At 44.7% G+C, this 72,089-nt stretch overlaps 3 long non-coding RNA genes across 5 annotated transcripts; 1 reads left to right on the forward strand and 2 right to left on the reverse strand.

Annotated features, from left to right (window-relative positions):
* Positions 1 to 23,934: 23,934 nt before the first annotated feature.
* On the reverse strand, positions 23,935 to 47,835 carry LOC122441643. Of its 3 annotated transcripts, XR_006269415.1 has the most exons (4): positions 47,706 to 47,818; positions 42,800 to 42,802; positions 30,808 to 30,872; positions 23,935 to 24,537 (listed from the first exon to the last, which is right to left on the reverse strand). It is a non-coding gene; the product is annotated as an uncharacterized LOC122441643 (long non-coding RNA). The 3 variants fall into 3 exon arrangements; XR_006269419.1 differs by lacking the exon at positions 42,800 to 42,802 and having other exon boundaries at positions 47,706 to 47,835; XR_006269418.1 differs by lacking the exons at positions 42,800 to 42,802; positions 47,706 to 47,818 and adding an exon at positions 31,400 to 31,476.
* Positions 47,836 to 50,665: 2,830 nt separating this feature from the next.
* On the forward strand, positions 50,666 to 58,248 carry LOC122430773. Its single transcript, XR_006266378.1, has 3 exons — positions 50,666 to 50,747; positions 54,256 to 54,306; positions 58,168 to 58,248. It is a non-coding gene; the product is annotated as an uncharacterized LOC122430773 (long non-coding RNA).
* Positions 51,513 to 68,572, reverse strand: LOC122430700. Its single transcript, XR_006266375.1, has 3 exons — positions 68,306 to 68,572; positions 67,356 to 68,188; positions 51,513 to 55,132 (listed from the first exon to the last, which is right to left on the reverse strand). It is a non-coding gene; the product is annotated as an uncharacterized LOC122430700 (long non-coding RNA).
* Between the last annotated feature and the right edge of the window lie 3,517 nt (positions 68,573 to 72,089).

A 72,089-nucleotide genomic window follows, 5' to 3' on the forward strand; every position in this document is an offset into this window, starting at 1 on the left:
GCTGCTTAGTAGACAGAAACCTCAATCCAAGTTATTAATTTGGTGAATCGGCCTGGGAAGGCTGAGACTGGAGGACGTGCCCCACTGATGAAAGACGAGGAGGCTGGTGAGCCGGAGTGGAGGGTGCGCCAGGCTCAAGGCGTGCCCAGGAGCAAGAATGGAATAAGGGGCACAGGAGACAGGGAAATCCACCTGGGAGGACACCAGACAGACGACGGGACGCTGGTGGAGGCAATAGAAGGGAGTAGGCTGGGGCCCTGGGTTCTGAAATAGAGGATGGGAAGTTTGTAACAGGAGAGAATTAGGGTCAACACGGACCCCACCGCCCATCTTCTTCACTCCTCAACCAGACCTTACACATAGGAGAGTGGCTCAAAATTAGACAAGACACAGACGTCCCCAAACCTTGTATTTCTCGTCAATTCTTTCCTAGTTAAAAGAATCAGGGGATTTCCCTGCTGATTCAGTGGCTAAGACCCCATGCTCCCAATGCAGGGGCCGGGGTTTGATCCCTGGTCAGGGAACTAGAGAAGCCCATGTGGCATCCCACACACCACAACTAACACTCAATGAAGCCAAACACATACTTTTTAAAAAGCCAACATGTGTTTTTTTTTTTGCCTCTACTTATGCATTTTCTAGTCATTCCCTGCTGATTCTAATTTACATTAGAAAATGTTTAGTTTGTTGGTCGATTATGAAAAATAATACCTAGAATAATTTTTAAAAATAATAAAACCAGCTTTACTCCTGCCAGTTGGAGACTAATCTTAATATCTGATATATTTATTTCTAGTCCTTTTATGTGCATATGCATACGTTTATGTATTTTGCATTCATCATAGGACTAATACAGCATATTCTTTTTACTATGAACTTTTGTATGAATATGCCTTAAACTTATTAATTTAATGACTGATAACATTCCTTTGTAAGGTCCTACCAGTATTAATTAACTATGTCCCTATTATTTCACTTTTTAAAAGTAGTTCAGCTTCAGTACGTTATTACTATGTTAACAGTCTTTATAAACACTGCCACCGTACCCTCAGGTTGAATCTTCACAAAAGCTATAACAATTAGTTGGGTACTATGTTTATTTTCTCTTTCACAGATGAAGAAACTGAGGCTTAGTGAGGTTTGATGTCCTGCACAAAAAACATCCCAGCTAGTAAGAAGTACAGCCAGGAATACTACTGGGTTGGCCAAAATGTTTGTTTGGATTTTTCCATGGGATCTTACTTATTCACAGAATGTTCTCACCTTTGTGTATTTGTATCTGCAAATAGTTTCACAAGATAGCTTCTCAGAAGTGGAAATTCTGGGTCAAAGGTGTAACCTTTGCTCTTTTTATACTGTTTTAATGAAAGTTAGAGGGTTAGTCACTCATTCCTGCCTGACTCTTTGTGATCTCATGGATGGTAGCCCCCAGACTCCTCTGTCCATGGGATTCTCCAGGCAAGAATACTGGAGTGGGTAGCCATTCCCTTCTCCAAGCATCTTCCCAACCCAGGGATCAAACCGGCTCTCCTGCATTGCAGGCGGATTCTTTACCTTATGGGCCACCAGGGAAGCCCCACAGAGACTGCTGAAAACCCACCATGTTGGGAGTTGGGAGTGGTTCAAAATCTCGCTCCTCTAGACGTTCCTCTTCCTCTTCTCTCCACACACACCGGGTGTCCTCCTTTGTTTTACTTCCTTCAGCTTCTCTCTGGTCTGCCTTCCCCGCTGCGTGCTGGGGAATCAGGGAAGTTCTTCTGTCCCCACGGAGCGGTGTTTCTTACTCAGCCTCCTTCCTGCCTCCCTTTGTGCTTCCTGAACTTTCTCCAACGCCCGAGCTCCACTCGTAAGTGGAGCTGTGGTGAATACAATTTTCCCCGTCTCATTACACTCAGACAAATGAAACCAAGCTCAAGATCAGAGATCTATCCATCTCTGTTTTATTCTGGCTTTTGTTCATGTGACGATTTCATCCTTTTGGTCTTTGGATTGTGGTGTGTGCACTGAGACATGATGCCAACTTTATTTCAAATAGTTAACCACTCGCCCCCAAAATAGACTTTGGTGTATAGAGAAGAGTGAGCTTGTGATTAAATTTGGCATTCAAAATTATAGGAGAAAGAATCATGAAATAGAGCTGGGACATCTTTCTCTGTGCATTCTCTTCTATCATTTCTTCTACAACCACCATACTGTTTTGATTACAATCTATTATAATAGCTCTTTTAAAAAAATGTCTTGGCTACTTGCACCATTTCTGCTTCCAGATGAATGTTAGATTCATTTTTTCAGAGGTCTTTTATCCCTTATTATTAGGGTTTTTATTAAAATCATTTAAATCATAATATAGTATCAGAAGAATGTATATATTTATACTATCTGATCTTCTCCCCAGGAATAGCTATTCAAACATTATTTTGTATCTTTTTAGGAAGTGTTCAGTATTTACCCTACTTAGGGTCAAAAAAATTCTTAACGTCTTATTCGAATTGAGAATTTTGAAAATATTTTTTATCGAAGAATTGATGTTCTATCAGCAGTTTACTAGCATTTTCATGTATGATTTTTACATCGATAATCATTTGTTAATTTTCTTCTATAAAAAGTACAATTCTTTAATAAGTCTTTGTTTTCTCTCCTCCATATCAGCCATCTTCCTTTTTGGCTTTTCTCGCTCTCTTTACTTTCTCTTCATTCCAGGAGTTTCTTAAGTTTGTTCCACATCATTGATCTTATTTCTGACAGCATCAAGTCAGCTTCCTACCATCTCTAGGACAGACGTTTTTTAAACATTACAAGTTCTGTTTCTTTGTAGTAATTCTATTTCTCTTCAATACCCTTTATATTTTCTGTTCATTGACTTTGTTTTATTCAAAGGGTGCAAAAATGCCTTGGATGCAATGAAACAGAAAGGGAAAAAGAGCAAAGAGGAGAGAAGGGGTTAAGGTGAAATGATAGAGGAACAAAATGTTGGTTTCATTTGCTTCTTTTAATAATTCCTCTTCCTACAGAAGGTAATTTTCAGAGGCATGCTTTCCTTTTAGCTTTTAGAATAAAGTTCTGCTTTCTTTGAGTTGATTTTTTTTCTCTCTCATGGGTAGGAGGTTGATTTCTCTCTCTTTACTTGTCCTGGAAGGAGACTTTTATCCAAAAGGAATGTGTGTAAACAGCTTGTACATTTGGACTCTTCTTAGCCTCTCCTGCTATTTTCTTTCTGCTGATTGAAACTATATTTTACCCAGAGGATAAGCTGAAAAAGTAAATGAATCCATAATTCAATGAATTCTAAACGAGAAGTCCAATGAATGCATTTCTCAAACCCCATGATATCCTGAAACAAGATGGCGAGTCCCGCCGGGATATTCACAGCTGAGACCTTCATGTCTTAGATGGGGATGGTGGCGTTTGTTAAGCACATCACTGAGATGTCAAAGGTAAGTTCCACAAGGCTTTGCAGCAGGAACTCTCACAGCAACTGGAGCCTGCCAGAACCGTGGGAGGCAGATACTCTCTGCCCCACAAATCTTGTTTCCAAGCACAAACAATGCAAGCAGCGACTCAGCCTGTGACTCAGTGATTCCCAGCTGTGTGGGTGTGATCACGTGAATCTCAAGGTTAGGCACAGGCCACAGGCCACTGGACTGGGCTGAACAGCACAGGTGCTGGGGAGATGCCGAAGAACCCCTGGGAGGAGGTCTTGACGTGGCTCTTCAGAATCCAGTGACAGGCGCAGGAAGGCTGAGACGGACTGGAGAGAATGAATGATGAAGCACCGCTTTGATCCTCTTGTGTTGTTGGTCAGTTGCTACACTGTGTCTGATTCTCTGAGACCCCATGGACTGCCACACACTGGTCTTCTCTGTCCTCCACTATCTACTGGAGCTTGCTCAAACTCATGTCCATCGAGTCAGTGATGCTGTTTAACCATCTCATCCTCTGTTGTCCCCTTCTCCTCCTGCCTTCAATCTTTCCCAGCATCAGGGTCTTTTCCAAGGAGTCAGTTCTTCGCATCAGGTGACGGAAGTATTGGAATTTCAGCTTCAGCATCAGTCCTTCCAGTGAATATTCAGGACTGACTTCCTTTAGGATGGACTGGTTTGATCTCCTTGATCCCCTTAAATCACTCCTCTGAAGGGTAGGATCATGCTGTGGGGGAGAACTCAGTCTACCTCTCACGTGGTAAGTTCTAGTATTCAGCCATCTTTGTTCACCTCTTCCTCAAGGACTGGGGAGGAGAGTCAGCTCACCAGCTTCTCACTAGGCAGGGTCACCTGACTAGTGTTGGCCAATGGGCTGAGGGCTGAAGGGATGTGTATCTTTTCCAGAATAGAACTGCTGTTGAGAGACCCTTCAGCATCCTCTTGGCTGCCGTGGCAATTGGGAGGCAATGTCCCAGATGACGATGTTTCAAGATGGTGACCCCTCCTCCAGTCTAGGTCTCTGAGTGATCATAAGCAGCTAGAGTACACATGAGGAATAAACATTTCCTGCTTTAAGCCATGAAATTTAAGCTATTTGGTGGACTTTGAGGTTTTCGATAAACATGGCACAAGCTTGATTTTTTGACAAATACGTTCTCTTGTTAACTGAGTGATCATGGGCAACTCTCTGAACCTCTTTTCATGCTTAGCCACTCAAGTCATTTCTGGCTCTTTGTGACCCCATGGACAGTAGCTCTCCAGGCTCCTCTGTCCATGAGATTTTTAAGGCAAAAATACTGGAGTGGGTTGCTGTTTTCCTCCTCTAGGGAATCTTCCAGACCAAGGGATTGAACCCGCCTCTCCTGAGTCTCTTGCATTGGCAGGCAGATTCTTTACCCACTGAGCCATTTGGGGAAGCCCAAATCTCTGACGATCTATCAAATTCCTTAGATATCAAGTAGAGAAAAAATTGCAGCATCTGCCTTAGCAAAGAGATTAAGATACTTTTACAGTTTGTAAAGTGCTAACCAATGTGTCTTAGATATTAACAAGTGGCTCACAAATGTTAGTCCTTAGCCTTATTAGATTCTCTGTGGGATAGAATATAATATGAGTGTTCTTCCGTCAAAGCAAGGAACTTCACATTTGAGAAGAGAAGGACAGAGGGAGGGAGGGAGGGGAGAACACTGCAAACATGTCATTTTCAGAGCAGTTCAGGAGCTCCTCGTGCAAACCACCAACACTTTATTGCCCAAGCCCCACACGCCAACGCATTCAAGGTTCCATAAGGTCTGAGCCACTCGGTCTTTTTAAAGCTAAATATCTCAGGAGAACAAAGGCTTGAACTCCCCAGGATGGTATACCCACATGTCATTCATCTTCCTCTTCATTATGTCCCAGGACAGTCCTGGCAACCTCTGGGAAAGCAAGACTGCTGTCTAGAGGCTCTGATTTTCTCACAGCAAGGAGGGTAGCCAACTCAGGGTGTGGCACCTTCTCCACACACATTCTCCTTGGGGTGTCTCAGCATTCCAGAGGTGTGGCTGGGTGAGTATCACTCCACCCATGAGGTGTCTTCTTGCCCAAGCCTCATGGGCCCAAACTCCCATCAGCAGGACTGTGAAGTGGTGGGAATGATGGGGATATATTTAGCATCCTCCATTGTAATCTAGATAGCGTATCAAAAAGCAGAGACATCACTCTGCTGACAAAGGTCCACAAAGCTATGCTTTTTCCAGTAGTCACGTACAGATATGAGAGATGGACCATAAAGAAGGCTGAGTGCTGGAGAACTGTGGTCCTGGAGAAGACTCTTGAGAGTCCTTTGGACAGCAAGGGGATCAAACCAGTCAATCCTAAAGGAAATCAACCCTGAATATTTATTGGAAGGACTGATGCTGAAGTTGAAGCTCCAATACACTGGTCACCTGATGCGAAGAGCTGACACATTGGAAAATACCTTGATGCTGGGAAAGATTGAGAACAAGAGGAGAAGAGGATGACAGAGGACAAGATAGCATCACCAACACAATGGATATGAATTTCAGCAAACTTGAGCAAATAGTGGAGCGCAGAGGAGACTGGTGTGTGCCAGTCCATGGAGCTGCAAAGAGTCGACACGACATAGCCACTGAACAACACTGTCTCCCCCAATAGACCGGCTCTAATTTCTCTTCTTGTTCCAGAACTCTGCAACCCTGGCTTTAAATGATATTAGGATCACCTATACCTGTAGGTCACAAGGCAGCGATTAGCCATCTGACGTTTCTCACTGACTCCCCTACTTGAGTCTTCCTTGTTGATTCCATCTCAGGTTGACCTCCTAAAGCAGATTTCTATCCTTCACAGAAGTCATTTAAAGGTGCTAGCTTCCACTGATCCACTACGGCTTTCCTACTGCCCACCTCTATTGTCCAGGAGTCACTACGGACTCCAATCATGTTTCCTCCCTGGACTTTCCAATCATGTTTCCTCCCTGGACTTTCCGCCAGCTGGTTTTACAGGCCCATGACCGGCAACATCCTGTGCTAAGAGAAGGCATTTCTATATAGACACAGCTACATTGAATCTATCAGCTAAGGCGCGGGTTTTAGAGGGAAAAGTGGTCTTGGACTGGCAGAGTGATTCCCACCCATGCTCAAATCCTCATATCACAAATAACACATGCTGATCACCTACTGTGCTCAAAGCCAGATTTTGTCTAACATTTTCCCCACAGTACATTAGTAATTCCTGTCTTCTGTCTCCACAAAAGCTAAGGCAACCTTCCCCTCTCCCCAAGCCCACTCTGGGTCTTTATTGCTGTTTTCTTTTTAATAATTTTTAAAATGTACTTCCGTTTGGCTGGGCTGGGTCTTCGTTGCTGCACAGGCTTTTCTCTGGCTGCGGCAAGCAGGGGCTGCTCTCCAGTCGTGGTGCGCGGGCTTCTCTTCGCGGCAGCTTGCTGCAGAGCGCGGGCTCGAGGGCGCGTGGGCTCGGGGGTCTCGGCCCCCGGGCTCCAGGGCGCGTGGGCTCGGGGGTCTCGGCCCCCGGGCTCCAGGGCGCGTGGGCTCGGTGGTCTCGGCCCCCGGGCTCGAGGGCGCGTGGGCTCGGTGGTCTCGGCCCCCGGGCTCGAGGGCGCGTGGGCTCGGGGGTCTCGGCCCCCGGGCTCCAGAGCGCAGGCTCGGGGGTCTCGGCCCCCAGACGCTAGAGCGCAGGCTCCGTGGTTGTGGAGCACGGGCTTAGCTACTCTGAGGCCTGTGGTATCTTCCCAGACCAGGGATCGAACCTGTTTCTCCTGCATTGGCAGATGGATTCTTAACCACAGAGCCACCAGGAAGCCCCCACTCTCGCTTTTCCAAGTTGCAGGAAATGGTCTTATCAGAGTCCCCTCCCTCACCCCACCCCCACCGGCCAATGTTCTGGGGATGACCCGTCACCTTTCCACACTGAAACTGCGGAGAACCTCTGCCAAAGGGTGTGTCACAGCCTCGGGCAGTTAGAGTTCATATAGGAATGCTGTTCTCAAACTCGGGGACCCAGAGAGGCCACTGGAATTTGCCGAAGGGCCTGGACCAATCATAACAGAGCTCCCAGTGGGAAACTCAGGGTTTCCTACAGACTGTTCTCTCAGCCTGCTCCTTGAAGAAAGATGCTGTGGATAGCCACAAAGGGCCCTGGAGATGGTCTTCTGCCATCGGCCCAAACCCGCCGCCCCAGTGGCGCAACGCTTCCGTTAGCTCCCTCACTGGTCACTGTCAGACTGAGGGCCCCTCTCCCCACTCCCAGCACTGTGTGAAACACTCTCTTTAATAAACATCCTCTTCCAGTGCTGTGTGCTTAGCTGTTCAGTTGTGTCCGACTCTCTGCAACTCCACGAACTATATCCCACCAGGCTCCTCTGTCCATGGGATTTCCCAGGCAGGAATACTGGAGTGGGTTGCCATGCCCTCCTCCAGGGGATCTCCCCAACCCAGGGATGGAACTCAGGTCTCCCACAGTGCAGCCAGATTCGTTACCATCTGAGCCACCAGGGAAACCAGTTAACGGCGTTTATTTGTTGAGATTCTACTGTCTCTATTTACTTTTTCTTGATATCCAGTCTTCACAAAAGTGCATGGAAACCAAAATATCACTGTTGCAGAATTCTAGGCAAGTTTGAAAACAAGGAAAAGCTTGATTTAATTTGGTGTGTCACATCAATTTAATGGATAAGAAGCATGGAATGAATTGCAGAAAAAAATCAGAGAGTTGAGGAAGGAACCAGCCAGCCTTCCAGGTCCTCCAAGTGAGTGGACTCGTACATTGGCTTTGCTGTTTTAGCTTAGAGTAAGTCACTGCCACACTGGCAGAAAGACATGGTTCGATCCCTGGGTGGGGAAGATCCCCTGGAGAAGGAAATGGCAACTCACTCCAGTACTCTTGCCTGGAGAATCCCATGGACAGAAGAGCCTGGCGGGCTACAGTCCACGGGGTCGCAAAGAGTCAGACACGACTAAGCACGCATGCCACACAGTGCTAGAAAAGAAAGTGAGAACCTAGAGATGAGACTGTTCTGAAACGTGTAGAGCAAGCCAGGAGTGAAAAGGCCCCGGGTCGGTTGCGCTGCAACCCAAGAGTGACACTCCAACCCCTCACTGCCTGTTCTTCAAGTCTGCTTTCCCGTCTGTTTCTCTGCGGAGTCCCAGGACCACACCTGACCGTCTGGTACACGTCTCCACTTAGGTGTCTGACAAGCATCTCTGAATCATTCTCTTTAAAGCCAAAATGAAAGCTGCTTCACAACAAGAGAGATGAGGGTCCCATGACGTACACATTTAGGGGAAGTCTGCCGTTTGAAAAACGTCCAAATCTCTGCCTCTCTGCCATGCTGCATTAGGTCTGTTTTCATCCCCTGCTCTTTACACTCCAAGCCACATGGGCCTTTCTGCTGCTGACTTCAACAACAAGGGCTTCTCACTTGCAGTGCACTCTATCTAGATACTTCTCTAATTTCTGCACATCTAAATCTGAAAAGGGCTTCCCTGGTGGCACTAGTGGTAAAGAATCCATCTGCCACTGCAGGAGATGCAAGAGAGAGACTTGGGTTTGATTCCTGATCAGGTAGATCCCCTGGAGAGGGAAATGGCAACCCGCTCCAGTATTTTTGCCTGGGATAGCCCATGGGCAGGGGAGTCTAGCGGGCTACAGTCCATGGGGTCACAGAGAGTCTGACACGACTGAGCACAGAAGAGCTGATAACCATGCATATCTCAGTTCAAACAGCATTTCCTCCAAGAGGACTTTTCTGACCTAAAAGCTTCCGTTTTTCTCACTTTCATTCTCTATCACTCCCCTGGATCCTTCATTTTGGTTTTTAATATTGAAACTTCTTATTCCTTCTTCACATTTTTCATTCTGCTCACCACGTGAGCAGGAACTCTGCCTGTCTCGGTCATGACCTCCCTGGAACAGCATCCAACACGTAGTAGGAATTCTCTAAATACTTGCTGAATAACTGACAGCATGAATCATCATCCCCAAGACCTGCCCTTTTCATCTTTTTCTCTTCCCTGCAAACATCACTGCCTTTCATCTAATTACTCAGACCAGACAGGATCATCCTAGAACCTTCCCTCCTTCTTAATCTCATTTTAAAATTGCCAGAAGAAAAATAAATTACCTTCTGAAATATTTCTCAGGCCTAGCCCCTCCTCACTGCCTCCAGGTCATTGATGGAGTAGAGGGCTTCTCTTTGTTCACAACTATTACTCTCTAACTGAATCCCCCTCCCCAAGGGAATCTTTCCAGTTTACCCCTTGTTGTCAGTCTTATTGTTTAGTCACAAAGTCATTTCTGACTCTTTGCAGCCCCATAGACTGCAGCCCACCAGGCTCCTCTGTCCATAGGATTTCCCAGGCAAGAATACTGGAGTGAGTTGCCATTTCCTTCTCCAGGGGATCTTTCCAACTCAGGGATCAAACCTAAATCTCCTGCATTGGCAGACAGATTCTTTACCATTGAGCCACCCTGGAAGTCAATTTAGCCCCCAGATTGCTCTTGATCATATCACTTCCCTTCTCAGTCCTCCAACGGCTTCTCGTTTTTTAGGAGTAAGATGTGAACCCCCTATTATGTTCTGGAAGAGACTTCGTACACTGGGCCCTGTGGGCCAGGCCAGCCTCTTTTCCCATCATCTCTTGCTTATTAATGTGAAGCACAAAGCACACGTCCTCCCTCCACCACCCGGTAGCTCTCAACAGCTGCTCTGATTTGCCTGAAACTGCCCACAACACACGCATGGACTCCCTGTGTGACAAGTGGGCCCTAAGCAGCAGAGGCCTAGCTCAAGCATCTTCCAACCTGTCTGGACACACCAAGGTGCACCGCATTTAACCTCGCCTCCATCTGCAGCAGTCCCCAGCCTTTGGGCACTAGAGACAGGATTCTTGGACAACGATGTTTCCATGGACCAGGGTGTGTGTCGTGGGGTGGGGAGTGGGGTGCTTCAAGATGATTCAAGCGCATTACATTTATTGTTCAGTGCTTCTGGAGGTTGGGAACACCTGCATTATAGAGTTTTCACTTCCCTGGTGGCTCAAATGGTAAAGAATCTACCTGCAGTGCAGGAGACCCAGGTTCGATCCTTGGTTTAGGAAGATCCCCGGTAGAAGGGAATGGCAACTCACTCCAGTACTCTTGCCTGGAGAATCCCCATGGGAATACATTTTTGTGGTGAGTTTTAATCAACTCTAATCCTCTGGAATTTCTTGTTGACATATGGCTTCTGATGAGGAGCCATTATTGAATGCTGAAAAGATGACAACTCCCAGAAGAGCATCTGTTTGAGGCTGGGAATGTGCAGAGGGCTCCAGTAATCACTGCAGAATGTGATAAAGGGGGCCACACCCAAGCCCGCTGGACCCGAGCCTTCCTCACATTAACTATCATGAAATAACATTTGAATGGGATGCCTTTTTCTAGTTTCTTACACAACACAGCCATTCATGCACTTCTTGCTTTTCAACAATGAGAGGCAACTTCTGCCTCAAGCCCTGATGGAGTAGCTAGTATTGGAGATGCCCCAATGCTCTTTCTGCCAGAGAACCTTTCCCAAGCACAGCACAGGCAGGTAGAATCCAGAGAGTATGATCGTCCTGCTGAGCTGAGGAGGCAGGGATCAGACATTAGCAAAACTAACACAAGGGCCAATCCCAGGGCAGGGAACCGGAAAAGGTGGGAGTACAAGGGTCTGCAGGGAATGAGGGGTGGTCCTGTTAACAGAAGTTCATGTGCTCGATTCACGGTGAGCCCAAGCAAACTGAACCGTCAGAGCTGAGAGCAGAGAAAGGGAACCACGGGAGTCTGAAGCGGAGAAACAGGGCAACGCAAGGAGATGAGGTGGCTCATGCTCTAAAAGCCTCAAACCCTCGGAAGAGTGTGGCAAAGCACTTCTAATAACCAGGGGAAGGATGTGAGGGTGGGCGGTGGGGGGTGGTCACAGGGTGTACGATTAGCTTGTGCACAGTCCTCTGACCGGCTGATGAGGGAGCACGGGGTGTCACAGCGGTCCCGCCCATCAGTTCTGAGGCTCCAGGAGGCCTGGGGCCATGTGTCCATGGTCATCAAGTAATTAACATCTTCTCCTTGTTGAAGAGGGAGGGATTTTTTTACATCTGCCAAACTCAAGAAATGTACATCAAATGCCATTATCTAGGTACTTTAGAGAGGAGCTAAAGCAGAGGATATGGGGGAAGGCCTGTCCCCACCCCAGGGCCCCATGAGGACCCGCTCCTTACGGTGGGAGAGGTCTGTGCAGGGCTCTCTGCAAGACCTTAGCCAAGGGCTGGGCTGCCAATGTGTGTGATGAGTGACGAGACTCCATGAGGCTTCCACAGAGAAGCTGCTTTAGGGGTGACAACGGAGACTCTAGAGGTCACATGGTATGCAGAGACACTGGATTCTTATCTCATCTCAGGCATGCAACTAGACACCTCTGAGTCCGTTCCTGAGTAGTAAGGCCCATGATCTAGAGAAGGATCAACAAACTATGGCCCACGGACTGATTTCATATATATATATATAAACTTACTTTTAAAAAATTAATTTATTTGGCTGTGCTGGGACTTAGGTGTGGCATGTGGGATCTAACTTCCCAACCAGGGATCAAACCTGGCCCTCTGCATTGGGAGCATGGAGTCTTAGCCACTGGACCACCAAGAAAGTCCCTTTTTAAATGTATTTATTTAGCCGCATGGAGCAGCATGCAAGATCTTAGTTCCCCAACCAGGTATTTTAACCCACACCCCACTGCGGTGGAAGGGCAGAGTTTTAACCACTGGACTCCCCCAGGGAAGTCTCCTGATCATATGTGTTCACCTGTGTATGTGCTCAGTCGTGTCTGACTCTTCGTGACCCCAGGACTGCAGCCCCCCAGGCTCCACTGTTCACGGGATTCCCCAGGCATGGAGACTGGAGTGGGTTGTCACCTCCTCCTCCCGGGGACCTTCCCGACCCAGGGATAGAACCCTTGTCTCTTTCATCTCCTGCACTGGCAGGTGGATTTTTACCACTTTGCCACCTGGGAAGCACCTCCCCACCCCAGAACCTATACTTTTGTAAAGAAAATTTTACTGAAACACAGTCAGGTCAATTTGTTACATATTTTTATGGCTAATTTCTTGCTACAATGGCAGAGTTGAATAGTTGCAACAAAGGCACTATAAATCATGTGCCTAAAATAGGTATCATCTGACTTTCCAGGAAAACTTTGCAAACCCCTGCAGCAGAGTAAGGACTACACTAGATTGCCCTATCAAAGCCTAAATCTAAGCTCCAACAGGATCAAGGAGAACCTCTAGTATTTTATCTGCCTGCCAGAATATAATCTAACATGCGTTAGAGAAAGACAATATAATCTAGGCTCCTTACAATGTATTGTCTATAATATTCATCAGATGATTATGAAATATGATAAGCAAAATAGAAAAACATGACCCAAAATCAGGAAAAAGAAATAAAAGCAAACAATAGCAAAGATCTCAAGATGACTCAGATGTTGGAAACAGCAGACAAGAACTTTCAAAGAGATATGAAATATTTGTTCAAGAATTTAAAGAAAAATATAGTCTTTTTTTTTTTTTTTTTTCCTGCCATGCTGTGGGATCTTAGCTCTGAGACCGGGGAGCCAATTCGGGCCCCTGCAGGGGAAGTACGAGGTCTTAACCACTGTACCACCAGGGAAGTCCCAGGAAAATAGAGCAAATAGCTATAGCAAAAAAAAAAGAACAAACTGAAAATTCAAGAACTACATTTTTTTAAAAAATGGATAAATAGAAGATTGAAATTTGAAATTCAAAAAAAAAACCTCTTGTGGCAACATCTCCCCTTGCCCCCAATACCCACCCAACATATTCTCTTTAAGTTTCCATCTTATCTTCTTTCCTAGACTAAAAGCTCTCTGCGAGTTCAAGCACTGAATAAAATGTTTACTGTTCACTCAGTAAATACATCAGGCATTGAAGATATACCTAGGAACCAGTTTCACCAGATGCTTACAGACTAGTGGAGGGAAATGACAAGTAAGCAGACAATTATAATAAGGTTCTTTTTTAATATGCTGTCTAGGTTTGTCACTTTTCTTCCAAGGAGCAAGCATCTTTTTAATTTCGTGGCTGCAGAGTGATTTTGGAGCCCAAGAAAATAAAATCTGTCATTTTTTCACATTTAAAAAAACAGAGACATCACTTTGCTGACAAAGGTCCCTCCAGTCAAAGCTATGGTTTTTTTACCAGTAGTCATGTATGGATGTGAGAGTTGGACCATAAAGAAGGCTGAGCACTAAAGAAATGATGATTTCAAATTGTGGTGCTGGAGAAGACTCTTGAGAGCCCCTTGGAGAGCAAGGAGATCAAACCAGTCAGTTCTAAAGGAAATCAACTTAGCGACTGAACAACAACAATAATAAGTTTCTTATAGATCTGATGGATTCCAGATGGATAAATAGATGAGAGAATGAATCAATGAACACATTTCCCCAATTTGGGAGTTGTAATTTCTAAATCAAGTCTGACCCCAGTCTGAACAATCCCGAGGCATCTCCTTGCAGGGGCAGCTGGCAGAGAAGAAAGCAAAATGTCAGGCAGGAACTAAAACCCCTTAATAGGATTTGCCCTGAAAACCTGGCATTTCATAAAGCAACAAAGTAAAGCATTCTATCCTCTGTTCAAGTGGAGCACAGACAATATCTTTCCAATACATCATAGGAACTATAATGTCTTTGTTGTTCTTGAGCCTTAATTTAATTGTACAGAAATGTGGTATCATGTTTTGTTCCATGAAGAGGAAAATAATCCATGTCTAATGCCAGCCAATAAAAACAACTCAATATGAGGTCTGAACTTCTGATTATCTTTGTTTCCCCTAATTCTAGGTTTTTTCCTTTCTTTTTTGATGTATTTGGCATTAAATCAAACTCAAGTCTGAAAGCAGGTCTTACACACTACTGCTACCGTTGTTCATGTTAGTGTGGCTGCTGCTGTGTAGTCCTAGGTTATGTCCCACTCTTTGGGACCCCCACCAGGTTCCTCAGTCCATGGCATTCTCCAGGCAAGAATACTGGAGTAGGTTGCCATTTCCTTCTCCAGGGGATCTTCCTGACCCAGCGATCAAGCCTAGTCTCCTATATTGGCAGGCAAATTCTTTACCACTGAACCACCAGGCAAGTCCCTTGTGTTAGCGTAGACATCCAGAAAAAAAACATGAAAGAAAGTTGATTTGCCATAATAGGCTCTGGCAATGACTAAAGAGCAAGAATCCAATGTCACCTCCTGTAACATGACCCAGGGAACCAATGTCATAGTCTTCTAAGAGAGAGACCAAGGCAATCAAATAATACAGAATTTCACTCATCTGAACACACAATCTTGAGTATTTCAGGAAGGATCAATTAACTGACTTCAAAAAGTCAATAAGACTTTATCATCTCTCAGCAGAACTGTTCATGCCTTATCGCAAAGAAAACATTCTATAAGCCCCTTATGTGGTTCAGTGATTTGTAGGACAAGTACTGTCCTTATTCTCTTACCCACAAACCTACCCATCCACAGCCCTAAGTTATTCAACTATTCATTCCTGCAACCTATGACTCAAAGGAGATGAAGACTGATCATTCCTACTCAGTCATGGTAATCCTTTTTCTCTTTAAGAGTGATTGCTTTGAAAAAGGACAGGTAACCCAGTTCTTCCAGTGGTAAAGAATCCCCTTGCCAATGCAGGAGCCTCAGGAGACTTGGGTTTGATCCTTGGGTCAGGAAAATTCCCTGGAGGAGGAAAAGGCAACCTACTCCAGTATTCTTGCCTGGGAAATCCCACGGACAGAGGAGCCTGGTGGAGTACAGTCCACGGGGTCAGAGAGACTTGGACACGACTGAGCGCCCGAGCAAGCACTCAAAGCGCACACAACCCAGTTCTTACCGACAAGACGGGGGAGAGGTCAACAAAGGGGAGGGTTTCAAGGAGAGGTTTACCTGTCACCATTCTGCAGAGGTCAGCCCTTTCTGCAGCCTGGTGATACATCCATCTGTGACCGCTGACACTATCACAGCCATCTTTCAGATGCAACAAAGATAATAAACTAAGGATGATAAAGCAGTCAGAAAGAACCCAAACCCTTCAAGACCATCCCTGGGCAGAAGAATGATCGAACCTACGTTTCTGTATCACAGGACATTTTATTACATGACTTTATAAAACTTTCTTATTAAGACAGTTGTGTCATAACTTTCTTTTTCCTGAACCCAGAGACCCCAACACAAGTCTTTTTTTTTTTCCATTTCTAAGGTGATCATTGATTCAGGATAGCAGGAGACGGAGATGAAGAAAGACACTGGGGAATAATATGTGTAGGGAAAAGAATCTGTGTTGCCATGTGAATTAAAATCCAGGTGTGATATCACCCTTGAAATATTTTGTTTATCTGGGGATATTCCACCAAGATTAACATGCCCCAATTTGCATCATAACCCACAGGTTATTAGGCAAGAACAGGCTTTAATCCTAAAGCCATTTCATCTTATTTTTTTCAAATCAGTGGGCCAGGAGTAGGTTCAAACTTCTAGAGTATCCAGATGTCACTCTCATATGCAAAAAGCCAAGCTCCAGTTCAAAAATAAGCCTGATACTTAAGAAATAATCACCTTGCTGACCTTAATGTAAAACAATGGCATTTTAAAAATCAGGATTATTTATTCTCAGCTAATATAATCTAAAGTAAGCCAAAAAGTTAGTTGTGAAACAAGCAATAGAAGAACAAGACCAGCAGGTGATTCTGTTGTTATTTTGTCACTAAGCCGTGTCCAAATCTTTGTGACCCCATGGACTGCAGCATGCCAGGCTCCTCTGTCCATAGGATTTCCCGGGCAAGAATACTGGAGTGGGTTGCCATTTCCTCCCCCAGGGGATCTTCCCAACCCAAGGGTTAAACACAGGTCTTCTGCATTGCAGGTGGATTCTTTACCATCTGAGCCACCAGGGAAGCCCATGGCTTAAGCATAGGGATTGTTTTAACAGTAAATTTATACAGTCCTGTTGCTGCTGGATTAAATGTGGGAGATGAGGGCTCAAAGACGTCATTTTTAAAAATTTATTTATTTTTTAATTGAAGGATAGTTGCTTTACAGAATTTTGCTGTTTTCTGTCAAACTGCAATATGAATCAGCCATAGGTATACATATGTCACCTCCCTCTCTCTGATACAAAGCCCCTGTTTGAGTTCCCTGAGACATACAGCTAATTCCCACTGGCTATATATTTTACTGTATGATAATGTAAGTTTCCATGTTACTCTCTCCACACATCTCACCCTCTCCTCCCCTCTCCCCATGTCCATAAGTCTGTTCTCTATGTCCATTTCTCCACTGCTGCCCTGAAAATAAATTCTTCAGTACCATTTTCTAGAGTCTGTTTGTATGCATTAGTATATGATATTTATCTTTCTCTGACTTACTTTACTCTGTATAATAGACTCTAGATTCATCTACCTCATTAGAACTGACTCAACTGCATTCCTTTTTATGGCTGAGTAATATTCCATTGTGTATATGTACCACAACTTCTTTATCCATTCATCTGCCAATGGACATCTAGGTTGCTTCCATGTTCTAGCTATTGTAAATAGTGCTGCAATGAACATTGGGTACATGTGTCTTTTTCAATTTTGCTTTCCTCGGGGTATATGCCTAGGATTGGGATTGCTGGGTCACATGGTGGTTTTATTCCTAGTTTTTTAAGGAATCTCCATACCATCTTCCATACTATCTTCCATAGTGGCTGTATCAATTTACATTCCCACCAACAGTGCAAGAAGGTTCCCTTTTCTCCACACCCTCTCCAGAATTTATTGTTCATAGACTTTTTGATGAGGACCATTCTAACAGGTATGAGATGATATCTTACTGTATTTCTGATTTGCATTTCTCTAATAATGAGTGATACTGAGCATCTTTTCATGTGTTTGTTAGCCATCTGTTTGAAAGACATCATTTTTTTAGGCAGATTCTTTACCACTGAGGCACGAGGGAAGCCCCAAATAAATAAATAAATGCACACTACTATAGCAAGCCTGATAAAAATTTAGAGTGTAGTGAATTTTGGACACTTTAAATGAAGAAACTAATGTAAAATATCACATGTTTAATAGATTATATGCCTATATAATATTTTAGTATGTATGGCATAAAATAAGATGTATTCTTCTAAATAAGCTTTTTTCATTTTTTTATTGTTGGTACAAAAAAATTTATTGTATAATCTATATATTACATTTGTTTTTTAAATTAATTATCATTTTAACTTTATTGGAGTATAGTTGATTTTCAAATTGTGGTGTTGGAAAAGACTCTTGAGGGTCCCTTGGACTGCAAGAAGATTAAACCAGCCACTCCTAAAGGAAATCAACCCTGAATGTTCATTGGAAGGACTGATGCTGAAGCTGAAGCTCCAACAGTTTGGCCACCTGATGCAAAAAGCCAACTCAGTGGAAAAGACCCTGATGCTGGGAAAGACTGAGGACAGGAGAAGAAGATGGCGACAGAGGGTGAGATGGTGAAGAGCATTACTGACTCAATGGACATGAATTTGAGCAAACTCCAGGAGATGGTGGAGGGGAAGAGGAACCTGGCATGCTGCAGTCCATGGAGTAGCAGAGTCAGAGACAGCTTAGCAACTGCACAACAACAATACTTGACTTATGATGCAGTGTTAGTTTCAGATGTTATACACATACATACAAGAGCTTTTTGAGATGCTCTTCCAGGGTTATAATCCTCAAATTTGGCTTACTGGTTTCAAATCAAATTCTGGGAGCAAATTAGGAAGAGAACAAATGAAAGCCTTTGGTTTTCAGGAAACAATTTCTGGTCTGTCCCATTTACAAACACAGAGGCAGCAAAATTGAATCTTACAGAGATCAGACTGGGGGGCGTGGGGTGAGAGGTGGACTGGGGGCCAGGAAAAAGGCAGTCTGAGTATGAGACCCCCTGCAGTTGGTCAGATTCAATTGCTAAGTCTCAGGAAACCCTGAACTATTTCTCCTGGAAATTAAATTGAGATTTGAAACTAATGAGGGGCCCAGGTATAGAAGTTGTTGGATAGCATGTGCAGCTAATTATTTCATCCAGAGGAGCCAAAGGGACCTTGGGACATTTCCATTCAGCCTATAAACTAGGGAAATTAATCCTAAAAGCTTGAAGGAAAAAAAAAAAAATAGAACACCAACATAAAAGTACAGACATTAAATCTGCTGATAATGTCTCCTCATCTATCTGGGAGGTTACATTTAGGCCAGGTGGAAATTTTTGGTTCCAATGAAGGTCAATCTCACTCTTTTGTGAAAATTTGGCCAGAAACAAAAGGCTTGCTTTAACTGGGGCCAGCCCCAGACTGCTCTAAACGGTTTCATATAAGAATTCAACGTTCATAAAAAAATAGATAACTAATAAGAACCGACTGTATAGCACAGGGAACTCTAGTCAGTGGTCTGTGGTGACCTAACTGGGAAGAAAGTCCAGGGAAGAGGGGATATGTGTACACGTGTGGCTGATTCACGCTGCCGCACAGCAGAAACTAACACGAGAATGAAAGCAACTGCACTCCAATTAAAAAAAAAGTAAGAAGAATTCAATGCTCTGTGGCTGCAAATTTATTTTCATAGGGAAATTCTTTCCTAAGGAGCAGAAGGAAATCAATACATGTTATCAGGAACTGTGCCGTGTAGTCAGTCAAGCAACTAGGTTTGGGAATTTCCCTAGGTACAAAGTCCTGTTACCATGACAACAGTGGAGCTGGTGGGGTTGGGGAGTGGGGCTGGAAAATAAAAGATTAAAATAGGGAACTCAGTTTCATTGTCAGAGAGTTCCAGGTCAGGTAGTACCTACAATAAGATCCCTTTGAAAAGTATAAAAATAATCATCTTGGCCAGTTGTTCCCAAATCAGGCTGATTCTTACCTTCGCCCATAGAATTTAAAAATGAAAACCAACAAGCAGACATCCTGGGTTCCATCCCCATTCCCAGACCCTGCTTCGTTAACCCCGGACATCTTTTAGGTTTCCCTTATAATACTGATACTGAGCTTTGTGAAATGTTTACCTAATTTATAAAACATTGAACATCTGGGGATATAATAAAATCTGAAAGATTAAAAAAAAAAATCCTTTCAGGTAATCATTGACATGTAAAAAGCCCAAATTTAGAGGTGTAGACAGAGTCCACATGGGTGACAATCCCATAAATGCTTAGCAAATGTAATTTTAAGTGAAAATTAATATACTACATGCCACATGCTATTAATAAAAAGGCAGTCAATATGCATATATACCTGCTGCAAAGAAGACATCAATGATCACTAGTCACTATTATCATCCTCATTATCATCAGTATCATTGCTTATGAACTTTCTAGGGCAAGGTAAGCCAAGATTTTTCTGTAAAGAGCCAAAGAGTAAATATTCTAGGCTCTGTGAGTCTTAATGTCAATCATAACTATTCAGCTCTGCTATTTGATCACAAAAGCAGCCACAGATGGCACATAAATGAATGCGCATTGGTGACTGTGTTCCAATAAAACTTTATTCACAGCAACTGTAATTTTAATTCTATATATAATTTTCACATGTCATAAAATATCATTTTTCTTTTCACCCACATAAAATGTAAAAATTATTCTTAGCTTGTGGACCTTACCAAAAGAAAAACAAAAAAAAACAGCTGTGGAAAATAGGATATTGTTACCTAAAGACTCTCTGTCCTACAAAAGATCTCTATATCATAGTTATCTTGTATATCCAAAATTCTGTATCAACTGAACCACTTTGTTTAAATATCTATTAAAAGGACAGAACTCATATTAGTTGTTCTTACTGCCAAAATACAAACACAAAAACAAAACATTAAAAACAGTAACAACACCCGCCCCCAACAAAAAGGGGGGGACAGAAGGAAACATCTGGAAGGGATTCATGTATCTGTTACCTTGATCGTGGTGATGAGTTCATGAAACTGTCTGCAAATGTCCAAGCCCTTCTTACCGTACACAGGCAGACCTTGAAGACACTGCCAGTCCGGCTCCAGGACATGCAGTGAGGAGAATTCCAAAATAATGTGAGTCAGAGGCATTTTTTTGTTTCCCAGTGCGTATAAGAGAGATGTTAACACTACGTTTTCTGCTGTTTTGTTGTTGTTTAGTGGCTAAGTTGTGTCCGACTCTTTTGCAATCCCATCAACTATAGCCCACCAGGCTCCTCTGTCCATGGGATTCTCCTGGCAAGAATACTGGACTGGGGTGCCATTCCCTTCCCCAGGGGATCTTCCCAACCGAGGGATCGAACCTGTGTTTCCTGCATTGGCAGGTGGCTTCTTTACCATATACTGTAGCCTTATATTAAGTGTGCAATCACATTATATTTATAAAAATAATACAAATGCCTTCCTTAAAAGATACTTTATTGTTAAAATATGCTAACCATTATCTGAGCCTTCAAGGGAGTTGTCTTTGCTGGTGGTGTGTTTGCAATATAAGAATTAACAAAATGGGACACCCAGAGACACGAAGTTAGCAAATGCTGTTCAAAAAATGGCACCAATAGACTTGCTTGACTTGGGGTGGCTACAAATATTCTTTTTTTTTAAATATAAAAAGCTTATTTTTTATAAGGTGGCTTTTACTTTTTCCTGGCCACACCATGAGGCATGCAAGATCTTAGTTTCCTGACCAGGGATTGAACCTGCACCCTCTGCATTGGAAACATGGACTCTTAACCACTAGACCATCAGGGAAGTCTGCTATAGTTCTACAATTTGTAAGGAAAAAAAAAAAAACGAAGTATCAGTGAAGCAGTATAAAGCAAAGCTCAGGAAAATGAGCTGAAAAATGTGTTTTGTTTTGTTTTGTTTTTCGTATATCAGTTATAAGTGAAAGTCACTCAGTCATGTCCAACCTTTTGCAACCCTATAGACTGTAGCCTGCCAGGCTCCTCTGTCCATGGAAGTTTCCAGACAAGAACACTGGAGTAGATATATGTTCCCTTCTCCAGGCCATATTCCCTACCCAGGGATCAAACCCAGGTCTCCTGCATTGCAGGCGGATTCTTTACCGGCTGAGCCACCAGGGAAGCCCAAGAATACTGAAGTGGGCAGCCTAGTCCTTTTCCAGGGGATCTTTCCCACCCAGGAATTGAACCGGGGTCTCCTGCATTGCAGGCAGATTCTTTACCAGCTGAGCTACCAGGAAAGCCCATTATCAGTTACAGCCCTGCACTAAAGCTGTTAAAAAGAAACAAAGTCAGTGGGCCCAGTTTGGCCCACAGACTTTGGTGTGCTGGCCACTGGTTTAGAATCTAACTCCTGTTCCATGGAGCAGCCTGCAAAGAAATGATCACACACTGGAATCTGGCATCTGAGAGAGGCTGACCCCCAACGGTGCACTGGGTGTGTGCACTGTAAGGATGCACCTGCCATTCAGAAGGAAAACCTTTCCATCTTTAAAAGGTTTTTCCTGATACAAAGAACATCTGATTTTCAGAATGATGTAAATCCCAGCTTTGCCTGCCAGTAAATTCATGTACATCATGTTAACAGCAGGTTTGTATTAAACATTTCATTAAAGATTGGACTGAAAGATGAAATTGTTTACATACGTTGCAGCCGCAGAGGGAACTGCTCCTCCACTCTGCCTGCCATGGGCACTGCAGCGGATGGGGGACCCTCTGGAAGGTGGGTGAGCCACTGAGGCGCGGTCCTTGGGGAAGCCCAGCAGGCCCTCTTCACTCGGCCTGTGTCCTTAACAACTGCCGGACAAGCTGTGAGCTCAATGCCAGACTCCACCGGCAGAGGTTTCATTTCTGACAACGAAGATGATGACTTGCTCTAACTCGAAGATGCAGACCGGTTGTCTTTTTCCCAGCACTGGAATATTCCTACCCACAAAATCACTTTTTTGTTGTTTTGATTCAAGTGAGTTAAATGACAATGCTGTATGTTGTGGGGTTAAGATCAACACTGGATTGTGTAGCTTATATTTTTTGCCAGAGATTTCGAACTGGGGAAAGACCAACGCTGGTTCTGAGTCTGGTTCCTAAGGAACACTGTTTTCTTTTTGCTCTGAAATTCAGATCCAGAGAGACTGGACGCAGGAAGAGCAGGGCTCGGCAGCCTCCCCCAGGCCAGTTCTCCCTGCCACGAACCAAGAATTGTCCAGCAGACTCCAACAAGCAAACGCTCTGCAGAACAAATGCTTTTGTGGGGGGTGGGGAGGGGGAACCACCACCATGGACGTGAAGTGAAGCGGCTGCAGAGGAGTGATGCTGTTAAAGTGCATGATTCATTAAGTCTTGTCTGAGTGTCAGATGCTCAGCATTCGATGCTATTGCCTCCAATTTAAATCATTTTTAAAGAAGTGCTGGAAAAGGTGCTGAAAGGCACTCACTCTGTTCCCGCTTGAACACTTGAAAAACACTGTCTGCTTGTGCGCTGTGGTAACACTTTGCATTTTGGCTAGACACCCTGTGCGGAGCCGTGCTGGAGCTTGAGTTTTGTTGTTTTTTTTTTTTTCACAAGTTTGTACAGTTAACTGAAGGCAGGAAGAGAACATAGTATTTCCACCAGCCAGAGTCCCTCCTGATGCCATCTGTGAAATTAAAAGAAAGCGCGAAAATGGAACTCCCCCTCTGCGAGGAGAAACCCCAGCACATCCAGCCTTCCAGTCCACCCGGGGCTGCCTCCTCCACCTCCAGTTCGTGGAAGGCGTGCGCTTCTCTGCCCACCGTCCTTCTCTCCTAGAATTCTCTTCAGAAACCCCAGAAGTCTGCAGCTGCTGATCGTGGTTTATCATCACCAGTTAGGACTGAGGCTAATGTTGCTATCATGCCCTGTCAGTACCCAGTGACATCATAGAGATTCCAAACAGGGGGATCTTGGTATCTGCCCCCAAATACCTGTGAGGGTCATCACTACCACTCCAGCCTCACGCAAAAAGGGAGGACACATACCACATGGATGGGCCTTGAGGATGTGCTTGTTATTGTTCTTTAGTCACTAAGTTTTGTCTGACTCTGGGACCCCACGGACTATAGCCCACCAGGCTCCTCTGTCCATGGAATTTCCCAGGTAAGGATACTGGAGTGGGTTGCTATTTCCTTCTCCAGGGGGAATTCCTGATCTAGGGATGGAACCTGCGTCTCTTAAGTCTCCTGCACTGGCAGGCAGGTTCTTTACCACTGAGCCACCAGGAAGCCATGACGTTTAGTGAAATAAGCCAATCACCAAAGGATGAACATGTACAATTCCACTCACAGGACATCCCTCACTACAGTCAACTTCAGAGAGAAGGACGGTAGAATGGTGATTGCCAGGGTTCGGGGGTGGGGGGTGGGTGGGGATGAATGGTTATTACTGTTCATTGGGGAAACGGCTGCAGTTTTGCAAGATGAAAAGAGTTTTGGAGTTGGATGGGGGTGATGGCTGTACATTTAAACCATACACTTTAAAATGGTGAAGATAGTAAAATTTTAAAAATATTTATTTGGTTGCACCAGGTCTTAGTTGCCGCATGCAGGACTGTCAATCTTCACTGTAGAACTCAGGATCTTTTTTTTTTTTTTTTTCAGTTGCAACACTCAGGATCTCTAGTTGGGGCATGCAAACTCTTAGTTGTGGCATGTGGGATCTAGTTCTCACCCAGGGCTTGAACCCACACTCACTGCAATGGGAGCTTGGAGTCTTAGGCACTGGACTACCAGAGAAGTCCCAAGATGGTAAATTCTATGTCAAGTGTATCTCACCACGATTTACAAGAAACGATGCAGGTCAGAAAGTGCTTAGAAAAGTCCCAGTGAAGATTTCCAGTTCTTCCCCAGATGAGCCTGAGTGAGCTATTCATGAATGAAATGTAGTTTTCAGGGACATTCATCTGAGATCTAGGCCTTCATATCCTCAAGGATCTTGACAGGGAAGCTGTAACTTTTGTTAGAAGTGTGGTTCTTACTGATAGAAATTCCTCCAGCTTCTCAGAATATTGCCAACACAGGCCTTCAGCAGCAAGCTAGAAGTGCACAACTTTGCTGAAAAGTTCAGAGAACACAGCTGGTAACTGACCGGACCTGGAGTCTGGTGGATAAGTAGACAGACACAGGCAAAGAAAAACATCAGACCATGTGAGATATAACTGCACCAAGAAATAATGATGTGTTGTTTGTCAATGTACAGATTTCCAGATTTTTACACAAACAGAAATCACACAGTCACAACCAACCCATGACCCATTGCCACCATGAAGGCCTGTAAGGTACCAACTGTCATCTTCATCTACTCTATTATTTCATCTTCAGTCTAAGTGAAGAGAGACCAAGACCACGAAGCCCAGCGAGGGGGCGAGGCGCGGCTCTGAGGCAGGACTGCTTACTTGCTTGTGGTTGCTGTAGTTGCTGTTTAGTCGCTAACTTGTGGCCGGCCTTTTTGCGACCCCACACATTGTAGCCCGCCAGGCTCCTCTGTCCATGGGATTTCCCAGGCAAGAATACTGGAGTGGGCTGCCATTCCCTTCTCCAGGGGATCTTCCTGACCCAGGGATCCAACACAAGTCTCCTGCATTGGCAGGTGGATTCTTCACCGCTGAGCCACCAGGGAAGCCCTTTCCTTGTGGGAGCAGTTGTTTTTTAGCCCCAAATTCTGTACTTTGCTTTTTCCCCTAATGTAAGTATCAAAGAGGAAAGGAAAGAAAGATAAATTCATAAATCTTTCTGGGTGACAGATGGATTCTAGGTCTTCAAATAAGCTGAAATATCAACCCACTGACTCCTGTCTCTTCAAGGCTCTGGTCACTGTCCAGCTAGTAAAAAAAGAAAAAAAAAAAATCACAACCAAAATCGAGGCTCCCAAATAAAGTACTCATGGTACTGAAAGTTCTTCTTACTCCCTATGTATCAACTTTCAGCAGCCTGACTGTTATGTCATATTGAGCAGAAATAAATATAAGTAAAAAAAAAAACTTGAGCCTCCATATGCCCACCATCAGATGGCCAATCCCTGTGATGACTAATTCTTCAGTTCTACCACTGCATGCCATCATCTGGAAAATGCAAATGCAATGGCCTTCCCCTCTCCTCCTTCCTGTCCAGAATGCAGATGTCCACATAAACTTCTCTCTCCTATAGAGTGACCACAGACGAATCTCCCCAAGTCACAGACTCACTAAGCTGCAAGGAGCCTAAAACAGACCCCTGTAGGACTGTCCTTAATCATTTCCAGACAAACGAGATACAATTTCAAAAGATCTTCAGGAAATGCAAATCCCCTCCCTCTTTGGTGACCTGTTTTGAAGCTCTATTCCCATGATCAGAAAAATCTTTATGATCACTACTCTCAAGTTCATCCTGCTACAGTTTCACCTTCTTAAACACATGGTGTTTTCAACTTCACGACAACCTCTCAAACATAAAAATCAGTTAGTAGAAAAGTAGACTGAGATATGGTAGACAACACCCAAATAATATCATATTCTACAAAAGAACACAGTATAGGGATTTTTAAAATGATCATGCATTCTAATATCTTTAAAATATGATTCAATATAGAAATACTTGTAATACAGGAAACTTCAGGTTAAAGACCTCTGCACATGTGAGTATATTTAGATGATGCTTTCTTGGTGTCAGTTTCATCTATACCTATCATATGCTCGTGTAAGCAAATAAAACTTCCTAAGTACGTCCACATCGACAGGACTTTGCTGGTATGTACGCATTTGCCTCTGTCCATGAATGAGTCTGTTTCAAGCACACGTATGTGTCTGTGCATGGGTAGAAAGATAAGCTTAGCAATTGTGTGATTTGTTTCTGCTTAGGCAGTAAGTTACTAATCTCCTGATTGGAACCAGATTTGTATGAATTAGGAGTTGAAATTGGAACAGTCACTGCTGTGTGCAGGATGTAAAGTGAATAAAATGAATGGGGTATTAACCTTCAACCACTGAATATTAATCAGCTTTTCATAAGAAAGAAAACACGAAGCTTGCCACACTAAATATTTGCAGCGCTTATTGACAGGATGTGATTTCTTTTCTTCCTTAGTTCTGTTACTTCCAGTCAAGGACAGAACACCGGACAATAGTCAAGTTGACCTGGACTAATGTATGATTTGAAAACCCCAGGTACTGTGGGTAGGCCAGGCTCTGTGAATGTGTGGGACCTGATGAAATGATATGCCTTTTATCAAAAGCAAGGCTGTCTTCCAGTCACTCCTGCAAACCCAGGCCAAATGTAGCCCAAAGGGAATTCAAAGAAAGACTGTGGACAGGAAACCTTGATGACCACAAAAATGAACATGTAAAAGGAATACATTTCCTATTGCCTTGAAAAGGATTTGCAATTGGGGAACAACTCAGTCTGAATATGTGAATGAGATCTACATCGACCCCAAGAAGGATTATAAAAAGAAAGAGTCATGTAATAATGGAATCTGGGTGAATGCAAAACCTATAATGGTCCTTTTTTCTTATGCAATATTGCATTTACTTTTGTTTGAGGATGCAAAGCCTTGGATTTATGGCTTGTTAACGGTAACATAGCATATTTCTATCAATTTCTACATTTGAACTTATCTACCCATATCTGTATCAACCCATATCTCCATATAAAAACAAATAGAAATACATATGTAGAATGTGTTATGTCACCAAAGGCGGCAATGAATTCTTATCTTTTGAAGATAGTTTGAAACAACATATTATATTTAAACATTATATGTCTATAAAACTATATGCTGTTGTTGTTTAGTCACTAAATCTATGTGACTCTGCCACCCCACGGACTGTAGCCCACCAGGCTCCTCTGTCCATGGGATTTTTCCAGGCAAGAATACTGGAGTGGGTTGTCATTTCCTTTTCCAGGAGATCTTCCCGACCCAGGGATCGAACCCAGGTCTCCTGCATTGGCAGTGGTATTCTTCACCACTGAGCCACCTGGGAAGACTATAAAACTATATATAGTGCTATACAGAATGTATTTTATGTGCTAGACTTAAGCAGTAATTGGACTCAATTTAAAGATCTAGGGAGAATGAAAAGGAGAATTTCTCCCATACCTGGCTCATGCAGATCTGCAAATATTTTAAAATATATTTCCAAATATTCAAATTTTTTTTCATTTATTTTCAAAGCAATGCTTCAAATGAAGGCAGTGTAAATTTCTATGACATTGTATTTATAAGTCAGTAGATACCTCTCAACCTCAAATATATCAGAACAGCATTAAGTAAATTATTTTCCCCCTAGGTGATCGCTCTCATTTATTTTTCCAACAGGTGACCCTTTTTTTGTCTACACCACTGAGCTGAGATTTCTGCTGCCCTCATATGCTTTCTGCCAAAATATTTTAATCCTTGATCTCAAATGCAGAAGTAATCTGCATAATGTCCATTGAGCACTTAAAAAGTATTCTACTCCCTTTCAGCTGGTAGTGACACTAGAACTCCACCCTTGTGACTAATTCCACAAAGCTGCTGATGACTGATAATAGCTTTGTGTCATCCTATAGGACAGTTTTTTTCTGTCATGTCTGTCTCTTTGTGACCCTATGGACTGTAGCCCACCAGGCTCCTCTGTCCATGGGATTTTCCAGACAAGAATACTGGAGTGGGTGCTATGGCTGATAACAGCTTTATGTCATCCTATGGGACAGTTTCTTGGGTTCCTAAGTGGTGCTTGTGGTGAAGAATCTGCCTGCCAATGCAGGAGATATGAGAGACTCAGGTTCGATCCCTGGGTCGGGAAGATCCCCTGGAGAAGGGCCCTGCAACCCACTCCAGTATCCTTGCCTGAAGAATCCCAGGGACAGAGGAGCCTGGTAGGCTACAGTCCACGGGGTCGCAGAGAGTCAGACACGACTGAGTGACTAACACACAGGACAGTTTCTTAGGCAGAAATTCTAAGGAAGCTTTCTTCCCCCTCCACGTGATCCTATACCCTAGTTATTCAATCACACCCTAATTTAGGTACTACCACGAAGTGTCTTTGAAAAGTAAGGCTGCTAATCAGTTGAACTTAATATAGGGAAAAGAGGCTGGATTACCCCAAAGTGCTGTGTGTTCAGTTGCTCAGTCCTGTACAACTCTTTGTGACCCCGCAGACTAGCCTGCCAGGCTCTTCTGTCCATGGAATTTCCCAGGCAAGAATACTGGAGTGGGTTGCCATTTCCTTTTCCAGGGATCTTCCCCACCTAGGGACTGAGCCCTAGTCCTTGCGTCTGCTCTGTTGGCAGTTAGGTACCACCAGTACCACCTGAGAAGCCCATTATCTAGATGGGCCCAGTGTAATCACATGAGTCCTGAAAGATGAGGCAGACCAGTCAAACAGAAAGGATGGAGTGGAAGAAGTAAGCCCCACAAAGGAGACCAAAGGAAAGGTCAGAACTTGAACTCTGACCTGTCTCACTGTTGCTGGCTTGGAGGAAGGAGGACGGGAGCCATGAACCAAGGAATGCCAATGGCCCTGTGCTGACCGCCAGCGAGGAGACAGGGGACTCTGTCCTGCAACTCCAAGGGACTGAATTAGACTGGCTGCTTGAACCCGAAAGGGCTTCCTCCCCACCAGCCTCAGGGAAGGAACGCAGCCCTGCCCATACCTTGGATTTAGCCTGGTGAGACCCATGTTGAATTTTGACCTATAGAAACTATGAGATAATAAATTTGTGTTGCCTTAAACCACTAAATTTATGGTCATTTTTTTATGGCAGAAAGTGTGTTGAAAGTATTAATCACTCAGTTGTATCCATCTCTTTGTGATTCAATGGACTGTAGCCTGCCAGGCTCCTCTGTCCATGGAATTCTCCAACCAAGAATACTGGAGGGGGTTGCCATGCCCTCCTCCAGGGGATCTTCTGGACCCAGAAATGGAACCCAGGTTTCCCACATTGCAGGCAGATTCTTTACAGTCTGATCCACCAGGGAAGCCGGTATGGCAGAATTAGGAAACTAATTCAGGTAACTGCCAAAGATTCTTGAGAAAAATCTTTATTAAGAAATCTCAAGTGAGTTTCAGCAAAGCCTGGGAAGGGAATGAGTGCTGGAGGAGAAAAATATAACTCTAGGAAGTGTTGGAGAAGGAAATGACAACCCACTCAGGTATTCTTACCTGGGAAGTAGCACAGACAGAGAAGTCTGGCGGGCTACAGTCCATGGGGCTGCAAGAGTCAGACACGACTTAGCAAATAAAGAACAAAAAACAATAGGAAGGACATTCCTAAATCCCATCTCTAACTTTACATGTTTTTTCAAATTGCTTTTAAGTAACTCTACTGAAGCTAACACAGTATTATAAACCAACTATACTTCGATTTAAGAAAAAAGAAACTGTTGCTTCTCACCTCAATATCCTGGCTAGAGTATGGTTAACTCTTCTATAATGCCAAAAACAGAAGTAAGCAAGCGTGACATGGAGGTAATAGAAATCGGTGGTGCCCGCCTCATTGGTGTTTCTACATATCTGGCCACAGCATCTTAGTCCATTTCTAACTGAAGATCTCCGATGCTCAGAGAAGTTCAACAGCTATACAGTAAGTCCCCTACAAGTGAACTTTCAAACATTCAAAGACACCAACGTGCGCATGCAGGCCCAGCTGCGTGAGTTGGTTCTCACGTCTAGTGTACGTCGTCACGTGCGTACACCCTCTACTAGAGGCCGTGCTTGTGTGTCCTTTACGGTACAGTACCACACAGAGTACAGTGGGGCTCAGTTTACCTTTATTTCAAGCCTAGGCTGTCTGGAAGCAAGAGGGGAGACAGTATTGACTGCAGCCGGGAACCGGAACCCGTGCCGGCAGCAGCAAGCCACAAGGTGCCTGAGTGACATCCCACCTTGCCCTCCGACGCCTACTGCTGACGATCCTTCAGCTCTGCCATCTCCCAGCTTCCCTTCCTCCTCCTCTTTTTGGCTGTTCACTTGATGCCAGCCCTGGCATACGCCAGCTATTCTACTGTACTATAAGATTAAAAACGTTTACCTTCTGGGTTTGTTTTTTTATATACTATTTGTGTGAGAAGTATTACAAACCTATTATAGTATAGTCCTATGTAGCCAATTGTGTTAGTTGGGTACCTAGGCCAACTTTGTTGGACTTTTGAACAAACTGGACTCACAAATATGCTCTCAGAATGGAACTCAATTGTATGTAGGGGGTTTCCTGTCCTAAGATCACATAGCTGATAGGAAACTTGAGTTCAAGGTTTCTAATGTCTTATCCTAAGTTTCCTGTATCATTTCCCTGCTTCCCTACTTTATTATGAAAACTGGCTGAAATTTAGAAGGAACACATTTAATATTAATAGACCACGAGAAAGTATGTTGTGTTCGTACATGTAAAGAGAATGAATATAGGCATTTACCTGGATCATTTGCAGTTCAAGTAACATCATCAAAATGCAATTCTGCTCATCTGACTCATGGATAACTGAAACCAAAAAAAATATATATATATATTAACCAAAGGTATCCAGATACTCAGGAAGAGGAGGATTTGGTTTAGATAACCTACATGGATGCTCCCATGATTCTCTCTTGCACGTCCCCAAGATCTCGTGGCCACTCTCTCAGCACTGAATAGCCCTGGCACTAAGAAGCCTGAGCTTGACTCTAGCAGATAATATCCACTTGTTACCCTGGAAGGCCAACTGAAAAGCCCTAGGAAGAAAACAGAATGACTCGGCATGCATGCTGAGTGGAATCTGGAGACTCAGGATGCAAAGGCCCAGGAGTTTGAAGGGAGCATTATTTGGAGGTTGGCCCTCACCCCTCCCCACCCATCTGAATGCCTTTGGCATTGCTAGCATCCTCACTTTGGTCTACCAGATTTCTCCCTTTCTGTCATTTCTAGACCAACAGCCAAACACCTCAAACCCCAGAATCCTGAGGCAAATAACTCCTGTAGTCTGCTGGGTTTCAGAACTCAGCCACAGACCCATCCCTTTTCCAAGTCACCTCATCAAAACTTCCAGACTGGAGGGAGATTCGGAGACTCGGGTGGTTTCAGCTGGAGCTGCTTATGAACCTCCCGGCTAAAAGCAATCAAGCGCATGGAGAGAACCCTAAAAAGAGGTGGGCGTAAGGGTTTATGCAATGTCTTGGCTGAGACCGTAAAGTGGAATGCCCCTCCCTGCACTTTTTGGAATGAGATCCCTAAAGAAGCAAAATGATCTGGAAAACATCCTTCAAATAAAATGGATGTGAAACGTCCAACTTGAGCATTTCTGTAAATAATGAAGCTTTAGCTTAAGAATTGCATCTCAGTCTATGAGAGCCTTAAATCTCTAGCTAAGCTTAAGACAAATCCTTAAACTGATGAAGGAAAAAAGTATAGCCCCGTTGGAGATTTTTATAGGAAAGAGAAAGAAGAGTCTTAGATAAAGAGGAGTAGATTCAGATACATCTCCAACTTCCCCCTACACTGTCATTTTGAACATCATCCACTCTGTTGGTTAGGAAGAGCTGCTAGCAGTCCGCAGCAGACTCTACTTCTAATGCAGGGGGCGTGGATTCGACTCCTGGCCAGGGAACTAAAATCTCATACGCCAAGTAACAAAAACAAGACAAAAACAAAAACTCTATGTCAGCAGTGATAGTTACACAATTCTGTAAATATACCCCAAATCATTGAATTGTACAAGTAAAGCAAGTGAATTGCGTGGTTATCACAATTATAACTGATTTTTAAAAAAAGAAAGAAAGAAAGAAAGAGCTGCTAATGGAGGGAGTGGAGGAGAAAAAAAAAGAAGTCTTGATATTTATTTTTGTCCAGAGCAGGTAATGGCAGCCCACTCCAGTATCCGTACCTGGGCAGAGGAGCCTGGCAGGCTACAGTCCGTGGGTTCACAAGAGAATTGCACATGACTTAGTGACCAAACAACCAAAGAACAAAAACCGTAAGTGTCAACATCACTGTCATATGCACAGGGAAACAAGAAAAGTGACTGTGACTCACATCATTTTGTGTGGCTCTTGTGAAGCTAGTCAACAAGAGGAAGTCACACAAGACTACAGGGATGGTACCATTTATTCCCCTCTAGTCCACTCTGTGTTCTGATCTGATCTCCTTTGGAAAGCAAGAGTAAGGGCAAACCCTCAAGCAATGCCACTGGCAGGCTCAGACCTCCGGCCCCATTCCCCATCACCCGCCAGCCAGTGATCAGCTCCAGTGCATCACCACCACTCTTCCCATCTCAAAGACTTGACATGCCTGGAAACACAAAGCCTCTTGGACCCTAAATGACTTTCTTCCAAGTCACTTTAGGAGTAACATTTTCCAGTAGCTCCACAAGAGTTCAGAAACCTGCCAGTTCTGAGATGCATATTTACGCAAGCTGGGAGTCTTCCTCCAAGTCCAGAAAGGTTATCGAGTAAGTGTGCTCCGTCCTTGGGAGCACAGGGGCTTGGCACAGGGGAGGGGGAGGTGAAGGTCAGGACGCCTCTCCAACTGCCACACAATCCCATCCCAGAGGAGAGACCTAGGATGATTAAAATACTGTTTTTGCAGCTGTCACACAAACGCTCTTTAAAATTCCTCTTCTGTATCCTAGGATTTAATGCAAATTGTCCACAGAACAGGAGGGTCAAAATGATAATTTAGATGCAATTAGCCAGATGTGTTGGAATGACATTTCTCCCACCCACTCCCCTAAAATTATCTGAATAATTTACACATACATAATCACCTTACTCCAGTGGGAAGTGTACCCTTGTTTATGTCCCCTAAATACCTAAACTTTCTAACAGTGTTACACCCAGAGTGTCAAGTCCGGAGAAGTATATAAGATAACTTTGTGAGGCCAAGCTGTCTCTCTCTTAAATGCAGACAGAATTAATTTGTTTCCATTAACTCGTTATCAAGTTACTTGACTTTGATTCCCAGCACAAACATATTAAAAAAAAAAAAAGAGGAAGGGGGAGGGTAGTGGTGGTAGATTTTCAGGAAATAGCAAGTCCTTTTTTCTACTGAGATAGAAATCATTTGGCAAGCCAGGGTGAAATACCTCTAGTTCCCAGTAGAAAGAGGGAGAAAAAAAAATTTTTTTAGAAGATGCTAATGAACCACAAAAGAAAAAGAAGGAAGTATTTTTTTAAATGAGACCTTACTTTTGAAAGCAGCTCAGTTTGCAACCAATTTTTGAAGAAACGTCAAAGTTATTCCTTTGGGACCTGTGTATAAGAACTGAACCAGGCGTTCGGATGACTGCAATGAAGACGTGAGCAATTCAGGTGACTTTAGTTAAACAGCCAGCATCCTCAGAACTGACCTTTCAGACACAGCCTTTCATCTCCAAAAAGGATGAAGCTGGTAAGAGCCAGTGACGTGTAGCGAAGGGACGGAGGGGCCTTAGGTCCCAGGAGCCAGACCGCCCTGTGGGGTGACTGCGCTGGGTGGACTTATGGGGGCGTGGGGGCTGCTCCTCGGGGAGGCATTTGCTTTTAAAATTATTTATATGAAGGAAGTCCCACAGGCTAGATGACTCCCAAGGCTCACCTGCCTTTTTAACTGGAGGTGCTCAAACCCCTTGGTCCCAAAGGTGGTCACCTTCATCTCCCTGTCCAGAATTCAGACACTCATGTGAAAGAGATGGTCAACAGGAAGGGCTGGGAAAGAGAGTTGATAAAGGGAAGCCAAGCACCAGCGTAGTCTCCCTACAAAGCAGCAGGCCTTGCTTGCAGCCACATGCAAGACCGTTTAGCTCCATTCAACATGGAGATAATTCAGATGTCAAGACAGCTTACAAAACTGCCCAAGAAAGCGGCTTGGAGATGATCACTGGGAGAAGTCATCAGTCCAGCTCCTCCAGAGAGAAGACGGAGTCTCACCAGCCAGTACTGAGGTGAGGGCAGAAAAGCAGCAGCAGCACAGGGGAGGCTGGGCGTGGCAGACGCAGGCTTTAACATCTGGGCATCCCTGGTGGCGCAACAGGAAAGAATCTGCCTACAATGTGGGAGACCCGGGTTTGATCTCTGGGTCGGGAAGATCCCCTGGAGAAGGGAATGGCAACCCGTGTAAGATACAGAATGGATAAACAACAAGGTAGGGCACAGGAACTACATTCAATATTCTGTGGCAATATTGTATATTCATATATTGTAAATATACAGTTTATATTGATAAACTGTAACAGAAAGCAATATAAAAACGTATCTGTAGTAAAACTGATCATATAATTGTGGATGCTTGGGCTTCCCTTGTGGCTCAGGTGGTATAAAGAACCTGTTTGCAAATGCGGGAGACACGGGTTTGATCCCTGGGTTGGGAAGACCCCCTGGAGAAGGGAAAGGCTACCCTCTCCAGGACTCTTGCCTGGAGAATCCCCATGGACAGAAAAGCCTGGCAGGCTACAGTCCATGGGGTCACAAAGAGTTGGACACGACCAAGTAAGCAAAAAAAAAAAAAAAAAAGTATAATGAATCACTTTGCTGTGCAGAAGAAATTAACACAACACTGTATATCATCTATACTTTGACAACAACAAAAAAATTACTTAAAAAAAAAAAAGGGGGGGGCAGGAATCCCAGAAAAAGAAAAGGGGATTATGGAATATTACTATTATTGTATTTATCCAAATTGAGGAAGGAGCTACCAGCCTTTCCTCCTTCCCTTCTGGGAAGGATTAAGACTTCTTCGTTCCCAATCCCTGAAAAGATTACTATCTTCCACGTCCCTGTCTCCCTGTCTATAAAATTGTGATTGCCAAGCTACTTGTTTTCCGGTATCCTGGACTTTCTCCTTCTATACACAAGGTGGAATTGCCAATGTTTACCTCCTTGCAGTCATGAGATTTGCTTTGGCCAATATCATGTGAGCAAAGGAAAAAGACCTTCAAGCGGAAGATAAATTTTAAGAGCCAATAGACAGTAGCCCTGCTTCCTGCCTTATGCCTGTATCCCTGAGTGAACACAAAGTGGTCCAGAAACCCCCCAACTCCACCCCAGGTACCCTGTTCCTGCTGGCTGACCCATGATGACTGTGTAGTACAAATAAACCATACGCCTCTGTTATTTTCAGCCACTGAAATTCTGACATTGTTTTTCAGCTAAAGATACCAAAAAAAAAAAAAAGGTAAAATAATAGCAAGTCCAAAAGATTTCTGATTGTTTCCCTAATGACTGCTTGGATAATTTGACATTTCCATGAAATAACTGAATTCTTTCCAAACTGCTTCCCTTTCTTCGAGTGTTTGTGCTCATTTGCAATCAACTCTTTGTGACCCCACAGACTGTATAGCCTGCCAGGCTCCTCTGTCCTTCGAATTTTCCAGGCAAGAATACTGGAGTGGGTTGCCATTTCCTTCTCCAGGGGGGTCTTCCCGACCCAGGGATCTAATCCACATCTCCTGAACCGGCAGGCAGTTCTTTACCCTCTACACCACCCGGGAAGCCCTTCCTTCTCTTTACGTCTACGCTGTTACAGCGGTTCATGAAGTGTCTGTCTCATCACACATGAAGTGTCTGATGTCTTTCGGGACATCAAATCCTCCTCATCCTGGGAAAGCACAGAAGACTAACAGGACTATTTTAAAGCCGTGCTAAGATCCCTCCACTGTCATTCAACCAGTCACATGTCCTTGGAAAATTCACTCCAATTGTCCAAATCTCAGCTCTCTTAGCTATATTAGAATCGTAATTTCTTTGAAAAATTTTATTTCTGTATATATTTACTTGTTTTTGGCTGTGCTGGGTCTTCCTTGCTGCGAGAGGGCGTCCTCAAGAGCACGGCCGTCTCACTGCGGGGGGCTACTGTGGAGCACGGGCTCTAAGGCGAGAGGGCTCAGTAGCTGCGGGGCGCAGGCATAGCTGCCCTGGGCATGTGGGATCTTCCCAGACCAGGGATCAAACCAGTGTCCCCTGCAGTGGCTGGCAGATTCTTCACCACTGGACCACCAGGGAAATCTAGCATCGTGATCTCCATCTTTCCAATCTGTTGTCCCATGAGGGAGTGTATACAAATTGTACTGATTCTTCCCCTTCACTTCCTCTCCACCGCAGAAATGCTACTCAATTCTCCTGAGAACGTGTTTCCTTTCCATAAATGAAGATGATAACACCTACCTCCCCACCTAGGGTCAGGATTAAATAAATCAGTGAAGACAGAGCTCTTATTAGGTATATGCACTAAATTCGTAGCAGTGGATGTAATCTGTGTGATCATCATTATAGTGAGAAATTGCATGGAACCTAATAGGTACTCCTCTGCAATTTCTTACTATAATGACGATCACAGAGATTACTTGAACAGCAAGGAGATCAAATCAGTCAATCCTAAAGGAAATCACTGAATATTCATTCATTGGAAGGACTGAGGTTGAAGCTGAAGCTCCAATACATCGGCCACCTGATGCGAAAAACTGACTCATGGAAAAGACCATGATGCTGGGAAAGACTGAAGGCAGGAGAAGGGGATAACAGAGGATGAGACTGTTGGATGGCATCACCAACCCTAGTGGACATGAGTCTGAGCAAACTCAATAAAGGACAGGGAAGCCTGGGGTGCTGCAATCCATGGGGTTGCAAAGAATCAGACACAACTTAGCGACTGAACAACAAAACAGGTACTCAATAAATCTTGGCTGCTTCCTTGGCCCTTGGAGAAAGGGCCATTCCTGTTTTGGAGCAGGGTTATTTGAATAGCATTATCAACTGTTAAACAGCAGGGTGGCCAAAGATCTACCAAGAGAAGGCCTCAAAAAAGTCTCTGCTTTAGACCCATTTACAGTGAGACCTGTCTAGATGCTTAAGATGCCAGGTTTTTTCTTTCCCATTCTGCAAACACATGGCTTCCATTAGCTGACTGATACTGACACACCTGAAGCTTCCAAAGTACTCTGGGCCTCTGACAAGTGAAAGGCTTGCATGCCCAACACGGAAAAGGCAGGCTCTGCAGGCACGGCATGCCGCCAGGGGCGGGGCAGCAGAGGCGTTGAGTTTAGGTAGGAGACCGAACCAGGCTCTGTCGTTAATGACCATCCTGTCCACACCTGAACATAAATTAGCCACACCTGGTGAGGCTCCTAATGCTCTGAGCTCCAAAGGTGATGTCACTGTGCATACATACCCTCCATTAATCAGAGCGAGTGTGTGTCTGCGTGTGTGCTAAACAGGGTCCAGGGACTCATGAGTAATTTGCAGTGTGTGCTCCGCACCACCTCTGCTGAGCCTTCTCATCCACAGCAAACCCAAGCTCCAGTGTTGTGCTCCTTTTATTTTCCGTTTTAAGGACACTGTTGTTTGTTCAACTTCTTAGAAACAAGCCTGAATTTTAATTAGCTTGCAGTTAGAGGCTGCAAAATGGTAACTTGATCCTCACCTAAATTTTATCATGTTTCCCATCTTCAACGCGACTCGCTTTGCTTTTGTCCTGCGAGACAGTGATGCCCGAGACCTCATTTTGTGTTCTGTGACTCATGGCAACAATGCCACTGGCGAGGGGGTTAGAGGCAGACACAGCACTGACCTGAGGAGTCGGGACAATTCTCTGCTCTACATCTCATCCCCAAGGGGATGACTCCAGGGAAATAAGGCTTCATGTCCTTGATTACAGAGGGGACCTACTTAATCAGGGTAGTCCTGTTACCTCCCAAAATGTTTGCAGTTTCAGAGCGTGCAGCACAGCTGAGCAGATAAAAGTGATGAAAGAACAACGAAGGCACATTTATCTAATATTTGGAAGCAGATGCATTTTTTAAAATTATTTTAACATTTTTATTTTTTAGCCATGCCACTCTCCATGAAGGATCTTAGTTCCCCAACCAGAGCTCAAACCTACACCACTGCATTGGGAGCATGGAGTCTTCGCCACCAGACCACCAGGGAAGTCCTGGAAGCCGGTGTGTTTTCAACATGTCCCAACTCATCAGATTCTGTCCACAGCCCCGCAAGTTAGGTGAGCAGTTACTATCAGCCCGCTTGTAGGTGAGGAGAGGAGGATGGAAGGAGGACAGTCACTTTGGTTGGCATCACAGCTCCACCCAACTAACTTTCAAACTCCAGGTTAGTTTCTCCATTGCTCCACTTCTGTGTGTCTTCACATGTGAAATGGGGGGAAAAGACAGTCACTACTTTTTCTTTCAGGCAAGGCTTTATTTATCGGGGTCCCTGTGGCAGCAGGAAAGGGAGAACAAGCAACAGGTTCCCTTGCTGCTCGCCAAAGTGGGGAGAACTGGTTCCTTATATGGGGTGAGGGTAGGGGTGGCTTGGGTGGTTTACCCACCCCCTTAGGTGGTGCTGTGTGCAGGAGGCAAGCATGGTACCCTGTTTCTGCTCCAGGTTTCTCTAAAGTGGCACTTGTGTTTTTTTGGTCTCTATATCTTCTGTCCAGAACTTGTGCACGCACGCAGTTATGTTTATTCCCATGCGGTTTCTTTGTATTTGTTGCTTGAGGAGACATGTGTCCTGGTGCTCCTGCTGCTATTTCTTGAGTTGCTGTTAGGTTCAGTGAGTTAATAGATGTCAAAGAGCTTAACGGTCATGCGTGACGTGTAAAGTGCTGAGTGTGTGCTGGCCGCTGTGATGATAAGGAAAGGTCTAAAGTTGAAAATTTGGGGACGCAAGAGGCTGAGGGCTGAAAATGTCCACGGAGATAAGCCTTGAACTAAGATGACAGCTCCATCATCACAGCACAGAGGAAACAAACCGACAAGATGCCCTCACTCATATCACGGCTCTGTGCCCACATTCCACCCTGCAGCGTCCTCAGACAGGACACGGCTTCCTCACACTCCCCAGGGAGACTGACCAAATCTGACGGTTGGTTATGGAAAGTTGTATCTCCCTCGTTTTAGAAAAACACATCCAAAAATGTATGGGAGAGAAACAGTAAAAGTTTGATCCCTTCCAGCCCATTGGCTAAAATAAATCTTTTGGGTGCCAGGTACCATGTCCTTTACGTTGCACACATTTTCTGGTTTGTTTCTCACGAACAGGGTGACAACTGTACTGGTGTGCGCAGGAATGAGGCATTATCTAACACCTGAGGTTTTCAGAACTAAAACGGGAAGAGGCCTAGGCAAGACAGACAGCTGGACACCTGACACAAGGCAAGGACTCTATCCATCCCGTTTTGCAGGTGAGGGAACTAAAGTCTGAGGACTCCCAAGGCCGCTGTTAGACCAGCTAACTAGCCTAGCTGGGATTGTTAAACCATTATAAGATAGTAGTCAGAAAGAGCCTCTTCCTATGTGGGACGAAGATAAAGCATGTCAGCAAAGGTGTGAAATGAGCTATTGCTCCCCTTATTAGAGGGCTTCCCTGGTGGCTCAATGGTAAAGAATCTGCCTGCCAAAGGAGATGTGGGTTTGATCCCTGGGTCAGGAAGCTCCCCTGGAGGAGGGAATGGCAACCCACTCCAGTGTTCTTGCCTGGAGAATCCCGTGGACAGAGGAGCCTGGCGGCTACAGTCCGTGCAGTCACAGAGAGTCTGACGTGACTGCGCACAGCACAGAACTCTCCTGGACTGTGTTTCTCAACTCTTGATGCTGATAGTCTTCTTCTGTTATTAGACTTCCAAGGTACTGGGGGCACAATCTGAATTGTTAATGAATAGACTTCTGTTTCTTAACCAACTTCATTCTACCTCTGAGGAAAAAGAACAGTGACATTAGCATTACCAGCTCCAAGAGAATCTAGACTTGATTTCCTAAGAAAAAATGTGCGTTAGAATCCATCTATTTCCCCACCAAGGGAGATCTCAGCCGGCAGTGGCTTTCTGTGGATTAACATTTCAGTGGCCATGAGTAACCCTCCAAAGGCATTATCTTAGCTCCTGTACACTTGCCAAGTGTATTTCAAGGTTACCTTACCACCAGCTCTCCTGCCTCTATAAAACAAGAGTAGGATCTGCGGGCTGTGTGAACCAAGAATCATCATCTCAAGTTAGGAGGGGGCCCAGGAAAAAAGGTTCCACATAGAAAAGGATTTTCCAATTTCCCAAATAATTGTTCATGAATGAATTTACTTAAGCGAGAGCTTAAGTGCATTTCAAAAGAAACCAGTGATCATAGCTGTGAGATGAACACTGCATAAATTTAAAGGCTACTTGGGGACACTCTGAAATCCCAAGGCAAAACTGACTTTCTTGGTTTGATGGAGGAGTAGGGCCAACTGAGAGATTAGGCTGATTCTGTTTTTCATGAGTCATTTTGTCTGTGGATATGCCTCTCAAATTAAAACACACATAAAAAAATCCCTAGGTGTGAGGTGATTAAAGTTTCAAATCTGGTCATTTGAAAAAATCACAAAAGTGTTGGATAAAAGCCACACTGTTTGGAGGATTTTATTTTTCTTTTTAAAATCCTAGGAGCTGCTGAGCTTATAAAAAAAAAAAAAATCCTTGGTTCCAATAAAAAGTGAAGGCTTTTGGAGAGAGTCACTCTCTTTGATATCAGATGTATTTTAGTCTATAATTTTCCACTCTGGCTTATGCGAATGTCTAGGCTTGATTCCATCAACTCATTTAATCTCTGATTTCATAAAAAAGCATGTTTTCTGTTTATCTTTGTCCAAACTGAGTGCAATCTGTGCTTTCTAGTTCTTCTAACAACCTCAACTTTCCAAATTTCGTATCAGAATGCCTGTGTGGCTTGGTACTTCTATGCTTGTCTTGACAGGTTGGAAACTGCATGTTCATAGTGAGAAAATTAAGTTACTACTCCCAAAGACACCCAGTTACAAAACTGTAATTTAAAAGCATATCATCACTTTAATTTACTGCAAGTAGGTAAAGGGTTGGGGGGTAGGGCTGGGAAGAGAAGTAAATACAGATGAGTGCTAAGCTACAAGTTCCAAAATTAACAGAGAAAACTTTTCCCCAAATGTTTAATTTTCATATACAAGCTAGTTACTGAATTGGAGAAAAGTTAGCATTCAACACAAGCTCATTTGAAACCAACCAAATCCAGAAACTTGAATTCACTTATTATTACATCAATTCCTTGAAGCTGAGAAAACTGTATTTCAGGGAAAGTACACAGCTATTTGGTCACAGGAGTTGAACATTTTAATACAGCATAACCTCCAACCCTACATACAGATGAAAATACTAAGGACTATCTTCTGTTTCAGCTAATGATCCTCATTCTGTTACAATTTGGCCATGAGTTTATAAAGACGTATTTCACTTTATTGTATCCATCATTACTCCAAAGAGATTTCCAACATCCAATAAATGAACAAAATAATTTTTTTGGATTACAAACACTGGCTTCCCCAAAACGCAAAATTCTGTTTGTCAGTTTCTCAATTTATATTTAGGACCAAATCCTTAACACTCAGAAAATCAAGTCCTGAAAAAAGTATTACGTTGTACCACCTAACCATATACACACAAACACAGGCGCACACGCGCGCACACACACACACACACACACACACACACTGCAATAGCTTCCACAAAAGACTACGCTAGTCAAGAAAAAGAGCGAACATACAGTCTACCACATCTCATGAAACAGACTCAAGTTCACTGTTCACGGGGAATAAAAATTTAAAAAGTAACCCAAAAGGTTCAGATTAAAGGCAATACTTTTCGTTATTTGTTTGTTTTTATTTCCAGTTCCTTGTCAGTTAGAAAACCTTGGTCATTCAAAAACAAGTTTATTTGTAAATGAGAGTGAAGAGTTGGCAGTTGAACTTGGGTCTGGCCATTCTACCTGAGCAATGAAAAAACAAACGCTACAGAGGCTTGCAGGACTGTTTAACTCCCCCGTTGGCAATCCTCTTGTCGCCCTGAGATTGTCTTAATTATAGAGTAATACTGGAAGTATTCTTCATTCACAGATTAATTAGCTGATGCCTAAGCAGCTATTTGAACATAAAAGGCAACATGTAAATCTAAGTATAATTATTCATCCTCAAGCTAATGAACATTTAATTAGTGTTTTCTGTGGGTTTAATGGTCCATAAAGAAAAAGGCAGTTTGGGGAAGGGGCTTCTATCACTGCTGTAAGAAGTTCAGGACTGTAGATCTAAGTGGAATGAAAAGTATTTATTTAATGTTCAAATAAAGCTTTTACAATTAGAGATTAATTGGAAACTGCCTCTCTCCTTTCCTCGTGACTAACAGTATAGTGAACTGAAAATGAAGCATGGCTTTTGGCATCATTTGCATACTTCGAGAAATAGGAATCATAGTTTGCATCAGACTAATCTGATGTTTTATGACAAATCCAAAGATCTACCTGAGGTGAAGTGTACAGAGCAGAAAAGATGTTAATTCCGAGGTGTTTGTACAAGTTTCGAAGGTGTTTCTGTACTCTTGGTAAAGCAGGGTAGAAGCTTCCTAAACAGGACGTCATGGCCAAGCTGAAAGTCATCCGATAAAGCTAAGTGTTTTGCAATATACCTGCATTTGACCTTCTGACATGGTTTTCTAATTGTTTCTCTCTATAATTCCCCTACTAGATTATACAACCAAAGCCAAGTATTTGGGTGTATAATTTTTTCTATTTTTAGCCTTATCCAGCCACAGTATTCATTAAATGGGTTGATCAATAAACCCATAATAAAAATTAGAAACAGTCACATATAACTCAGATGAGCAAATATGTTTCTGAGTATAAGAATTATTCCTAGGAACTTAAAAAAATATATATTATGTCAAAGAAAATGTGACTAGCTCTGTCACAAGTTCTCCATTCAGAAGTCCCTGTTACGATGTTGGGTCATTAACACAAACATCACCACAAGGAAACTGTCCAGAAAACGTTCTCAAGTAACCTGGCACTGAAGCAGTCGTTTTTGATTTATCTAATCACTATCAGCATCATAGGAGTTCCCTGGTGGTTCAGTGGTTAAGACCTTGCGCTTGCACTGCAGGGAACACGAGTTCGATCCCTGGTTAGGGAACTAAGATCCTGAATGTCACATATGGTGCAGTCGAAACAAAAAAAAAATCTGTATCAGGTCACTGCCTCAAGACACAATTTTCTCAGTGACAAAATGGGTCAATTGTCACAATCAAATGAAATGATCATAAACCTAACATAAAGAAACTATTCAATACATGTCCACATATCCACATCAGCTGTTTCTACAGAAATTTCAAGAAATAAAAAAATTTAGAAACTTGCTGAAAATAAGTAGAACCTTATGCTTCCTGAGAATTTCCTTTGCCAACCGATAATTCAAGTAGCACAGAAGCAATACTGGAGGAAAAAATACCGACATTTTGGGATAGTAAGAGGCACACCCTACACCTATGCTTTGGAAAATGCTGGAAAATTAAACATTCAAAGAGAGCTCTTAAAAAAAAAAACAGGTATAAAGATATGTCATATTAGTTTTTTATCAAAAGGAGAAAAATTAAAAGAATACAAAGAATTTAATAGTGGAATGGCTTCCCTGGTGGAGTAGACAGTAAAGAATTCACCTGCAATGCAGGAGACCCAGGTTGGTTCCCTGGCTCAGGAAGATCCCCTGGAGAAGGGAATGGATACTCACTCCAGCATGCTTGCCTGGAGAATCCCACAGACAGAGGAGCCTGGCAGGTTGCAGTCCACAGGGTCACAAAGAGTCGGACACGACTGAGCAACTAACATTTTCATTTTCATTTCTCATAGTTGGGAACATGATAATAATGCCGTTTGAAATTTTACTCAAAAAAAAATTAAGTAATAAGTGAAAGATGAGTATCTTAAAGTACCCAGAAGTCTACTCTGTTTTTCAGAAGGATGTTTCTCATCTTCCTTTTGGGACTCCTGAAAGGATTTCTAAATACAGTGCCTCGAAAATCTCTGTATCTACACCAGACACCACAGAAGTGTCAGACATTCCTTACCGAATAAGCCAGCAGGGTAGCAACATTTGACCAGGTTACAAAAACACGTGTCTCAAGAAACCCTGTTGGAAAGGTCCTTGCAAAGAATGAGCATGCAGCATCTATGCTGGCTCTGCCCCACAGCTGAGGCACAGAACTCACAGAACACTCCCCCTGAGCTCCGTGACAAGAGTCTTGCCCACCTTAGCCTCCAACTTCCCTTACTTCTTGTCCTGCTCTACTTTAGATTTTTTTTTTATGTAGACGTTTTTAAAATCTTTATTGAATTGGTTACAATATTGCTTCTGTTTTATATTTTGGTCTTCTGGCCTGGAAGCATATTGTATCTTAGCTCCCCAAGCAGGGATCAAACCTGCACCTCCTACATTGGAAGGCGAAGTCTTAATCACTGGACCCCCAGGGAAGTGCCTTGACCTGATGTATTATCACCAATTTCTACAGTGTATGAAAAAAATCCTGGTCTCTGAAAAATAGAAGATATATTTCGATCTGAATAAAATATCAGTTTTTAGAAGGAAGGCCTGAACCTGTTTAAAACGAGGCAGGAGAAAATCATATTGCTAATATAAATTGCTGGAAACTTACACCAAGGAAAAAGTCTCCGCTTAATAAATAAATCTGAGAACTGCTGTCTAATATTTTTCCTTGGCTCCTTTTCTGAATATTTCTGCATCTGCTCAAGACTATGGATTTTTAAAAATCCAAAAAGAGAACAAAAATTTTTTACCATTGATGACATCATTTATTGCCAAGTTTCCTCCTCTTTTTAGAAACACAAAAACATACAACAAACAAACCTACAAGAAATGCTAGATTCTGGAACATCTACTGCTTTGCAGCTTAATTGGTAAAATGAGATAAAATGTGCGAGTGCCTGTTTACAGAAGTCACAGCCATTCTGAAATGCAAGACAGTCTCCTTTTATTAACAACAAGGGAAGCCAGGCGAAAGAGGGCGAAAACCTAAGTAGCTCACATCCAACAATTAAAGAACAAACATATTTCGTGAAGCCTCTGACTCCAGACAGCTTCACTGTCCTCCTCCCCACTTTTTTATTGGAGTCTCTGAAACCATTTTGCTTGGGGGAGAAAGTCGATTTTAGCAGAGTGGGAAAAATGCCAAACATCCATGGCAACTTAGAATTTTTCCACTTTCTTTACATGTTCAATTGAGACCTTCATAAAATTATAAATGAAAGGACACATTATGAGCACTCTCTTTGAAGGGGGGAAAAAGGGTCTTGCCTGGAAGTAAAATTTTGGAGTCTATATCCTGCTTCTCTAGAGAACACTTGGGAGATTTCTCTGCCAACAGCAGGGCCCCTGAAACAGCTTGTCCTTGCCTTCAGAATTCTAAAAGGTAGGCCCACCAATTGTTCCCTAATAGCGGATGAGGCATTGAGCAGCAGGAGGGGGCTGGAAAATACTGGACTCTGTGTTGGTGTCTGGGGGCTGAGGTCAGTGTGTCTTGGCGCCCACTGTCCACCCCCCACAGCCCCCTCCCTCCGTCCCTTCCCCACCACCAGGGATTCACTCCTGTTTACTTTGGGGAGACTGCAACTTCTGTTTCTTAACGTTTAAAAGAAGTTTAAAAGCTTATAAAAAGGCTCTTAAGATTTCTTGGACACCAAATGCCTCTTACAGAACAATATTTTGATGAGTTAAGTGTAAATGAATCAGAAACCTATGTATTAAATTTCCCTTGACATATACATCAGTTTAAAAAATTAATGGAAAAAGTGCCCAGGGCTCAAAGTGTTCGGGGTTTTCTCAAACTCAGAATGCTTCAACATGAAGAATGATATTCTGTTTGAATCAGCCTGGTTTGCTGATTTCTCTTTGCCCCCCACACCCCCAAAAAAACCCTCCTTGTAAGGGAGGGGGTAGCATTTCCGGATGGTGACCTGCTACCCCAGGACATGCCCCTTTCCTGGTCCTTACTCTTGGGTCGAGGCAGAAACCAAAGGCTGGGCTGACATTAGATGTCGAACCCCTGTTCACTGCAGGTTGACCCTAAAAGCTTTTTTTTTTTTTTCCAAGATGTAGGAAACTAAATAAACAATCACAGAAGACCATAAATCACTGACAAAGATATTTAGATTTGAAACAGCCCTTAAAAAGAGAATATGCCACAATTTGTCCCTTAGAGATTAGCTCAGTCCTAAGTCCCATAACTTTGGATCCCATGAGTTCTGCTGATAAACAGCCCGAGAGTCAGAACTTGAGGACGGGTCTAGTTTGGGTGTTTTCTTTTGTTTAATGCTTATTGTGGATCCAAGAAAACACCCACAGAAATATCCACAACCCCAAAACCTGAAACCAGACTGGATCTCTAAAACCATCCTCTTCTGAATTTTTTTTTTTTTTTTTTTAGTTTTTCGCCGCTTTCGGTTTTGTTTTGTGAATGGATGGCCATACTTGGTGAGCAGCTGACTGTGCGAAGTCACTTCAGGCTTGTCAAACTCTTCACGACCACAGGGACCATAGCCTGCCAGGATCCTCTGTCCATGTGATACTCCAGGCAAGAATACTAGAGTGGACTGCCATTTCCTTCTCCAGGGGTCTTCCTGACCCAGAGATTGAACCTCGACTCTTAAGTCTCCTGCACTGGCAGGCAGTTTGTTTCTGTTGTTTTTTACCACTAGCGCCTTCTGGGGAGCAGCTGACTAGGAAAACTGAGCAGGTGAACAAGATATCAATGCTGCCTTTATGTGACCTGATCATTTGGGGAGGCAACTGCTAACTTTTTAGGGGAATCGTCCCACGTGCTGAGCTGTCCACAATCCTGGTAGTGCTGCTGAGGAATCAAGCAACCCGGCCTTGAGCATCTGTATCCTCAGAACGAACCTCGGGGGCCAGCACGGCAGAGTGATGGCTTTGAGCTCGAAATCCCCAAGTTCCCTCTCATTCGATTAAACTACAGGAAAAGTTTCTGCAAACTGCAATGAGCTGTCTCTAGAAGCTGTTTTTACTGTCAGTTTCAGAATTCACACTCTCTATCTCCTTTAGGAGAGTTTGCGGCCCTGGGGTTTCACAGGAGGCCTATACACTCTCCAGCCCATCAGTGTAGATACAAGAGAAAGCTTGCTTAGAGTGGATCTAGACCTAGCTCACCCTTTCTCTAAGAAGTGCTCTCTCAAAAGCTGGGTGGGGCCTTGAGGGATGGAGAAGTGACATTTACAGAAACACACATTTTCAAGACAGTGTTTAGCCTTACTCCGCTCCGAACATGTGCTGAATACACGTTTGTCGAATGAGTGAGTGGGAAGGGTAGGCCTTTCCCAGGAAACTTGTACGGATGATGAAAAGTTTAAAAGACATTAAAGAGAGCAAAATGCAGACTCCTCCACCTCAACAGCCTCCCTTCGCCAGACCCGTCCGCGCACCAAAGAGGAGCAAAGGGAAACTGTCGCCACAAATGAAGTCCATTAACAATTCCCAGGAAACAAAAATAGTATCTGGGTAATAAAAAACAAAATCTTACCTTTTTTTTTTTTTCCTTTTCTTTTGTTCTTAGTCTACTTTCACTGACTTACAGGGAGGGGCATGGGAAAGCCTCGAATACAGAACTTTCTAGCACAAAGTAGCTGAGTAAACTTCCAAATCAAGATGGCAGCGGGCCGAGTGCAGAGACGCTGGAACTGGTCACGCGAGAACTGCAGCCCTTCCCGCGAGAACCGCGTCCCTTCCCGCGAGAACTCACGAGAACCCCTTACCCCAGGGTCAGAAGCCCTGTAAACAGCCCCACAGCACAGCTTGTCAGCAGAGCTGGTAAAAGAAAGCTGAAGCTTCAGTCTCTCTGTTCTTGTTGGTAGAAAGCTTTCCATCACTTTTGATCTGAGCACAGTCTCTACTGGCTCCATGGACACCAGGCAGGAGGGCCCTCATTGGGGCCTAACTCGAAAAAACAGGTAACAAAGCAATGATGTCCGCCCCCAAGGCCCCTTTGTCTTTTCTCTACCCCTTTCTGGTGGCCACAAGTTCTTAAAAGCTCCTCTTTTTGCAGAAAATGTAAAGAAAGGGGAAAGCAGCAATAGTAACAGCTTCATGCAGACCCAGAAAAACCCAGAAAATAGGGAAGGTGCTAGAAGGGTGATAAAAAGCTTGAGTTCATCTCTGTGAGAACTGGAGTCTGGAGATAATATTATCAACAGAGAAGAGGACAAGACCTAGAAATGACCAGCCCCAGTACCTTCTCTCACAGTCCCTTCCCAGGCAAGCCTCAAGAACGGACAGAAGTAGATAGGGTGTTCCTCACCCAGAGACATTCATTTCCTAGGTAACTGAGGGCGAATCGCTTCCCCCAAGCGGGGCTTCTCTAGTTCCACCTGAAAATCCAGAAATATAGAGCCTTCCCTGCCTTTTAAGGTTTACTTAGTTAAAGGAACTAGAAAGGAAAAGCAGGCAATCACTGTGTTGCCAGGTGCCCCTTATTATATGCAAATTTGGAGGCCCAGACATAATCCTGAGAAAAAGCTTTGAGCTGGCTCCGGGGATTTCCTCCCAGGCCTCTCCACATTCTCCCCTTGGGGAGAGAAATTCATTTCAATGCTAGTTAAGACCCGCCTTTCAAATTATTTAAGGCAATTAACCATGTAAAATTTCCATTTCGGGCTCACAATAACACTCAGAATGATACGAACAGCTTTCAACTGCAAATAGTCTTACAATTCCCAACATCAGTGACGTCTCTCATGGGTGAGAGAGGCCAACCTATGCTTATTTTCTAGAAAAAAAAAAAGAAAAGAAAAACTGGAGAGAAAATAGACATGAATGTGTTGTGCTAAGTCGCTTCAGTCCTGTCTGACTCCCCTTGACCCCACGGACTGTAACCCACCAGGCTCCTCTGTCCATGGGATTCTCCAGGCAAGAATGCTGGAGTGGGTTGCCATCTCCTACTCCAGGGGCTCTTCCTGACCCAGGGATGGAACCCGCGTCTCATGTCTCTGGCATTGGCAGGCAGGTTCTTTGCCACTAGCACCACCTGGGAAGCCCACATGAATATGTGTAATCATATATATTATGATTATGTTAATATATATGTACTTACCATAAAACAGCTCAAGTTGACAAAAGTAAACTGACTCTATTAAAACTTTGAAATGATAAAAAAAAAAAAAAAAGGACCTACCTCTCCCCTAGGGGGAATCTATGCAAGTAGAAAACTAGAAGAATAAAGCAAAAGTGAACTTTCAAGATCTAGAAGATAACCTGGGGAGGAAGGGCATCCCACCTTCTCATTGCTCTGCCCTGCTCTGTATGGATTATAGTTGATGGAGCCAGACTGTATTTGGATTTGCATGTTTGCTCAGAAGAAGAGCCACAGAAAGGTCTAGAAACTCAGCTGGTGTTTGACACAAATCTTGGGGCTTGGACCCCACCCCCGGCCCCAGTCCAGGACCTGATGTGAATTGCACAGACTTGATCCCTTTGCCTTTGATATGGAAGCTGGCCCTTCGCACTGGGCTCTCAGTGCTAAAGAAAACAGCCCTTGCGGAATCATATTTGCCTGCTGCCCTGGCTGCTTGCGAAGTGCCGCTGCATTCAGGGTCGGTGTCGGTGGGGGTGAATGGCAGGGGTCCTTTCTTCTTTGGGTTTGATACATCCTTCCTTCCGCTGCTCCTTGCAATCAACTGCTAGGAGAAGGAGGGGAGCAGGCAGGAGGGAGAAAGGGAGGCTTCCGGAAGCCTCTCTCCTTCCATGCCGTCGCAGTTTGCCCGATAATGACCCTGGAGACTTCCACCTGCCCCCAGCGAAGGACTTGGTTACCGCCAAGCCCTCCCAGGCATCACCCCCCTTGCTCACTTCCTCCTCTTCCTGCCCCCAACCCCCACCCGCCAGCCTCCTGCGGCTCCACGTCTCAGGAAGCCGAGCTTGGGGCTCTGTAGCTGGGAGCTCTCCTCCCTTCACTCTGTGGGTCACCATCACCCACAAACGCACAGACCCAAGCAGTCCCGTTCCTGGGTTCCTGTTTGCATCTGGAAGCGAGCGGGTGGCTTTAAAGATAGCTGGTCGCTTATTCTTCATTCTGTTGATAAATAATGTCCCTGTGCACTGTGGGGAAAGGGCTTCTTCGTGCATATTTTAAAACTAATTTAGAATTGGTTTGTTTTTAGTGTATGGTCTGTCTTGCCCTGGGGTCAGACAGCCTGAACCCCAAACTTGGGTCTCCTGCAGGTTTTTTGGCGGGGGGACTATGCTGGGTTTCAGTTGCGGCATACGGGTTCTTTAGTTGCGGCGTGTGGGATCTAGTTCCCTGACCACGGGTGGAACCTGAGCCCCCTGCATTGGGAGCATAGAGTCTTAGACACTGGAACACCAGGGAAGTTCCTAGAGTTTTATAACACCAACTTTTCTATAGTGGCCAGTTTTGTTTTTGTTTTTTTTTTTTAAACTTCCCAGTTTTGCATGCAGGAAAGCAAAGGCTGGTGATCGTTCTGGAGTCTCAGATGACCTGCACCCCTCTACCTGCAGCTTGTGGCTGGTGGGACACACCCTGGAGCAAAAGCCCTGGTGTGCAGAGAAGGTTTGTTGCTTCCCTTTCAGTTTTTTATTGGAAGACTTGTTCTGGCGGGGAGGCAGGTACACACCTGTAGGGGTTGGGGACTTTGACTAGAGCACAAGCTTCCAATGCTTATGATTTTCGTGGAATCAGCCCCCTCTTTGCAAGTTAATTTCAGAGTCACACCTCTAATCCTGGCCTGTCATCTCGCTGATATGTGTCCTAAGGGGTCTGGGGCAAGAACGTATAGATGATCCAACATCTATAGATGGTCCAACTACTTCTGTTGGAGAAAAACAACTGCAAGGGCATGTCCCACATAGAGCAGGCATTGCTGCAGTCTGTTCACTGGAGGGACTGATGCGGAGGCTGAAGCTCCAGTACTTTGGCCACCTGATGCGAAGAGCCAGGTCACTGGGAAAAACCCTGATCCTGGGAAGGATTGAAGGCAGGAGGAGAAGGGGATGACAGAGGACCAAATGGTTGGATGGCATCTTGGACTCAATGGACTTGAGTTTGAGCAAACTCCAGGAGATGGTGAAGGACAAGGGAGCCTGGTGTGCTGCAGTCCATGGGGTCGCAAAGAGTCAGACACGACTGAGCGACTGAACAACAGAGTTGCAGTCACAAAATCAGCATGGGTCCCTCAGCCAGACCTCATGGAGTGCCAGGTCATGAGTACATTACAGTTGCAATTACAGTGAAAAGAGGAAAATCACACTTGCTTCCCAAACAGAAATTTATTTATAATGTTATTTATTTATTCATTTATTTTTGGCTGCGCTTGGTCTTCGTTGCTCTTCAGGACCTTTCTCTAGTTTCAGAGAGCAGGGGCTACTCTCTAGTTGCGCTGCGCAGGCTTCTCATTGCAGTGGCTTCCCTTGGTGCTGAGCACAAGCTCTAGCTCGCAAGGGCTTAGTTAATTGCAGGACACAGGCTCAGTAGTTGCAGCTCTGGGGCTCTAAAGTGCAGGCTCAGTAGTTGTGGCGCTCAGTTGCTCTGAAGCATGTGGGATCTTCCCAGACTAGGGATCAAACCTGTGTCTCCTGCATTGGCGGGTGGATTCTTTACCACTGAACCACCAGGAAAGCCCTCTGAAATGTTTATTTTTAACATGGCAGATAGTTCATAATAATATGAGCTACTAAGGCATGTGGAAGAAGCAAGAAAGGTCATTAGGATTAACTATCTTTGAAAGGTTTAAAGACTCAAAATGCATCTCCAGGGCCAGGCTCTTTGTTGCCCACTCCTTCCCTCTCTGGCCTGGGTCACACGCCTCCCACCTCTTCCTGCTGCGTCCTGTTGCTGCCCAAGGTCTCCAGTCATGCATGTCCTGCTGTGTCCACTGCTTCCTCTGGACCCTGCTGCTGACTGCCTTTGCTTGGTCCGCCCAACCCTCCACTTCCACCTGAAGGCCACAGTCCCTGAACCTTCTGAGTTTGGTCTCTTTTTGAGGTTCTTTTTTGGGACCACAAGGAGTTTCCTCAGTGGCACTAGTGGTAAAGAACCCACCTGCCAATGCAGGAGACGTGAGAGATGCAGGTTCGATCTCTTGGTCAGCAGGATTCCCTGGAGGAGGGCATGGCAACCCACTCCAGTATTCTTGCCTGGAGAATCCCCATGGACAGAAGAGCCTGGTGGGCTACAGTCCGTGGGGTCACAAAGAGTCAGACGAGAGTGAAGTGACCGAGCATGTGCAGTGCCCGTAAAGCCCCATGACTCCAGACCAGCAGTCCTCAACCTTCTGGCCACCAGGGGGTCGGATTCATGGAAGACGGTTTTTCTACGAGCAGGGTAGGGGTAGGGGAATGGTTTCAGAATGATTCAAGAGCATTGCATTTATTGTGCACTTTACTGCTACTACGACTACATCCACTCCACCTCAGATCATCAGGCATTAGATCCCGGAGTTTGGGCGCCGCTGTTCTGAAACTGCACTGCGACATCCACTCTTTCAAGCTCACTTCTGCCTCAAGGCAGAAATCAAGTCTAGGGATCCACAGCAAATACACTTTTCTATCCAGTGGCAGAGTTGAGTGATTTCTGCCCCCAGCAATGAACATACATTAATTTCGCATTCAAAAATCTTAACTATTATTTTTAGTTTACTTTCAAAATCCAATATTCAAATACTCTTGACTGCTTTTCTTGAGTTTTTTCTTTCTCTCTCTTTTTTCTTTTTTCTCTTTCTTTTTATCTCTTTACTTTACAAACTCTTTCCCTCATTCCACAACCCTAGATTCACTAGTGCAATTTGTCTTTGAATTTGCCCCCTTGGGTTTTTTTTTTAAATCAAAATGGATATGACAGACTCATTGTGTCTCTACAGGTCAAACCACAGGACAGAGTGGCCAAGAATTCATTTCTGTGGGTGAATGGACGGCCCATTTTTCATTTTCTTTGTGTTGGGGACTACTAACTTGATTAAGTTTAGACCTTTTCCTGGCTAGGACCTAGTAACCCTCCAGCCATATTACAATGAATTTTGAAAAACTTAGCCAAACATTGGGCTCTACCAGAATTTTACCTTTTTGGATTTCAGAATAAATAGGCCATCAACAGAGCTGTGGGTAACTTTTGATCACACAGGGAAACACATTGTCATGGAATTTTTTTTCATGTGTTAATATAATGATTTAATAAAGACATTTGGCACAGAAATAAAACTCTCAGAGACCAAGCATTCTGAACAATGAGAGGATTAAGATCAGCCTATAGGGGATATTAGCCAAAGTGTCTCTTCTGGCTTTGGTAAAACTCTTCCATCTGTTTAGAGATAAATTCATTATCCTTAACTAAAAACCCCCCTGAAATAGATGTGGTGGAGAAAAAAAGTTCAGCCTCTGTTATAAGACTTTCCAAGCAAGCTTAAAATCACTCAGAAACAAAAAGGCAGAAGGAAAAAGAAAGGACAGAATCTGCGACACTGAGGGCCCGCCTTGGTGTTTTATCTGCATAACAGCGCAGTTCGCAAAGTCTGGATCCCATTTCATTGGAACTAAACGTAAATGTAGTGCCTGGAATTCTCCCAAATGAATAAATTCTTCGCTGATAATTTTTAAGTGAAGAAAGATCAACAGGATAGGAGCATGAGGGGGAGCTGTGGGCTGCAGGGTGTGTACGTGTGCGTGTGTGTGTGTGTGCACATGTGAGTGTGTGTACACACACGTGCCTGCGGATGGATTGGGGAAAATAGAGTATAAGTGAAAGTACTCAAATTCTCATCGGATGTGCCCATCGGAGTGGGAATCCCCAAAACAAGAAAGGTGTGTATTTCTTTGCATTTAGCTGGACAGCTGGGAGAGCGGTGGACACATTTTTTTTTTCTTTTTGTTTTGGACATGCCGTGCTAAATTCTGTCTTTCTTGGAAAACGCCAGTAGATTCATTTCCTCTAAAAAGAACTCATGCTGATTCCTTGCTCTCATCTGTTCCTGGTCAGTTTTCCTGTCTTATCCTGAGGACAGCAGCCCAACAAACCCAAACCTCTCTTCCTTAAATCCTCTTCAGATCTTCCTTCTCTCTTTCTGTAGGCTGGTTTTCCTGCCCTGGATGGTGGCCAGAATGATGGCAGTTAAGGGCAGGTGAGAGATTGCACTGTGGGTCGTTGCTCTCTTTAATTTTCCTCCATTTCGTAAGGTCTGTTTTTAAAATTAATTTGTGTTGTTGTAGTCGTTGATTTACAATGTTCTGTTAGTTTTGGGGCTTCCCTGGTGGCTTTGGGGGTAACGAATCTGACTGCAGCGCAGGGACAGCAAAGTGAATCAGCTACACATGTACACGTATCCCCTCTCCTTCGGATTTCCGTTCCATTTAGGGCAACACAGCGCTGAGTAGTGTTCCATGTGCTGCAGTAGGTTCCTCTTGGTTCTAATTTTATATGTACTAGTGTGTATCTGTCAATCCCAATCTCCCAGAGTATCCCTCCCTCTCGCTTTCCCTTTGGTAATCATAAGCTTGTTTTCTATCTGTGACTGTCCGTTTTGTAGGTAAGTCGTTTGCACCACTTTTTTAGAATCCACATACAAGAGATATCACACCGCATTTGTCTGTCTCCACCTGACTCACCTCATTCAATGTAACAATCTCTAGGCCCATCCCTGTCGCTGCAAGTGGCATGATTTCATTCTTTTTATGGCTGAGTAATTTTGTGATATCTTGCTGAGCACAGTCTGAAACTTCTACAGTGATGGAAATAACAAAACTCTATGAGAGACTCGTGTTCACTCTCAGGATCGAGGTTACCTAAGGAGGAACTTAGTGGTTTGTTTACATAAATCTGTCCACCAAGTCTTGAAAAGTCCTGCAAGGAACGCAATTCTTTTAGGGGCCTGAGGTTCTCCTTTAGCTTCTTTGCTTGAGAAATGAAGGAAAAAGACACGGCCGTGGAGTCTGCTCTTCCTTCAACCACTGGAAGAAAGGAAGAGTAGAAGAGAAAAGTTAACAAAGAGAGGACACGTGTCCCTCCTCTTTCCTTCCCCTCTCCCAGTCCGTGGGCAAAATCTAATAAAGATGATTAAATTACATGTCTTTTCCTCCCATTGAAATCCACTGCATACTATTCAAATATTAGAACTCAGGAAATAAGGTCCCTCATGAAACCTTAGACGGCAACACAGGGTCTGAGCTGGAGGTCTGCCTGACTGGGCAGCTCTAATTAAGAAATCACCCTGCTGAGCAGAACTTAATCTAAATAAAATATAAAAAGGAATTCAGTGAAAACCATTACCTCCTCCCCATACACCTCAGGAGAGCTTCCACTCCCCTCAGTCCGAACAACTTTCTCTCCCAGCACTGGGGAGCTCTGTGTTGCTCTCTGTGCCCCTGATACAATCAAGAATAAAAACCCAGCTCTTGAAGAGGAAGCTGGGGCTTGTGCCTGCCTCTTGCTATTTGGCCAGACCTCCTAGGGGCCACCTGCAGATGTAGTTGATGTTATTTTGGTTTGGAGGCAGGATAGAGGATAGAGAAGCGGGTAAAGAATCCGCCTGCAATGCAGGAGACACACAGGAGATGCAGGTTCAACCCTTGGGTCAGAAATATCCCCTGAAAGAGGAAAATAGCAACCCTCTCCAATATTCTGGCTGAGAGAAAAATCCCTCGGACAGAGAAGCCTGGCAGACTACACTCCAACGTGTCTCAAAGTGTAGGACACGACTGAGTGACTAAGCACCCACAAAAAAAGGGGATGAGATTTGATCAAAGATTGATGAGTTGGACATCTAACCCACTCCTCCAGCTTTAACAGTGAACTGGGAATTCACGGACTCTCTGTAGGGCAGCTGGATTTTGCTGGCCAATCCATTAGCTGCTTTTGATGGGGTGGTTACTTGAGAGCAACTTGGGTTTTTTTCAGCATCCTTGTTCAAGTTAGTCCTTTAAGCTGTACAGAGTCTGCCTCAAACTACTCCATCCAAGTCCTGGGCTATCATTCTGATAGCAGGTGACAATGTTTAGCCTTATTTCTACCTGCAATCTGTAGAATCCAACGTTGTGTTCTTGCTGTTGCCTCCCATAAGCATTTTTGTTCCCTTTTACACAACCAGGGCTTCACATGGGCTGCCTGCCTGCCCACAGCAGTGATTCTTCAACTGTTAAAAATCTGTTGAAAGAGATGGACCCTCTTCCTAGCGGAGCGAAAAAGCACACATGCATATACATTTTCCCACTGGATGGTCAGTCTAATTATTTAGGCAATTCTCCTCCCTTCTCTTGTTTCATATATTATTGGGTTGGCCAAAAAGTTTGTTTGAGTTTTTCTGTAAGATGTTATGGAAAACCCAAATGAACTTTCTGACCAACCCAAAAGACGATCCTCATAGTATTGAAGTGAGTGAGTGAGTGAAAATTGCTCAGTCGTGTCTGACTCTTAGAGACCCCATGGACTGTACAGTCCATGGAATTCTCCAGGCCAGAATACTGAAGTGGGTAGCCTTTCCCTTCTCAAGGGGATCTTCCCAACCCAGTATTCTTGCCTGGAGAATCCCCATGGACAGAGGAACCTTGCGGGGCACAGTCCATGGGGTCATCAAGAGTCAGACACGACTAAATGACTAGGCACAGTATAGCAGAACATCCTTGTCAAAATATTTATGGCTCAAGATGGGAAAATTGGACATTTCCTTTTCAAAGGTTGAACGAATGGAGAAGAGGAAAGAAAAAAGAGCAGAGGAAAGAAAAAGCAGTCAGAACACCCAAGCTAGATACAGAGAAATGATTGAAAAGAAGCGTCTGATTTTCCCATCTCTAGCCATAGCAGTTTTCTCCACATCCCCTGCCACACCACTATCAGGTTCAGGAATAAAGAACAGAGGATGTGAGGGGAAGTCTGGATATGATGCTTAGAAAACATATTCTTAAATCGCTGTAGATTCTCATTCTCTATCTTACAGTTGGTTATCTTAGCACTTAAGTCAACTTTCCATTACTTTTGTAGACATTGTATAACATCATCTTCCCCTACCCCAGTCACCAGCTGTGAGCCAGACTCATCCCAGAATGGGGGTGGGACCAGCTTCAGTTGAATAGCTTTCATGCTGACATTTGAAAGAACAAATTCCCAGCTATTGAACAAACCTAAATTTTCTACAGTTATTATAGAAGCATATCGATCTCAAGAAATGTGTGTCTCATTCTCTGTGAGACACAACTGTGATTCATAGGAGTGTAAGCTGGTACAAACTTTCTGTAGGATAATGTCTCCAGTTTTTAGCATTCATTGTAATAAACAAGGCAGGGTGTTTTGTGGCAGTAACTATTAGCCACCAAAATGATGTCATTCACTCTGGTTATAGAAATATCTTAACACTTATTAATACTTAATATTTAATAGTTAAATATGCCTCCAACAGCATCAGAACTCGATGAGTGGTGTTTAAAATCTTAATATAAGATGATGTGCTTGGTTGCAAAAAAAAAAAAAAAGATGGATAAAACTCTATATTTGCCCTAAAAAAAAGGAAAAATCTGAGTTCAAAGGTGACAACAGTTTGCTAGTTACATTAAGCTTGAATGTTCTGATCTGGAAAATGGGGACAGTAATAGTATGTGTCTCATAAGGCTGTTCTGAAGGTGGGCTGGAGCCTGGTGGGCTACAGTCGACGGGGCCGCAAAGAGTCGGACACGGCTGAAGCAGCTGAGCACACACACATACAGGCAAGATGCTTGTGACATCTTCAAGTCCAGTGTGAGTCAACCAGAGCCTCATTTAACAGCCTATCTTCTGACCAGTTAAAGACACAAGTCGTCCTCCAATCAACAGAGCCCATCCAGGTAGGGACAGAAAGACACCAGTTCTGGGGTGTGGCCTCCGTGACCATATTTGATGAAAGAGCAGTGAGAGTACATCACTCTTATCTGAATAGAACTCAGTTACAGATATGTGATAATTGACTGAGAAATCTTCTAGCAGCCCTCTCAACTTCAGGTATGATCGGTTTTTCCAGGAAGAGCGAAACAGACCTGCGCGTGGGTGGACAAGTACTGGAGAGAAAGGTTCTTCTGTTCATGAGATTTACTGTAAGGAAAGCTACAGCCCAGGGGGTATTCTAGGCTGATCCTGTCGAGTTGGGACTTAACTCGGCGTCTGTAAATCTGGTCCAGCGATTACCTACCACACGGTGTCACTGGTCACAGTCAAAAGACATGACGTACACAGTGTGATGGGTCAAGGGTCTGGTGCATAGAAAGCGTTGACAAATGCTTGACCCAACCACATACCAGCTTCGGACCTACACTCAGACTCAACCTCCACTATTGGCTCTATTGAAACAGTGCTAACCAAGAGGGCCAAACCTGCAGAAGGACAAGAGGAACATTCTTGCAAAGCCAATGTCCAGCTCATGGAAGGTGATGAACTAAAACTTCACCATGTGCGTCTAAGTGAAGGAGGGGAATGCTCCCTGTGGGGCTTTTAAATAACTGTGCTTTGCCCATGGCATAGTTCCCGGTCCTGAAGTTGCTTCCTTTCCTTATAATAACTGTCCACTAGGTAGCTTGTGGCCAGTGGGCTAAGGAACAGAAAGGCGGTTGGTGTCAGCCTCTTGAGATGCCAAGTGGAGAAGTTTTCCTCAGGTTTCTGGGTGGGTTTTTCAGCCAACACCCTTGAAAGGAAGCAGAGCCTGCTTGCCACAGGCATCTGGGACACAAGGACCTACACAGTATTTTTGAAAAGTTCAGTATCGCTCACCGATAAAGGGGCATTCAGTGCGGGCAAAGGCGCTCCACAGAGAGGGTGGAGACTGGGCTGCCAGGCGGTCCTCGGACAGCGCGTGCAGCCAGTTTTCTTTTTCCACCATCTCTAGAGTTGAGTAGGTGCCAAGACAGCTGAAAGCTTTCGGGGACACCCATAGACACAGATAGGGTGCCCCCCGCTCCCCCAACCCCTGTCTTTTCCATGGAACTTAGCAGTAGCAACCAGGGGCGTCATCACAGAGCGTTAATTTTTTCCCTTGCCTGGTTTCCCACATTCTGTGACCACTGCAGAGCATGCCAGGGAAAATATTGAGAGCCTAGGTAAACGAAGGGGAACCCAACATTCACCAGTCTGGCCTTAAAATAGCCGGCGGAACGCCCCCATCCTGGAGAATACACAGGCGGTGACTGTTAACCAGTGGGCCCAGAGCACCCACCCACCCCACCCCACCAGCTCGCCCCGATGCCGGTGAAAGCCTATCTCAGAGACAGGACAAAGAAGGAGCCTTTGCTGCTGGGTTGCCTTTGCCCCCAACCCACACCTTTGGTGAATATTAATGAACACGCAGTGACCTGACTGATGCAAAGCCGTGCGTGCCACTGGGTGGGATGGGGGCCTTGGGATGGGGTAGGGGGTTGGACAGGGCAGTCAGAGCCAAGGGTGTTCCTGGAGGAGAGCGGAGGCTTGAGCTGCAGAACGCTCCCCAGGGCTGGGCACCCCAGGCAGGAAGAAAAATGCCTCTATATTGACTATTGGATACGCCAGGCCATGGCTCTAGAACTTGACTGTTGTGTCCTAAGGCTGCGGATCCTGGATGGAGTTTGTGAGGTGGGGAGGAGCTCTGACAGGAAGAATGTAGATAAAGAGCACAAAGGTGGGGTGAAGGCAATCTGGGGGTGAGGATAAGGAAGAGTGCAGAGGATACACTGCATCAGCATAATATTTTCTAAGTGCTCCACATATAAAGTCGCCAGATTTAGCAAATAAAAACTGCAAGATATCCAGTAATATTTGAATTTCGGATCAGTAACAAATACATTCTTTAGGATAATGTCCCCTGACATGCTACGCAGAATTCTATTTTTTAAAAATCATTTTTACTGGAAATTTAGCATCCAGCTAAATTTGAGTTTTAGATAAGCAGAGGATAGGTTTTGTTATAAATATGTCTCATGCAACATTTAAGAGATAATTATACTAAAAAGACTGGTGTTTATCTGGAACTCAAATGTAACTGGGTGTCCTGTGTTTTATCAGCAACCCTACAGCCATCCAGGTGTTGCTACCTCAACCAGAATAAAAACCCTCGAGGGCAGAGACAGTTTCTGCCAGGTTCTTTCTGCGAAACCTAATGTTGCCCATTCCACATGTTGTTCTGCCACAGAACACAGTACTGAAAGGGATAATCACTCGGGTACGTGTGCATGGCTTATTATGAGCCCTGCGATCTCAGGCAATTAACTCAACCACTGTCTCCTCGATTGTCTTGCCTTCTAAATGGGAAAAGCGATAGCTGCCTCCCTTAGGGAGTTGTTACAGGGAAACAGTATGGGTAAAGTACTAACTCTATTCTAGGCTCATGGAAAGTACTCGATAAATGTTAGCTATTATCATCACTGTTATCACTATTTTGTGCTTCTGTGGGCTCAGTCACTTCAGTCGTGTCTGACTCTTTGTGACATTGTGGACTGTTGCCTGCTAGGCTCCTCTGTCAATGCTATTTTCTTCCAGGGAATCTTCCCAACCCAGGAATTGAACATGCATCTCCTGCATTGCAGGCAGATTCTTTACTGCTAACCATGGTCCCCCCATGGTTCACCCCCTGGGGCTCAGCTCAGCCCCAGGCTGAGCTCTCTAGACTTATTAAATCTACTCACAGACAACATTGCATTGAAATAATTGAATTTCTTAACATTTTTTTGCCTATTTTGCTGTGATTTAAGGAGATTTGCAGAAACATTAAATGATCCACCAGTTTAAAAATATTTCCACCACCAACTTGAAATTCCCTCCACTGAGTCATTTTGATCATATCTTCCTAGAAGAACATAAATTGGTTCACTGTCTTTGGAAGGTAATTTGGCAACTGCTTGAAAAATTACAGATCACATTCTCTTTAAGTAGAGATTAGGATTTTATCCTGCAGGAATATTTGAACATGAACCGGGTTGTTTATCCCAGCATTGTTATGAGACCAAAATATTGAAGTGACCTAAATGCCCATCACAAGAGAATTAGTTATGTTATTGCTATTAATGTGTGTGGGTGTTCAGTCATGTCTGACTCTTTGTGACCCCATGGACTGTAGCCTGCCAGGCTCCTCTGTCCATGTGATTTTCCAAGCAAGAATACTGGAGTTGCCAGAGTTTCCTACTCCAGGGGATCTTCCTGACCCAGGGGTCGAACGCGAGTCTCCTGTACTTCCTATATTGCAGGAGAATTCTTTATCCCTCAGCCACCTGACATGTTATTAATACATTCATAGAATAAATGCAAGTTAATAATGAATGTGGACACTCTTTCAATACTGATACAGAACTCTCTAAAATATGTTCTTTTAAAAAAGACAAGGCACAAGAAAGCCTGTAAAATATCATGCCATAGTGTTAAAAACTTGAGGGGCTTCAAGGAGGTACCCGTGGAGTCTGGGTTGAATTCAGTGCCGTTCTTCCAGAGAGTCATAGTACGGAAGGGAGAGGAGTCACCTGACAGGGTCACGACCTGGCAAGCACGTCCTCAGCCAGGCGATCGAGGTCACAGCATCAGTGGTCAGTCTTGGGGATAGTATGTCCCTGTGATATGATGATGAGAACGGACTTCGTCCCTTTGGTCATCCTCCCGAAAACCCATAACCCGGGCAAGCCATGACAAAAATATTAACCCAACTCACACTGAGGGACGTTCTACAAGATATTTGACCTCTTCAAAGCTGTCAAGGTCATCAAAAGAAGGTAAGTCCGAGACACTAGCACAGACGAGAGGAAGCTGAGGAGACAGAACAGTTAAAGACGAGGTGGTATCCTGGATGAGACCCAGGAACAGAGAGGACAGTGGGGTGAAACCAGTAAAACCTGATAAGCTATGGATTTTGGTTATTAACAGTGTACTGACGTTGCTTCCTTAGTGGTGACAAATGTACCCCAAGAATATGAAGTTAACAAAAGAGGAAACTGCATGGTGGCATATGCAGGGACCCTGTAATAGCTTGGCAAACCCCGTTTAAATTTTCTAAAATAAAACACATCAAAATGAAAAGGGGGTAGAGAGTACATTGGATTGGCCAAAAAGTTCATTCGGGTTTCTCCATCCCATGTAAAGGACAAACCCAAACAAACTTTTTGGCCAGCGCAGTATAATGGCTTTCATGCCCATGAAACATTTGTGGAAGAACAGGCCACAAACTGAGAGTTTCTGTTACCTCTGTAACCAAGAAGGATCCGAGTTATTGGAGGGGAAAGTTTCACTGTATGCACTTTTTTAAACAAATCTTTTTATTCTGTATTGGAATATAGTTGATAACAAGTTGTGAGAGTTTCAGGTATCAGCAAGGTGATTCGATTATCCACGTACTATTCTTTTCCAAAGCTTTTCCCGTTTAGCTTGTTACACGATATTTATATACACTTTAATATTTTAAATTAAAAATTGTAAATTTACTACCATTTAAAAATACTACAATTGACATTTTACAAAAATAAAACAGGATTTTTAATCCAAGTTGTTTCTAAAAGATGCATTTGTTTTGAGTTGCATTTTTTTTAAGTAACCCATCAAATCAGATTCCATAATGCACCAGATCAGCTCCCAAAGAAGTAGTTAATTTGGATTAATTTTTCATATTAAGAAGTGAATGGTCCCAAAGTACAAGGCTTCAAGGACAATGGTACTGGGAATATGCAAAGGGAAAGAAGGCCTTTGATAACGGTCTGAATGCATGGTTTTGCCCAGACTCTGAGCACCCAGGTGACGTGATGAAGGTACATGGTACCCAAGGAGGGACGGGAAACAGAAAATGCCCAGAGAGGGGGCTGGATGCCCCAGAGACTGACTCTGCTGACGTGATGCACACGTGAGGTTCTCTCTCCACCTGCTGCCCAGCAGCCTCGATCCCGTATCATCCCAGTTCCACAACGAGCGTTTCTGTGTTTTAACCCTTAAGCCAGAGAAATATACTAAAACGTCGGACTTCTGTAGGGCACTCTGGAGATAGGAGAGCTGACTCTGGGGTCCTCCCTTCCTGCCCTGACCCATCACCCTTCTGTTTCAGCCACTGCTTAGCAAAAAAAATCAATTGGGAGGTGACAATGAAGTGAATTCAAACCTGGAATTTCTCTTCTCCAGGAAGAGAAACCGAGCCCTTCAGGCAAAGTCGCAAGCTGGAGAGAAAGGACACAGGATTAACCAGTCACTGAGCCGGCTGGGGGCCGGGAGCCAGAAGGACACCCAGCAGGAGAGGCAGGGAAACGGTTAATAATTCACGGTGACACGTTAAGCCAGCTCCTCGGGGGCTCCAGTTTGGCTGATTGCAAAGTCAAAACAGAGCCGTCGGAAACTGGGAAGGTGCTGTCACTTTTACTGTATTTTTCCACACGTATTTTTAATTTTTTTTTTTTTCAATTTGGAAATGCTCTTGGGGAGCCGGAAAAGGTAGGCTGGAGAACTCCCGGGGTCTGAGAGAGGAGAAACTGTGTCCTTGCCCAGCTCTCAGTCTGATTGAGACCAGCAGCTCCCCAAGGGCGTCCCGCACCGAAGCCAGCTAGGTTACCTGGTCCTGCCACTGCCGCGAAACATCCCCACCGCCTCTCGTTTTCACTGCCCTTCGACGCCGGCAGTGTGCAGCCCTGCCACGTTACACTAGCAACGTCCTCTGTCCACCAGCCACACCAGCCTCCTGGTCCTAAACCCAGCAGCTGCCGAACAGGGAGCAGACGGGGAGAGATGAAAAACACCCCCAAAAGTGGGTAACTGGGAAACCCAGGGCAGAGAGGCAGAGGAGAATGAAATACTGTGCCCTTGGGATTGACCCATACACACTGCTGACACTGTGTATAAAATAGATAGCTGATGAGGACATACTGTACGGGGCGGGAAGCTCTACCCAATGTTCCGTGGTAACCTGAACGGGAAGGTGGCCCGAAAGTAGCCCGCCAGGCTCCTCTGTCCACGGGATTCTCTCGGCAAGAGTCCTGAAGTCGGTTGCCATTTCCTTCTCCAGGGGCTCTTCCCAACCCAGGGATGGAACCCAGGTCTCCTCCGTTGCAGGCGGATTCTTTACCGTCTGAGCCAGCAGGGCAGTCCTTGTCATGTGCACTTGTGTGGCTGTGAAGGGCAGGGAAGCCTGGTGCCTGCCGTCCGTGAGGTCACAAACAGTCAGATACGACTTAGCAACTGAATAGTCACAACAACTGATGGTTGGTTCAGCTTGCTGTACAACGGCAGCTAACGCGACATCGGAAAGCAACTTCCTCCAACACCAATCAGCCCAGCCGGCGCGTGGGCACCTGCTCCCACAATGCCCAGCCATCCTGCGGGAATGCCCGGAAGAGCAAGTGGCGAGTGCAGGATGTCTGACGTGACCGTGTGCCCTGCTTTGGGGAGAAGACGGGCCGTTCCCGCACACTGTGAAAAATGTCCTGGGAGATTTACCTGCCCTTGGGTCTCATAAACCTTGGCTTGTGTTCTGAACTTTTAGGCGTGATGAGTATTTACTTGGCACTTCCTTTCTAAGTTATTAGGAGTACCCTCATCACAATGAAACATTTAAATAACATTTGCTACATCCGAGGGCATGTCCTCCTTGAAGAATAGCCTTGTAGATTATTTTAACTCAGAGCTTGACAACTTGACATTAAGGGTAAGCATGTTTGTCATCCCCCTTACACACACACACACACACACACACACACACCCTCTCCTCTCTTCCAGCAAGCCTTGCACTTGCTTCTGAGGTCCCCCCAAAGGGCATGGGATCTGCTAACCCTGAAAACAGCTTCTGTCAAAAGGCTCAGCTGCTGAACTCTTTCCCTTTGGTTTGGCCAAAGCCTATCGCCCGGGTCTCAGGTTCCTTCACGATGGCTCCGGGCAAATGCCCGGCGGGTCATTCACCGCAGACCTTCTGCACCCTGTCCCCTGACCTATCTCATGGAATAGTGCAGAAACACAATTCCCCTATTGTTCTCTGACTCGGGGACTGAGGAAAGGGGGAACGTGCATGCACACAAAACCTCCCTCGAAAAGATTAGCGCAGTTATTAGCCAGGAGCGATGGTTATAAGCCATTCTGCTCTCAAATTCTCCCCAGCACCAGGTCACCTCAGAGGCTCTTAAAGCTCCAAACACAAGACAGTGTGTTCTCCTGCATTTTGCCACATTGTTCTAGAAGGCGACTGGGCCAGTGCTTAATGCTGCCCTCACCCACAAGGCTAATAAGCAGACGAAGTAAACAGTGAATAATGCATGTGTCTGAGCCCTGGGTCCCCACGCCCCTGTAAGCCTGTAAGAGGCAGATGTCTGGGGCCAGACGTCACTGGCAACTGATTTGCCCAATTTGGGCAAAATGCTTACTGCAACAGCGCTGTAGATTACAGCTCAGCTCGTGGCTGCTGTTCAGCGGTGTGCTGTCTCCCCCTGCACCATTTTTTTTTTTTTTTTTGGTCGCTCACTACAGCACGTGGGATCTTAGTTCCCTGATTAGGGATCAAACCCACGACCCCTGCAGTGGAAGTGTGAAGTCTTAACCACTGGACCACCGGGAAATCCCATTCCCCCTTGCACCCGATGTGAATAACAACCATTGACCACTGCGCTACCACTCTGCTGGCCCATCCAGTCTCCTTTCAAGAGTTAGGGATATGTTTCAGGAGGGAAATTAAATTGTTCCCAAACTTTGTACCCACGTCCTTATACTACAGACATATTTCAGACCTGTAATCGCAGAGAAAATGAAGTCTTTAATGTTATCCCCCTCAATATACATTGATTACATAGACGATTATGGGAGACATACAAAGAAGAAAGGTTGGAGGATAGAAAGATTTGTGATATATATGTGGTGGTGGTTTAATCGCTCAGTCGTGTCCGACTAACGCGACCCCATGGACTGTAGCTAGAGAAGGAAATGGTAACCCACTCCGGTATTCTTGCCTAGAGAATCCTGTAGACGGGGGAGCCTGGTGGGCTGCCGTCCGTAGGGTTGCACAGAGTCGGACACGACTAAACCGACTTAGCATGCATGCATGCATTGGAAAGGAAACGGCAGCCCACTCCAGTATTCTTGCCTGGAGAATCCCAGGGACGGAGGAGTCCGGTGGGCTGCCCTCTGTGGGGTCACACAGAGTCGGACACGACCGCAGCGACTTAGCAGCAGCAGCAGGGACTGTAGCCCACCAGGCTCCTCCATCCCTGGGGTTCTCCAGGCAGGAATACTGGAGGGGGTTGCCATCCCCTGCTCCAGGGGAGCTTCCCGACCCAGGGATCGAACTTGAATCCCTTGCATTGCTGGTGGTCTCCTGCGTTACCTAATACCAATTGACTGATTAACTACATTTAAGTTACTGATAAATTAAATGAGACATTGAAAGAATTTGCCAATTGAGTCCAGACTGCTCGTCCAATAATTCTGTGAATATTCTACCCAAGAGTGTACCTCCGTGTGTAAATAAATATAGAGGTGACCATTACCTACAGTTCAGGAAACAATTCAGTCGTTCCTTTATTCTTCAAATGGTGCTGATTCCCTACCATATTAAGCAGGTTTGTCTTAGAGCAGCCATGTTAAAAATCCTATTGTTTCCAGAGGAATCAGTACTGTCTGGAAAACACAGGCCTGGGAAAGAAACTCTCAATGCTGAGCAAAAAAAGAGGACATTTTCTATGTGATGGCAAATTGAGAAAGTTTTCAAGCGTCTATGGTTCATTGCTGAGAAACCTACAGATGTTAAACTTTGCACATGTCTATGAAATACATTTACAAAGTATTAGCTATAACCCCGTTCCTACGAATCCACGTCTTTACAGGCTTCAGCCTCATTTCTCATGCAGCAGGCTATCAGACAAGCTTCTGTTGAAAGAAATAGAGTCTGGAGGTAAATGACCAAGTCACAATGATTATTTTATATTGCGTGTTATCTATATGCACACATCTGGACAGAACAAGCAATATACCACTGTTTGCATGTAACTTTCATAGTGTGTGCTAACACACACACACACACACACACACAGAGTCTTTCCCATATGGGAAGTTTAATGTTTTAGTTAAACTCCAGAAAGCCTTTTTTTGTAAAATTGGAATGCAACTGAAATTCTAGCTGAATTGGCTTCGCAAAATGGAGGTTAAAAATAATTAATAATAATAAATGGGTCATTTGGAAAGTACCTAAAATCCTGAGGCTAAAGGCATAAACATGAAAGAGCCTAATCGTATAGAATGTATACACACCACTCTTGAGAATCATTCACTGACGACAAGACAGATGGGAAGATACAGCTGCTGAAACAATTTTCTCCTTAGGATGCCTAGAACTAAGCACCCCATGTTATTACACTGTCCATAAGCAGGATGGGCATTTTCGAGGCTTCATAAAGGAAGTGTCTGAAGCACGTCCATCACATTCACTGGGGTCTGTCCACCCACAGACACAGGCACACACTTGTCCAAACCTGACACTCCGCTCTGCAGAACTGGTATCATTTCCTTCTGCATTATTCCTACATCAAGTTCCCAGTAATGGTGAAAATGACCCACAAAAAGGAGAACAAATAGCAGAGCAAAGAACAGCCTGGCTCCGGTGAGGCACAGAGCTATTTGTCCACCAAAAGGTCCAGTCCATAGGGGCCCAGCTCACCAGCATCTGCGTGTGGATGAACTTTCCAGAAAGGATGCTCCCTGGGTACCACTCATGGGCAGAAACCAGATCCACAGCTGGTGCCTGCTGCTCACACGTGCCTGAGCCACATCTCTTTAACTGGACAGGGCTGAGGTCTCCCTTGCTTACTTCTGGTGGACATTGCAAATTCAGAGCAAAGGAGGGTTTACAGACGAGGTGATGGTAGGAGACAGAGGCCCAGCAGGGACCCAAGGCAAGCAGGCTTGCTTGTCAGGAGAATCCTGTCAGGTGCACACAGTCATTGCTCATTATCTCCCCAAATCCAACGAGCCCACCCCGCTCATTCATACACATCAAGGCAATTCCTCTGCAGGGTTTGGCCTGCCTCTCCCATAGCAGCCAGCCAGCCAGGGTGCTGCTCTGAGACTGCGGACACCACCAGTACCTAGATCGTGGCCAAAGGAATAGAAATGAGAATCACCACCTAATGATCTGTCCCAGTCGAGAGAAAACAAGTCTCGTGCGACTGACAAACAGTTCTTCAACCCAGGCAGCTACTCACCTAGATCTGGCAAGAGGATTGACCGAAAAAGTCAGGTTCAACATCCAGACTCAAAAGGAGCAAAATCCAAGGGGATCTAACTCGGCCATGCTCTGCCCTGTCCCTCCGTCTAGCTGACCCAGGACACGACCCCGATAAGCTCAGCCCAGTCGTGGAGAGGGAGCCGGGGGTCCCGCCTGGGCCTGCCTCTCCTCCTCAGGTCCAAGCCGCAAGCCCCAGCGCTGGTGTGCCGAACGCCCGCTCCTGACATTGAATGAGCCCGCAGAATACCTCGATCTGATCTTTTATAGTGCTTTGTTTATTACCTGTGTGCCCTTATTTCATAAGGGAACCAAGAAAGAGAGAGAGAGAGCTCGCAGCAATGATGAAGATGACTATTCGCGGCGATCCAAAGACAGCGTTTCTTAGGCTTCATTCATCCAGCAAATGTGGCCAGACAACCTAGCAATTGTTCTCTCAAATGTCACCTTTCTGTAAGGGCCACTGTGCCGACAAAACTCGGCTGTCTCGGGGTGGGTTTTTTTTTTGCTCCCCTGGAGTGCCCCCCTCCCCCAAATGGTTGTGTTATCCTCCAGTATCTCTACAGAAATTGAACCGACAAGAAAAGCTTTTCTTCTTCTTCCAGCCAGCACCCCCCCCCACCCCCACCCCATCCGTTTTTCCTTTCTTCTGCATGCGGCTTGAACAATTTGGCTCTGTTCTGGGTGCATTCCTGTGGCCCATTCTCTTCCAGTCCCCCGTGTGGGACCCGGGATGGTGGACCCAGAGAACACAGGCTCACATTCAGCCCCAGCACGGTGTTGCTGGGGGGGGGTGGGCGGTGTGCTGGCGGGGGAGGCAGAAAAACGAACCGAATATACCTAGGATGGTTGCGCCACCAGCTTAATACCTGGGCTGAGAGACAAAGGCTCTTTAGAAAAAGCCCCGGGCGGCAGGGTGACCCCCTCCCCCTCCCTCCAGGAGTTCAAAAGATAACAGGGGCTGAAAATAAAGCCCTGGCGTAATGAAAGTTTTCCAAGCCATTTCAGAAGTTATTACCAACGATGACAGAGGACTCACTGCCCCCTCTTTTGGGTGAACCGTCTCTTCTCCTGTGTGACGCGAGCCCTGCTCCTGGCACGTGTGAGTGTGCGCGTGAGTGTGTACACACACGTACGTGCCCTCATCCCTGAACAAAATGACCACAGCGCTCAGCTCCTTACACAAGCGGAGGTGCCACCGTGTCTTGGAAAGTCCCTGATTTGAAGGGAATCCACAAAATGACGAAGCCCTTTCAACACGATCCCTGTTTTATTCTAAACGAGGGGTGAGTGGGTGCTTTGTAATTTTTATCCCTGTGTTTATTTCCGCTTGAGATCCAGAATTTGCACTTGCCCATGGAAGAGGGCAGAAGTCCTCAGAATACGTTCTGAGGATAAAAAGGAAGGGGGTTAGTGCAATTTAAACAGATCACAAGGTGTTCAGAGGACCCCTCCTCTAAATGGGACGGTGCCCTGCTTGTGACAGTCAGACTTCAAAGGCCAGCTTGAAGACAGTGCCTCATGGTTGTTAGCTCCAGGGCCTTACCCAAAGTTCTTCTTTGAGAGAATAAATTTTTAGCCAGAAGTCTGGAGACCAAAGAGAAAAAGCCAAGCCTACAACATAACTGGGAAATAGTGGGATACATATGCACATCAAACAGGATTTTTCTATCTTGTAATTCAAAAAAATTACTTGCCCATAAAAAAAGAATGAAATCATGTCATTGGCAGTAACATGCGTGGACCTGGAGATGATTATACTAAGTGAAGTAAGTCAGACAGAGGAAGACAAATATCATATGATACCATTTGCATGTTGAATCTAAAAAGATGATACGAATGAACTTATTTACAAAACAGGAAAAGACTCAGAAAGAAAACAAACATGGTTACCAAAGGGGAAAGGGCGTTTGGAGTTAACAGATACACGAGAAGTAGGTCATCAGCGAGGACCTGCTGTGCAGCCAGGGGCCTCTGCTCACTATTCTGTAATAACCTACGTGGAAAAAGAAGTTATTGTTCAGTCACGAAGTCTGACTCTGCGACCCCATGGACTGCAGCACGCCAGGCTTCCCTGTCCTTCACCGTCTCCTGGAGCTCAAACTCATGTCCATTGAGTCGGTGATGCCATCCAACCATCTCATCCTCTGTCATCCCCTTCTCCTCCTGCCTTCAGTCTTTCCCAGCATCAGGGTCTTTTCCAATGAGTCAGCTCTTCGCATCAGGTGGCCAAAGTATTGGAGCTTCAGCTTCAGCATCAGTCCTTCCAGTGAATATTCAGGGTTGATTTCCTTTAGGATTGACTGGTTCAGTCTCCTTGTAGTCATGTACATGTATATCTGAACCACTTTGCTCTACACCTGAAACTAACACAACATTGTAAATCAACTATTCCCCAATATAAATAAAAAATAATTGGAAGTTTTAGAAGTGCACACTTGGAAAACGGCTCTAAACCACTGCTCTGTGCATTTGCTTTTTCAAGAAGACTATAAACTCCATGAGAACAGGAACCATACATCTGAATTCCTAGCATCTAGTACATTTAAGTAATGCTTTTGGAATGTTGAAAAATTCCAGATTCACAAGGAAGAGAAAAGCATGCAGTCACATGCAGGAGCCAGCCGATACCCACTCGTGGGGACCAACTGTTAAATCCCTGTGAGTCCTGTAAGGCGGTTGTTAAACGTGAAAGTGAAAGTCACTCAGTGGTGTCCGACTCTTTGTGACCCCATTAACTGTACGGTCCGTGGAATTCTCCAGGCCAGAATACTGGAGTGGGTAGCCTTTCCCTTCTCCAAGGGATCTTCCCAACCCAGGTCTCCCACATTACAGGCAGATTCTCTAACAGCTGAGCCACAAGGGAAGCCCAAGACTACTAGAGTGGGTAGCCTATCCCTTCTCCAGGGGATCTTCCTGACCCACGGATTGAACCAGGGTGTCCTGCACTGCAGGCAGATTCTTTACCAACGGAGCTATCCAGGAAGCCCTCGTTAAACATAGCTGCTATTAAAAGTCAAATTCTACAAACTTACAATTAAATAAGTTACATCAGAAACAAAAGTGAATGAGCTCATCACTTCCTTACTATTTTGCAATGTTCCACCTAACGGAGGAGCATGTCAAGGCTCAGAAGGCATATGTAGTTCCCGTGTGTCACGCAACCGCGGGTGGCTAAGATGAGACCCTAAGAACACAGGTCTTCCGATGCCCAGCTCAGAGCTCCTCAGGCGAGGATCAGAACACCGCTTGGGAGCAGCTCCGCCACAGAGCCGAGTCCTTGAAGGTGTCAGCAAGCAGGCAGCGCAGCGGGAAAGGAAGGCGCTTAGGAACCTGGAAGCCCTGCTGTCGACTCAGCCACGCCTCCTTTCTGCATCTCCTCAGACAAGAGCCCGAGACCTCCGAGTCCAGCTTTGGATCTGACCGTCAGCCCACGTAGAGCGGCCGGCGTTCCCTGGGGTGGGCAACCTCCTGACCTGAGAATCCATCCAGCCCAGCAGACGGGCGGCTGCAGGGTCCAGTTCCTACAGCGCCACGCAGCAGAGCTCTGGCTTGCACTTTTTGTTTGTTTGTTTGTTTGTTTTTAATCGCAGAACCCATTCTATTTTTTTAAAAGCAAAATCCTATCGGAAATAGAAAAATATAATTCCAACCCAAGGTCAAGCTTCCATAGGGACAGCATGCCACTTACGGTTAGAACAGCTGTCTACTCATGGGGACCCTGAAATCGTCATCCTAGTCTCCTTGAACTTTTTTAAAAACTC

Source organism: Cervus canadensis, chromosome 1 (assembly GCF_019320065.1).
Source record: "Cervus canadensis isolate Bull #8, Minnesota chromosome 1, ASM1932006v1, whole genome shotgun sequence".
NCBI classification, from domain to species: domain Eukaryota; kingdom Metazoa; phylum Chordata; class Mammalia; order Artiodactyla; family Cervidae; genus Cervus; species Cervus canadensis.